The following is a 72,089-nucleotide window of genomic DNA, read 5'->3' as shown; positions in this document are numbered from 1 at the left end:
CTCTTGAGTCGGCACACATGCGACTCACAATCAAAGGTCTCAAAACCTTCTGGCTGCTCTATGTACACCTCTTCCTCAATCTTGCCATTGAGGAATGCAGTCTTCACATCCATCTAATGGATCTTCCAACCCATTTGTGATGATAGTGCCAACATCGATCTGATAGATGAGTACCTTGCGATAGGAGCAAAAGTCTCATCATAGTCAATCCCCTCGACCTGTGAGAAACCACGGGCAACAAATCTTGCCTTATGCTTCTCCACACTACCATCAACAGCTTGCTTTACCTTGTAAAGCCAATGGGAACTCACAACTGACTTGTTCTCCAGTCTTGGAACCACATCCCAAACACTGTTACGAACTATGGAGTCATACTCCTCCACCATAGCATCAACCCAAATCGGCTGTTGCACTGCTTCCTCAAAGGAAGATGGCTCGGTCTCAACACATTCCCCAATAAGGGCCATGTATCTAGTGTACCTCTCAGGTGACCTCCTCTGTCTGCGCTAAGAAGATGGTTCTCCCACATTCTCTCTCGCATCTGACAACAATCTGTCAGCTTCTCTTGTGCGCTTCCATCCATCTCTGGAAGACTCTGCTTGAGTGGATGTCTCCACTCTTGGATCCTCTGCATGCGGCTGCTCCGCATCAGTCTGAGGCTCCTCCTCCTTAGGATACAATTGTTCCTCCACAGCCTGTAGTTGGAGCTCCCTCTCAAGAGAAACTCGCATGGCCTTCTGCTCATCAAACTTGATATCTCTACGAACCAGTGTCCTCTGACTGGTAGGCAAATACACCCGATAGTTATGGGGTGTATTAGTGTACCCCACAAGTATCCCCAACTCTGCAGTCGGCTCAAGCTTCTTCCGTGCATCCTTTGTCACATGGCAATATACCGATGAGCCAAAGATCCTGAAGTGACCCACATCTGGTCTCTTACCGAAGAAAGCTTCCTCTCGTGTCTTCATCCCAAGTATGCGATGTGGTTTCTATTCTACAAATAGACCGTTGTGTTGCATGCCTCAACCCACAAATGAAGTGGTAGGCCTTGGTCATGAAGCATCACCCATGCTACCGCTACAATAGTTTTGTTCTTCCTCTTGGCCACCCCATTTTGCTGTGGGTTATGAGGTGTCGTCAACTCCCGTTTAATTCCTTCCGCTGCATAGAAGTCCTTAAACTCTTGAGAGACCTATTCTCCATTGTTGTCACTTCTCAAGGCCTTGATCTTCTTCCCTGATTCTTTCTCAACCAAAGCTTTGAACTCACAAAACTTTGAGAAGGTTTGGTCCTTCTTCTGCATGAAATAAATCCAGCACTTACGAGACTAACCATCAATGAAAATCACATAATACCTTTGCTTCGTTGTGGATGTCATCAAGAATGGTCCACGCAAATCAGTATGAACTCGCTCTAAGGTTGCTTCTGCTTTACTGTCTCGATCATGAAAGGAAGACTTGGCGTACTTTCCCAAGGTACAACCTTTGCATGTGTCAACTTGCTCAAGTTTACCTTTGGGAAGTCTTGTAGATATCTGTTGCATTATCTTCAAGGCCCCATGATGAAAATGGCCCAACCGCCTGTGCCATAACTCGCCAATGTCTTGGCTTTGCACCAATTCTGCTTTTGAACTCAATGTTGCACAATCATCTACCTCTAGTTTATAGAGATTCTTCACTCGAATCTTGATCCTCTTGGTCTGACCCGTGGCTATGTGTCTTAGGAATGCCTTTCCTTTATTGAAGACAACATTGTAGCCTTTGTCCTCCAACATCACGATAAATACCAATTTCTTCTTCAGTCCAGGCACATACTTCACATCTGTCAAGGTGAGAGGAGCTCCATGCTCCCTCTGAAAAGCAACCGTGCCCACTCCTGAAACACTGTACTTTCCATTGTCACCCATCTCTATGTGCATCTTGAGGTCTTTCTCCTCCAAGGTACTGAATAAAATTTTATCACTGGTCATGTGGAATGAGGCTCCACTGTCAAGATACCAAACACAACCCACCATCGATGACACCATGCATGCAATGAGGGTAAAGTCCATTTCGAACTGAGAGGCTAATGCCTCACCTTCTGATCCTTTTGTGGATCCCTTCTTGGACTTCTTCGATGGGCAATTAGTTGCATAATGTCCCATCTCATGACAATTAAAGCATCTCACTTTAGACTTGTCACCCTTCTTCCCTCCATGAGAAGAATTCGATTTGGAATGGGAAGCCTTCCCCTTCCCTTTCCTTGCCTTACTTGTTAAGGCCAGATTTTCTTCATCATCATTCTTTGATGAAGAACCATCTCATGTGCTCCTCCTAATCTCCTCTTGCATTAGATCTGACCACAGTTATTCCCAATATGGTAGTTTCTCCCTTCCATTCATAGAGTCCTGGTAGCTATTCCAACTCTTTGGAAGGTCAAGGAGAGCGAGGCTCACCATATCATCATCGGCAGTAGTTATTCCCACACTACCAAGCTCATCTCTACAGGTGGTGAGCTTGTTCAGATAAGTGGAAATAGTATCACCCTTCTCCATCTTGATTTTCTGAAGCTTATCCTTGAGCACCAATTTTCTCTGGTCGCTATTGTTCTGGTAGAGGTCTTTCAATGTCTTCCACATTGAAAATGGAGTATCCTTCCCATGGAGACTTGGGACAATATGGTCTCGAACTCCCTCCAGGATGATCCGTCTCGCCTTCGCCACACACTTCTTCGACTCAGCCAATTCTTGTGCATTAGCTACAGCTGGCTTTGGGATTTCTTGATCAATGAAATCCTTCAAGACATTGTCTTCTATTACAGCTTCCATTCTATCTTTCCATGCTATGTAATTCGAGCTGCCTTCCAAGGCATATTCGAGTCTCAAGCCATAGAACTCCATTGACCAACCTGAAGTATGATATGAATTCGATTTGCACCTGCAACCCCGAACTTCAAACTTCAAATTTTATTCTCAGTATACTGTTCACAGCTCCGATAACCTTTGCTCCAATACCATGTAGAAATTATGACTATAGATTAACCTGATAATGCAATATAACTAAAGCAAAATACTTTAATCTACTTCTACAATCAATTTTGCGAAAGCTTAAAATATTTGAGCAAGATCAAGTTGAACACATATAACCAGAAGAAGAATCAATGCACATGAAACACAAAAGAATACTCAGGGGAAAGCCTCAGCTAAAAACCCCACTATCTATATTATCATACAAGTGGAAATATATCAGGATTACACAAAGCCTTAGCTCTCACAGCTAGCCAGCTCTCAATACAATCTCTCACAGATGCCCACAGACAAAATAGACTACTCATATGCCTTCTCCTTTGCCCTCCAAGCTCCTATTTCCTTGCGTTGTTTCTCCGGGGTGATCCTACTGTTACCAAGTGTAATGTTGATCACTCACACTGATCTCACACCCTGTAAAATTGTGCAATACTCAAGGAATGAATTCCTTCTGCATGCATGAGTTTTGTTTATAGGAAAACTCATGCAATTGATAGTACATTGTCCCTGTCTTTAATCTCAACTGGGTCTTTCTCAGAATAGACATACATGAGTTACTGATGAGAGAATCTTCAATTATCTGGAGTACACTAATTAGATGCATGCATGCAATAACTGACTGAACTCACAATTAGTTCCTCAAACAGTTTGGAACTAATTTAACTGAACTTAACTCAGTACACTGAGCTAACTAATTACAACTCAAATATAACTCAATATTATCTCCTTAATTAAGGGATAACTGTTGCATGACTTCAGAAAGACTTCTAGCTTGAATTTCTCCAACTAATTAACTCAAGATGAATTAATTAATTATTTTTCAAGCAGCTGGTGAGACTAAATTTTAATTTTAATTCTCAATTTTAATTCAAGGACAAATTAAAATTGGAATATTCTTGTTACCACATTTCAACAAAATCTTTCAACGACAGTCATGATGATGGAAGATAGAAAGAAGAAGGATATTGAAGAAACTTCGAGAAGATGTCTTTAGATCTTGAAGTTCAAAAGATGGGGGGATCTTGCTTCCTTCATATTATCAGAAGAGAAAGTTGTCAATGCTCAAGTTGGATCTGGGGTTGTGGATCTTTCATATCACTCGAAGCTATATTTAGACGATTTCGTAGGAAGTGATTGAAACCCTTTGTTGGGCTAGAAGCAACTACAAAGCTTCTCGTTTTGCAAGGTTTTTTCAACTACCAGGGGGGTTTATTATCCCAGATCTAACAAATTTTACTTTCTTTGTGAAAAATTCTAGGGAGGCTCCCATTGTCTGCAGGTCAAAGCCATTGATCTTGACTCCACACTTGCAGCCATGATATAGGATTGGGTGGGAATCCCATATGGCAGCTTTTAGCGCCAATATGAAGGTCGGTGGCTTTAGGCTTAGAAATCCCTCAGTGAGTATGGCATAGCTAAGGATGCCTTGATTTATATGGTTTCAAGAGTAAGAGGTGGAGCCAAAGGCTATGGTGAATACTCCTCATCCCAACCCAAATCCTTCAAGGATGTTCTTAAACTAGAGCCTCCACCTCCAAACCCTAAATATCTCTCAGGACAGGCATTTGGGGTAGATTTGGTAGTGGAAACCCCATCTCTTGAAGTTGATAATGTGATATGTAAATTCATGGTTGCAATATATGAACGCCACATGCTTATTTGTTGTTTTAATGGATTTTGGACCTCATTATCTTCCCTTCAAGAGTCAGTGAATTAGAATTGATATCGGAATATTGTGCTACATTTTTGCTCCAAAGGATTCTTTGTTGTGCTCTTCCAAAATATAGAGGATTGGCAGAAGGTTTTTTATCAAGGACCCTAGTTTTGGGGCCATTCCGACCTCTTTTTTCAACCATGGTTCCGTGATTTTAATCCTCTTTACATGTTAGATTTGATAACATATGTTTGAGTAAGGCTTCCTAACCATGGCAGCTTCACTAGAGGAGCAATACCATACCACATGCATTCACATTGGGGAATATATATTGAGGGGAAAATGACATAATATATTAAGCATAAAATTGGGGGTAAAGGGTTTTATATTGGCGAGTATAAAAAATAGAGCTCAATGTTAATGAAAAAATATAAAGGGGTAAAAATTTGTTAATAATATTTAGTGAAATTAGGGTTTTGTAAATTAGGAAGGTGTATTGGGTTCATATGGGAAGGGGGTTAAATAATGTGATTTTTAGAAGTATTTTCCAATATGTAGTCAAATGAAGGGTATTGTTTAGTATGCCATTAACGCACATAATATGTTAGAGGTTCATTGAGTGAAGCCCCCGTGTTCCCAACCTGCCCATCCATTTGTCTCATCCTGATATTTCGAAAAATGTGGGTAACTTAATAGGTCACTACATCAAAGCCAACAATGATAGGATGGATAAAGGAATGATCAAGTTTGTTCACATATGTGTCAAACTGGACCTTAGTAAAGGATTTCCTCATAAAATCCTCCTCAAATGGAGAGGTAGGGTTTATTTGCAATCGGTGGATTATGAGAATATTGATTTTCATTGAGGACTTGTCAAAAACCTAGTCATCTCCAAAAAAAATTCCCTTTTTACAAGGGTCCTATACCCACTTGGATCCTAAGAAAAATAATCGCAGTTGGCAAGATTCAAAGGGATCAAAAGGACCTAAGACTGTCGAGAATCACAACCAAGATACCACATAACAACAAAATTCACCTATGGCCAAAGCAACTCCTTGAAACTCATATCAGCCTCATGTAGAGCCATTTCATCCCTATATAGAAGAAGTTCACCCTTCGACCAAACCTGGAAATGAATCAACCATAGTTTGAGTTCCATCAATGAGTGGGCACAAATGTACCCATGAATGAGATCACTCAGATAGTGACAAGGAAGCTAAAAATGTGCCAAAATCTTCGGAAATAGAAGTGTCTCACATAAATGATGTCAGTGTTTCATCTACTCTAGACAATCCCTTGAATTATATAGACATCCGTAAGCGAAAAGGGAAGAAGGAAAACCCGATGATCAATCCTGGGATCTAAGCTCAGGAGGGTAGTAAATGTATTGTTGTGTATTTTGTTTAAGGAAGGAATGATGTGATCTCTCTCTCTCTCTCTCTAATAGAAGTGTCTCACATAAATGATGTCAGTGTTTCATCTACTCTAGACAATCCCTTGAATTATATAGACATCCGTAAGCGAAAAGGGAAGAAGGAAAACCCGATGATCAATCCTGGGATCTAAGCTCAGGAGGGTAGTAAATGTATTGTTGTGTATTTTGTTTAAGGAAGGAATGATGTGATCTCTCTCTCTCTCTCTCTCTCTCTCTCTCTCTCATGTCACATTAAAAAAAATAAGTTAGAAAACATGTCAAATAAAATGTCAAGCTAATATGTATGTAACTATCTCTCTCTCTCTCTCTCTCTCTCTCTCTCTCTCTCTCATGTCACATTAAAAAAAATAAGTTAGAAAACATGTCAAATAAAATGTCAAGCTAATATGTATGTAACTATATTTATTATCAAGATTTTACTATATCCCATATATAGATATGTAAACTTCATATATAATATAAAAGAAGCAAGTAGAACTTTATATATATATATATATATATATATATATATATATATATATATATATATATATATATATATATATATATATATTTGGCCCAAAACAATACATTTCTTTTTGAACCTCTTTGAACAAAAATCCTTGAAGGTTTGGGTTAGAACACACATGAGCAACCCAAAACCTTACGCCCAAACACCCCTCTACTTAGAATTTGATTTCATTTCAACTGAAAACTTTTCAAAAAAAAACCCTTAAAATCCAAATATATTTGCAGTCCATTCCTTTCTTAACTTTTTTGCTTTGGGTGGATTTTAATATTTCCTAGAGAGTCACCATTTGCCTCTTTCTCTTTTTTCCTTTTTACTTGGTTCCAATCTAGCTTTTCAGATATTTCTGGAGAGCCACCCAATTTTGAGAGAAATTTTCTATCAAAATTTGCCTTCTTGTCCAGAAAAGGAAAGACCAATTCGATTTGATCCACCCATGACAGAGCCTTCTGATTAAAACCTTTTGAGGACAAGCCCCTTGCAGACAATGATGTGGATTTACACTTATCCTCAATTGGGAAAACCTTTGCAATTGTCTTTTTCCCTTGCGGGACCTTTGGAGAGGCAAGATAATTTCTTTCATAATTTGTCATGTCCGAGAACTTTTATACATTACATGACTTTGTCTTGTTCATAGTTGAGTCTATTGGGTCTGGAGGAAGTTCAATCGAAGGCTCTAATGATTTGTTATGACATGTTATGGGAAATTTTGGATATTTTTGTGATTTGTCCTCTTTGCAAGGAACCGAGGGGAGATCCTCTTTGTATATGGTATATTGATCATGATTAACACCTTTCCACCAATGAGGTTTTTTTCTAGATTTCTTTGCATTATTCTTCCTAGCTTTGGGACAATATTTGAGAGAATGTCCAATCTCGTAACAGGCTCTACAACAAAAGGAGAGGTTTTCATAGTCCAGTTTTTACATCCAAGAGTATCCAGGACTTGTTAACTTTAATTCATAGGGAAACCCTTTACTAAAATCCATTTCCACACATATGCGAGCATATGTGGGCTTTAGGTAATATTCAATATCTTTGCTTTGGCAATAGAATTTTCCTAAAATGTTTCCAATTGTAGACAAAGAAGTGATATTCCATAAATGCAATGGAAGTTTAGGGATTCTTACCCAGACCAAAGTTGTCGTTATTGAATCCGAGAGAGGATTGAAAGAGGGAAACCAAGGTTCCATGGAGAGCCCTGCGTTGCCCCAAAACCACAGGCTAGAGTCGAAAATCAGAGCTCTATCTTCAAATTTGTCAAAAATTACAATAAAAAAAATCATGGCCAATGGATATGTGTTCAAAGCATCAATGATAAGAGGCTTCCACTACAATGAGATCTAGGAGTGGAGGTCAAAAAGTATTTCCCACAGGTCATTGAACCTACATATTAATCCAGTGTATGAAAAAACTTTAGCCTCACTGAGTGGATACAACCACTAACAGAACCTTGCCCATAGTGGCTTCAAAGACTTGAATCATTGCCGAGGCATGTTTCAAAGTCAACCCGAGGAAGAAATACTAGGAGTCACTTGCACAATGTCGTTAAAAGTCAAAGAAAATGAGGTTGGACGAGAGCCCTCCAAGCTGAAGGGAGGGGCAACGTCTAAAACACCAAGTGCTGAAACAAAGGGTGAAGCAAGGCCCGACATTCGTCGAACAGATGCACCCACCATGGTGTCGCAAAGGCTTGAGTCTGAAGGCAAGACACCACAGGCGACAGATAATAAAATTCGATTCCCCGCCGACAAAGAAGGGAGAGTCAAGTGTTGTGACGAATACTGAACTGTCAACGAGGTGGAGATTAAGGAGTTAAGATCCAAAAGTTGTTAGGTCCCTATAATACTAGTGTATTCCCCTATTATTATTGTCATTATAGCCCCTTATTGTTAATTTTGTGCCCATGTTGTACCCATATTGTTATTAATTTTCCTTGTAGAAGCCCACTATTGCTATTGTTGTTCCCTTACATTATTATTATTATGTCAGCTCTAATTATATTGTGACCCCTTAGACTCCTATATATAGAAAGAACGTTTTGTCATTTGTATCATCCAAGAATTGTTCATTTGTGTAATGTAAAGGAGGTTTCCCCCTCGAAGAGGCTAATTTTGAAGTCGTTGATTTACCTCTTCTTCTATTTTGTGATTTGGTTGCATAACATTTGGTATCAGAGCTTTGGATTCTAGGGTTTCGCTGCTTCAAACAAGTCATCATGGAATTTTCACTATAACTATTTTTATACGAAGCTTCAGAAACTAAAATTAAAAAACCTTTGAGCCAAAATCGTGGTGAACCTTGTGTACAAGTTTCAGATTTTGTCTCTCTATATTTTCAGATATATGATCTAGGGAAGTTAGGGTTTTTGCAGGCTCCAGAATTCGAACTCAAACAGGTGACCTTGGGAAAATTGTCATAACTTTCTCTCTGAGAATTGGATTCAAATTTCGTAAAAAGTGACAGAAATAAGATGGAATTTAGTTTATTGGGTGCTTTTTTCAAGGACTAAAGTCGAAACAATGACACGTGGAACTTCGTACAAGTTCGCTCTACTAAACTAGTCTGTAATCAGGTCATCGTGGGAGATTGGGAATAAATATTTCTTGGATAATCTAATCTCAATCAGACTTGTGGGGTTGGAAAGAGGACTCATAGGCTTACCACAAGAAGAAAATTCAGACCTTGGAGATCCGAAATTACATAGATACATCATATTCAATATCGAGCTCCTATAAAGCGAAAATAAAAGGTGTGTAGTTTATTTTTAAAATTTGCATAAGTTTTGTTTGAGAAAGTAGTTTGAAGTGATTCAAAGGGAATTATGAAGAATAATTATCATTAATTCATGACCCAAAGAAATAAAATGGAAAGACCTAGTAAGCAACCCGAAATCTCTACTATGACACATGAAGAAGAGGAATAAATGCAACATGACATATCAAAATTACGAGACCAACTGCAACAAATTTCGCTTTCACAAAAAGTAACTGAAGCTAATATGGATGGTTTAAAGAATGGAATGGAAGCTAATATGGATGGCCTGGAAGCTAAGATAAATGGTATAGAAGCAAAACTTAAAGGCAACATGGAAGATTTGAAGATAGATTTGACAAAGTTGCTACAAGAAATGCTTCCTAATGGCAAAAGGGTAGTAAAGGAAACTCATGATGAGAACAAAAGAAATGTTAATAATGATTTCATAGACTCTAGTGTTGGATTGAAGACCCACCACGTTCCAAATATCGATATGAGGAAGTTTGATGGTAATGATCTCGTAACATGGATACTACAGATGGAGCAATATTTCAATCTCCATATTGTGCAAAACACACAAAAGGTACGCAATGCAACTTTATATTTGGAACCCAATCAGTTTGCATGGTATCGATAGATTCGCTCTCATAAACAAATTGTCACTTGGTCAATTTTTATGGAGGAAATGATAGCACATTATGAGGATACAAAGAGCAACACCTTCTTTAATCAATTGATAAATCTCAAAAAAAGGGTTCAATCGTGGAGCACATTGAGGACTTCCAAAAATTGAATATAAGGGTAAATGATATTCCAGAGGAGCACATGATTGATGTAATCATAGGGACTTTAAAGGTTAACATCCAACATGAGGTTCACCTTTGGGAACCTGATTCATTGGAGAATGCATTCAGGTTGGCAAGAAAAATTGAAAGCAAAATTATGGCAACAAGGAAGCCTACCACTCACAACTATAAAGATGGAAGTCTTGCTACACCTAGCCTTCCAAAACCTACAAGGTTGACACCACAAGAATTGGAAGGAAAAATAGCAAAAGCTCTTTGTTACAATTGTGATAGAAAATACACTAAAGGTCATAAGTGTGCTGAGAAGAAATTATTTTACATAGATTGTGAAGAGGAGGAAGGAAAGGAACAAGAAACGTTAAAAGAAGAGGATATACACCAGGAACCAACCCTAGAGAAAGAAGAAATGAATCTGACCATATCTTGTAATGCATTGGCAGGGATTACCACTCCTCAGCCTCTCAAGATAGGATATATCAAGAAGAAAAAGGTAATAGTGTTGATTGATTCGGGTAGTACCCATAATTTTATTCATTGTAAGATAGCCAAGGAATTGAATTGCTTCCTATATCCAGCACCAGAGTGTCAAGTGATGGTTGCAAATGGAGGTGCCATAAATTGCTCTGAAAAGTTTCATAATATCAAGCTATCCATGGGAGAATATGTATTGAATAGTCCAATGCTTTCCATTCTAATAGGTGGTGTTGATGTTGTACTAGGAATCCAATGGCTGCAATCTTTGGGTATGATAGCTTTAATTTTCAAGAATTTTTCTTGAAATTTTTTTAGGAAGGAAAGGAAGCTGAATTAAGGGGTATCACAAGGAAACTGGGAAATATAATCAGATCTAATGGCATGACATAGCTTCTAAAGAAAGAAAAACGAGGCATAATTGCACAATTATGTTCACTAGAGGTTTCCACATCGAAATCATCTATTTCTCCATATCTCCAAAAAGCCTTGGACAATCATTCCAAGGTTTTTGAGACTCCCAAAGGCCTTCCACCTATTCGTGATCATGATAATGTTATTCATTTTATTCCAGGAAGTGTCCCTCCAAACATCAAGCCTTACAGATATCCCTATGCCCAAAAGATTGAAATTGAACATATGGTTGAAGAAATGCTAGAGGCTGGTATAATTCAACCTAGTCAAAGTTCTTTCTCTGCTCAGTAGTATTGGTGCATAAGAAGGATGGATCATGGCACATGTGTCCGGTTTATAGGGAGCTCAACAAGCTCACTATTAAAGATAAGTTTCCCATTCCTCTCATTGATGAATTATTGGATGAATTACATGGAGCAATTTACTTCACCAAGTTGGACCTTCGTTTAGGATATCATCAAATCATAATGAAGACTAAAAATGTTTCAAAAACAACATTTAGAACTCATGAGGGTCATTATGAATTTTTGGTCATACCTTTTGGCCTTACCAATGCACCTTATACATTTCAAGGTTTGATGAATTCCATTTTCAAAACCTTCCTTAGAAAATCTGTGTTAGTATTTTTTGATGATATACTAATCTACAACAAGTCTTGGAAGGATCATGTTCAACATGTTGACAGGGTGCTCAAACTATTGGAGGAGAAACAATTTTATGCAAAAACCTCCAAATTTTTCTTTGGAGTACGGGAGGTGGAATATCTGGGTCATATTGTATCTCATGAAGGTGTTAATGTAGATTCTAGCAAAATTAAAGCCATTAAGGAATGGAAAATCCCCACATCCATAAAGCATCTACGAGGATTTCTCGGGTTGACAGGGTATTATCGCAAGTTTGTTAAGAACTATAGGACAATAGCAGCATCTCTAACAACATTACTGAAGAAAGATGCATTTTCTTGGACTCCAGAGGCAACAAAGACCTTTGAACATCTTAAAGAGGAAATGTGCCAAGCACCGGTCTTAGCTACACCAGACTTCACAAAAAACTTTATTGTGGAATGTGATGCCTCAAGAAATGGAATTGGTGTTGTTTTAATGCAAGAAGGAATACCCTTTGCTTTTGAAAGTCGTCCAATCAAAGGAAAGTATTTACACAAAGCTATTTATGAGAATGAAATGTTGGCAATACTACATGCACTTAAGAAATCACAACCTTACCTAATGAAAAGACACTTCAAGGTAAAAACAGATCATGATAGTTTTAAATAATTTTTATAACAAATATTATCTTCAAAAGAGCAGCAAAAATGGGTCACAAAGATGTTGGGATATGACTTTAAAATCATCTACAAAAAAAACGGAAGAAAAATGTTGTTGCATATGTACTCTCAAGAAAGGATGAGGATGTGGAAGCATTGATTTGTGCCATTTCTATTATCCAACTAGATTGGATAAATGAAGCAAGGGATGAATGAAAGAATGACAAAGTGTGGGCACTCATTCAAAATTTGTAGAAAAATCACAGTATATCTGATACATTTAGCTCGAAAAATGATTTGTTATGGTACAAATACCTCTGTAAGAATTCCCAACTCAAACAAAAGATTCTTCTGGAATTGCACACCTCTCCCTTAGGAGGGCCCTAGGGGATTTTTTAAAACTTACCACAGGGTTAAGAAGGAATTTTTTTTGGATGACCTTAAATATGATATTCAAAAGTTTGTGGTGGAATGTTTGGTTTTCCAACAATATAAAGTTGAGACAGTTAAGACCTCGGGTCGGTTACAACCTTTATCCATTCCAAGTCAACATTGGGAGGAGGTTTCAATGGATTTTATCACAGGTTTACCCAAGTCCGAAGGATAGAGTGTCATCATGGTGGTAGTTGATAGACTTACCAAGTATGCACACTTTTGTGCATTATCTCGTCCATTTAAAGCCAGTACAGTTGCTACTGCATTTATGGAAATAATTCAAAAGCTACATGGAAACCCGAAGATTATTGTAAGCGACAGAGATTCCATTTTCAATGGAAATTTCTGGACAGAATTATTTTCCTGTATGGGTACTCAGTTAGCTCATAATTCATCTTATCATTCTCAATCTGATGGGCAAACTGAGATAGTGAACAAATATTTGGAAGGATACCTTCATTTCTTTATATCTAATAAACAGACACAATGGGTCAAGTGGTTGCCTCTAGCTGAATGGTGGTATAACACTTCCTTTCATAGTGCAGCAAAAATGACCCCATTTATGGCACTTTATGGATATCATCCACCATCCATCACATCATATTTAAGAGAAAATTCTAAGGTTCAAGCAGTAGAAGATCACATCGAGCATCAACAACAAGTTCTCCAACTCTTAAAGGATAACCTCACTTTAGTGCAGAATAGAATGAAACAACAGGCAGATCAACATCGCAGCGAAAGAAGTTTTGATGTAGGTGACTGGGTATTTCTGCAACTACAACCATACAAACAAATGTCCCTCAAGCAAGCTAAGAAGTATAATAAATTATCACCAAAGTATTATGGTCTATACAAGGTGTTGCAAAAGATTGGTACTATGGCATACAAATTGGAGCTTCTTGCATCTTCTCGAGTGCACCCAGTTTTCCATGTTTCATGCTTAAAGAAGGTTATAGGTGACAAGCTCCCAGTTCAAACAATATTGCCAGAACTTGACGAGGAAGGAAAAATCATATTGGAACCTGAAGAAGTCACAGAAACAAGAACTCGACAACTACGAAATCGATCAATTTCAGAGTATCTCGTCAAGTGGGAGAACTTACTCGCTGAAGATTCCAAATGGAGGATGATAATTTTATACAGAAGCATCCATAATTACTCAAGTGTTGAGGACAACAATTTTTTTAAGGAGAGGGGCATGTTAGGTCCCTATAATACTAGTGTATTCCCCCATTATTATTGTCAATGTAGCCCCTTATTGTTATTGTTGTGGCCATGTTGTCTCCATATTGTTATTGTTATGCCCCATAGAAGCCCACTATTGTTATTGTTGTGCCCTTACATTATTATTGTTATGTCGGCTCTGATTATATTGTGACCCCTTAGACTCCTATATATAAAAAGGAGGTTTTGTCATTTGTTTCATCCAAGAATTGTTCATTTGTGTAATGTAAAGGAGGTTGCCCCCTCAAAGAGGCTAATTTTGAAGTCGTTGATCTATCTCTTCTTCTATTTTGTGAGCTGGTTGCATAACAAAAGTGCTCAAGAGATCTCCATTCGTAGAGTCCAGGAAAGGAAGGGGATAAGAGTGGTCAACTGGGGTCAAACGCTAATTGCCGCACCAGAGGAGAATCGCAACCTAGTATCCATTTATATTTTACTCAAAAGAATATAAATAGTATTATTGAGAACCAACATAAATCCATTTTAACTCCCAATCTATTAAGGGTCCAAAGGAATCAAATATCTAGAGTTGCAAACTTTTCCCCGGATTTTTCACTTTAAAAATGGTTTGCATCTTGAAAGATTTGATCCCTCTCAATTCTTCGTAGATCTAAAGTTAAGATGGATCTATGCTAATTTAGTTGTTAATCAATAATAAGAGCATTTGTTATTGGTCATTATTTGTAAATATAAGTTGATTCATCATGATTATTTAAAACCATATCACTTAAAATGATTTACTGATGATTCATAAAGAAATCGACTTTTTTTCCTTAGAAAAAAATGTTTATATTTCCGTAGTGGAAAATATGCATTATGCAGGGTTTTAAAATCTTGATTCAATCCTTATTGAGCCGAGAGGCTCATTATACAACCTAGTGTGAAGGCAATGTGTAAGTATGTATGTGCTCAACTTGGAGTTAACATGTATCCCTCTTAAAATAAAAATAAATATTTTATAAACAGAAAAGCAATGCCAGCGATAATAAAAAAGAAAAATGAATATGCTATGCATGTTTAATTAGTCATCCATATGGCATAATATAATTTCATGTAAAGTAATTAGAAGTAAGAAAAATATGTGAAGATTTAAATAAATTATTTGAAGATCTATGCTCGCCAACCTTTTTTTTGTAAGTTTGGGTGGGACTACATCATCATCATGTCCAATATATAACCCCAATCAGGGTGGGGAATTGAACCGGTGACTTCACATAAAGGAGTACCTTAACAGAGCACCCAATCACCATTTATCCAAAACCCCGTGAACTATGTTCACTAACTTATGTGAATATCAACTTCATATATATCTATATATAGAAAAAATTGTTAAAAGAAAATATTTTAATGTTGTATATAATAAAATATCCAATGTAGGTTATGAATAAAATATTTTAATATGACTTATTGTTGATGTATTTTTAAAAATATGTATTATTCAAGAATATATTTTAAACAATGAAAAATTATACATTGTTTTCTTTCACTCGAAGATAAGTTTACACCTAAAGAATTTTGATCCCTATCGGCTCATGTTAGATTTCTGCTTAAGGTGGATCTATGTTGGTCTATAAAATGAAGTCATAATGTCAGAACCAAAAAGATATCCCTATCACTTTCCGAATAACATCATCGGATTGTTTACATATACAGTTACAAAAAATAACAATAAGTAAGACAAAAACCCATATATGGAGGACAACAACCCCCACAACATTATCATTATATACTCTCGGTATTTCAATGCTCGTGGAATGAGTTTGTGAGCCTCCTTGGAGAACCCGTCTACTAAGGTATTGAGAATAAAGAAATAGACTTATCCTCATACCAAATGTATTTAAGCTTTAAATGGTTAACATGTTTCCTTAAATCATATTTAAAAGAGATAAACTTTTAAAAAATAATTTAAATCTTAATCTAAAATTAAAAGATACTTTCTATTTAAAGAAAATATTCTATATTATTATAATAACTATAATAATAAAACTCTATAATTTAATTTAATGTATAATATAAAATATATAATAATATAACTCTATAATTTTAATTAATAATTTTAATTTTATTTAATGTATAATATAAAATATATAATAATATAACTCTATAATTTTAATTAATAAATTTAATTTTATTTAATGTATAATATAAAATATTATAGTGTTGTTTATTTATTTTTTTCACAATGAAAAAACTTATCATAAGTTTTTTATAGTTGTAAACCATATTTGATTTCATTTAATATATAATATTAAATAATATTTTTAATTATATTTCAATATCATATTCAAAACATATATTACATATTTAAAAATATATAAAACATACCATTAAGAAATCAAATTGGGCTGTGAAGGGAAAAAACAAAAAGCCTAAAACTTTAATAATTTTATTCCCCTACTAAATTTAGGAAAAGAATATGGAAAACAGATAGCTTTCCTTTTATTTTATTTAAGTAAATGAATGCACGTAATGTTTTCTTTGTAAGTAAAAGAATACATAGAATGTTTTCTTGTGGATTTAGTGAAAAGCATGTATATTTTATTGTGTTGCTACATTTAGGTTTCAATTTTTAATCACCATATCTTATTGTATATTGTGATCTTTAGCAGCTTCACTGTTATTCTCCTGACGAAAGTAATCATCACTTATGCGTGGCCTTAATAAATACACAAGTAGATGCCCTATTCAAGGATAAATGATATTTAAAGCACCCTTTACTTGGTGTAAAATATATTTTAATTTACATATTCATATGAAAGTTGGAGGCTATTGAGTGGTATGATTATGTTGACAAAGAAACCAAAATGACATATTTAAAATAATAAAGTTATGTTCTATTGGCTAGAGAATGTAGAATTATGAAACCAATAGACAAAGTAAATAATTCCTAACTTGTTATTAAAGTAGTTGCTAGAGGTAGTGAAGAGTCATTGTCATCTTCTTTGGAAACAGTCGTTGTCATCATCTTTGTTTTTTTTGGGTGGTTGGTTGATTCTGATGTATATTAGTTTTTTAAATTGGGATGAGTCAGAATCTTTATGTAAGGGAGGAATTCACAATTTGATACTAATAAATAGTGGATTATGTTTAATTTAAAATAAATAAAAGTGAAAATTAATTTAAAAAGGAAAATTGAAGCAGGTTAAATGACAAAGAATGTTAATTGTGTACATGTTGATTGAAATGGTGCATAATAATTAAGTTGACATTTGGATCTTATTGAGCAGAGTTATAATTTATTATTTAAACTTAGCAAACATAGTTAAAAATTAAACATCAAAGTCCAAAATGAACATGAAAGTATAAACTTATAATATTATATCTATTTTGTTGATATATAAAATAATCAAACTGGTGATTGGGATCTTGGAAATATATTGTCCAAAAGAAAAAGACAGGAATCAAAGGCGATTTTAAAAAAAGAACTAAATACATTATAAAGAGTTAAATAACGATAAAGAGAGAATAAGATAAAAAGACGTCACATTTAACTTATCAAACTTTTATAAATAAAATAAAATGAAAAATGAAAAATGAGTAAATATAATGTTATAGAATTTTACTTTAATCATGATATTAACTATAGATTATAAAAGAGAACATATATGAGAAATATTTTTAAGGTTAATAATTGACTAGCCCATGTCTCTTCCTATTTGCTTTTGCTTGAATAACGTTGTAAGAAAAAATTCCTTATGGAAATAGATTTTGCGCTATATGAGAATTTCTTTGGACGCTAGGTTTATTAAGAAAATGGGAACGTATTAGTCTCTACATAAATAATAATTAATATTAATTTCATATTAATTTATCTGAACAATAATTACAATAAATTTTATATTAATTTACATAAACAATAATTATTATAAATTTCATATTAAACTTATGGTATATATTAATGATAAGATATTAATAATTAATGTTTGTTTTCGAATTAATAATAACAAATTTTCAGGGAGGCAGAAGCAAGAGGGGTTCTTATTAGTCTTGACGAAAAAAAATGAAGCACAATTTGCATGGGGATTGCGATAGGCGATAAACAATCAGACAGATTTCTTGGCTCTTTGGAAAGGCCTAGAAATGGCGCTAGAAAGAAATGTACCTTGTATTCTGGTTTTTGGTGATTCGATGGTAGTAATTCCTTTGCTGGTCAAAGCTATGTTCAGGTTAAGTAATGACCACTCTCTTATCCTTCATCAGATCCTCTTGTTATCCTCCTAGTTTGAGCACTTAGAATTCATCCATGTTTACATGCATCTTAATTTGATGGTTCATGCTCTAGCCAAATGTGACTCAGCAATGACCCAAGGTCGCATTGAGCTGGATCATAGAATTTTTAAAATTATCCACATCCCTTAACTATGTTAATTCTCAACCATCATTTTTTGAATTTTCATTTTGATCCAGCTGGAAATTTCTTGTGTCAGAAGGACGGGGCTCTCGTCTTTTGAAGTATCTAGTCCCAAGTCATAATTGTAGTGTTAAACAACTTTGGGATCCAGAATGTCATACTTTTTTAACATTGGTTCTTAAATTTCTCCTCCAGGTGTCTCTTCCCATATCATAAGTGTCACAAATTCTCTCCCTGCCCGTGTCTATTATGGTTTCAACATTTATACCACCTTATGTGATCCTGGTTGGATGTCATTTCCACTCTTGCATTTCCTTTTTCATGTTGTAAAATTGAGTTAAAAATGTCATCTTGTGTGCTCATTTCCCAATCCGCTCAATGTCCTATGACAAATTGTAGGTGGGGTTTGGATCTGCATTCTCTAATGGGTTCATGGAAGTGTCTCGTTTCTGATTATAAAGGGGGCTATGTGGCATCTCAATATTTCTATGGTGACTTCTATTTGGTGAAGTGGAATAACTCCCGAGTGATTAGGCTTTGGGTGCAGCGGTTTTCTCACAACAAGGCAGATCCTCTACCCTCTCAAAACAATGGCGTAGTTGATCAACTAGTTGAAAAACTCTTGGATGTGATTGAGGTGTTGAGGGTGGCACGACAACATCAATATGAAATGGCCAAACGATAACGTTAGTCAACTCAGCTTCTTGTGGAGGACAAATTCGTAAGGATTATAGGAAACTTGGAAATTTCATTCAATGATCTACATGACAAAATTGTAGCTCTTGGTATCAAGATCACTACACTTGAGAATTTAGTGGGTGGTAATGCGCAGGAAGATAATGGTGGCATCTGCTCGAGCATAAGGCCAGACAAGATGCATCCTTACTATTTATTCCCTTAGCTATTGATTTCTCACCTTGTCCTGAGGATGAACCACATTAGTTGGTTCGAAATGTCGACCAAATCCTAACAATGTGATTAATCCGAAAGACTTATATCTACATTATGGATCACAAAAGTCTTAGATCTAACAATAAGAAACTTCGTCACCAATGAAGGAATGACTCTCATGGAAATGGATTTTGTTGATGGATCTTCTTATCATCTTCTTTATGTTGCAATGTAAATATTTCTTGGTTTAGGGGTATTTTGTGAAGCTATAAGTAGATACATATTTATTCTAGGGAAGAAATGCAGCCACAATGCTAGCTTTAATTGTGTATGGTACAAAGAATATTTGCATAGTTTGAATTCAAAAAGACTATGTAAGGAGTCCATACAGGTTGATAGACTTTTTTTTTTTTTTTGAGGAAGAACCTGTGAACAGTTTTGAAACCAACATTTTGGACTAGCTTAGTGAGTCCATCATCAGGGCAATGAGATTTGTTTTTGAGAAGAGAGAGAATGAAAATTACGGAGCTTATTAATAGTTATTTGAAAAGCATTGCAGTTGAAAAGAATTGCAATGCTTTTTAAATAACTATTAATAAGCTCCGTAATTTTCACGCTCTCTCTTCTCAAAAACAAATCTCATTGCCCTGATGATGGACTCACTAAGCTAGTCCGAAACGTTGGTTTCAAAACTGTTCACAGGTTCTTCCTCAAAAAAAAAAAAAAGACTATGTAAGGGTTTTGGCCCATAATCTAGATTTTGTTAATACAAATCCCTATCCGTTTATTTAAAAAAAAACAATAACAAATTCTCAATTAGATAAACAAAAACAAATTTTATTTGAAAAATAGTTATATGAACAAGAACAAATCTTCAATTATGTAAGACAAAGGAAAAATCTATTTAAAACTACTTATATGAGGGCTAAGCATTAAGAGATCACTCGAAAAGATGATAAGAATCACCCTAAATAAAAGCCATGGTTGAAAAACGTTTTTCATAAATGTTTTTTAATAATACCTCTTTTGAATTAATAAAAATGGAAAATATATTTGTAAATTAAAATATATATAATTTTTTATTTTAAATAATAAAAATAGAAAAAGTTCTTTGATCAAGGTGTCAAAATATGCGTTAATGGAGGAGGGGAGTTTTCCACCCCATGGCCTCCCCTCATATTTAAGAAGGGGAAGGTGTGACTATCCCACCCCATGCAACCACACATGTTAACTGCCATACATCCCTTCACATTAAGATGGAAACTCTCATCCCATTTGCAAGCTCTCGGGTCATCTATTGTGGCTTTGTGTTCTTTTGCAGCCTCTGCGACATTCCCATGCCACAGGTGGGATATTTCTCCAATGGTGCTTGCTTTGTGGAAACCTTGTCCATCTACCACGACTCTTTATTCTTCTGTAATCTAGCACTTTCTTGAGAAATCATCAATAAAAATAATAAAATATTTATGTTTGGCAGTGGAGGATGTCGAGAAAGGTCCACAAACATCATAGTAGACTCTTTCCAAGGCTGTGTGTGCTTTGTTGTCTCGCTCATGGAATGTGGATTTCACGTACTTCCCCAAGGTACAACCTTTGCAGACATCATGTTGTTCAAGTGCTCCTTTAGGGAGGCCAGTGGCTATTTACTGCATAATTTTCAGGGTGCCATGATGCAAATGGCCCAATCATATGTGTCAAAGTTCACTGACATCGGGACTCTGCAATTTTTCTGCCTTATTGCTTAATGCAATGGAATATTCCACATCCAACTTGTATAGGTTCTTCACTCGAACCCTGATTTGCTTCACTTGTATAGTGGTTATGTGTCTCAGGAATGCTTTCCCTTTGCTGAAGATCACATCATAAGCACGTCTTCCAAAACTTCTACAGAGATGAGATTATTCTTTAGGCCTAGAAAAAACATGACATCTTTGAGGCAAAGATGATATCACGAATCCCTCTAAAAGGCTATTGTACCAATCTCGGTAGTACTGTACCTTTCATTGTCCCCAAGCTCAATATGCATCTAGAGATCTTTCTCCTCCAAGTTACTAAAAAAATCTCTACACCTTGTCATGTGGAACGATGCACTAGAGTCCAAGTACCACACACTCTCCATCACAATGCTAACCATGCATGTGATAAGGGTAAATTTTAGCTCAAACTGTGAAGCCAATGCCTCACCTGATTCTCCTCCTAAGTTCTTCTTGCCATACTTTTTATGTGGACACTTTGTAGCATAGTGCTTGAATTCATGACAAATGAAACATTTTATTTTGTACAAGGTTTTCTTCTTGCCCCCTTGGCTAGATTTTGGTTTGGCTTGATATTTTTTCCCTTTTCCCTTCATTTCCTTTCTAACCAATGAAAAATTTTCTTCATCCTTGCCCTTGGATGAAGTTCCATCTCTGGTATTCCGCCTGATATCTTCTTGTACCAAATCAAACCACAAGCATTCCCAATTTGGTAATTTCTCCCTCCCATTCACCGAGTCCTAGTAGTTATGCCAACTTTTGGGAAGGCCTAGAAGAGCTAGGCTCACTAGGTCATCTTCTGCAACATTCACACCAACCCCTCCAAGCTCATCACAAACTTGGGTAAATCTGCTGAGATAATGTGAAATAGTATCATTCTTTTGCATCTTGATGTTTCGATGTTTGTCTTTTAGGGCCAGTTTTCTATTATCATTGCTATTCTCGAACAGCTCTTTCAATGCCTTCCACATTGAGAAAGGAGTTTCTTTCCCATGGATATTTGATACAATTTGGTCTTGCACTCCCTCCAAGATTATTCTCCTCACCTTGGATACATCTTTCTTCCATTGAGCTAGGTTTTGGGCATCAGCTGATCCTGGTTTTGCAATGTCTATCTTGACATATTCCATCAACATGTTGTCATCAAGCACTGCCTCCATGTGGTCCTTCCATGCAATGAAATTCAAGTTTCCTTCCAAGACATACTCTAATTTTAGCTCGAAGAAGTTCATTTTCCCAACTCTGAAGAGATCCTACTACACTGAAGCTGCAAATTTGAACCTCCTAAGAAAAAAATTCGAAATTCCTACTCTAATTTGAATCCTGCTTTGATACCATGTAGAAATTTGGTAACAGAATTGCAATTGCTCAAGAATTTTTAATCTAAATCAAGAGACACAATTCTACTCTATTGATTTGTGGAATTCAATTCACAATTTAGAACAACAATCTCAGGCATGCAATAAGAAATAAAACACATGCACAATGTTTTTTTCTAGGGGAACCCAACCAGGAAAAACCCCTCAACCGTCTTTGCATTAATCAGATGAATAGAGATCTATTACAATTTCTAGCTCAGTCTGAGCTCAACCTGCAAGTTAATAACCTATCTCTCTGCTCAATGAGAAGCTCTAGCCCAAACTTGGTCAATTTCTGCCTATAATTTAGCCCCTATTTCCTTGCGTAAATCCTAGAAAATTAGCCCCTATTTTTTAGGAATTTTCCTCCAATTGATTGCACAATTCCCAAGGCTTGATCATTTGACTGCATGCAACACATGTACACTCAAACTAGTTTACAACTGCTTGTTACACTGCCTTGGAATCTCCACCACAACTGGGAACTCGAATTCTTTGCATGCACTAGTTATTTTAGGTTGATTGATCAGTTAACTGGATGATCACTGAGTTAGATTGTTGTCCCACTACACAACTGACCTTCCACTAGTTCCTCCAACTGTTAGAACTAGTTTAACTGAACTCAACTGGATATAACTGAACTGGATTACTAAAATTTAGCAATCACACATGCTTAACTGAACTCTAAGCCCTCTAACTTGAATTTACTAAGCTAACTAAGTGACAAGAGCCATGTCACACAAGTTAACTACATCCAAGTTGTCTACTGATGTGGAAATTCGAATTTTCTCAATTTGACCAAGGCAAAGTCAAATTGAGACTTTCTTGTTGCACTTCTCAACTCAACCTAACTATTTCTACTGGGATATTGACATTTTGTGAATACTATTTAGGTTGAAATTGTCTTTATTGGTTCCAGACTAATATTTAAGATTAGTTTTACCTGGTTGAGAGCTCATTTTCCTAAAATGTAAGGAAATAAGTTAATGACCCATGACTTGGAAGCATTTGGAAAAATTAAATGTTTGCTTCCTTATGAAACACCATTAAGTTATTTTAGGTGAAATGTTCTTTTTAATAATAATAATAATAAGTTAACCACATTCTCCTCCCTTTTTAAGGATCCAGGTACCTCCAATATCAGCACTCAACTTTAGCTCATCAAACATTACCCCTGATTTCTCAACCAAGATGAAATTGTTTAGATCAACATCCTTGTAACACTTGAGGAAATTAAAAATGTTTTAAAGTAGCTCACAAAAGACAAAATTCCAGGGCTTGATGGTTGGATTGTCAAACTCTTCCTTTCTTTTTTTGATCTCATGGGGCTCAATCTCTATTGAATGGTGGAAGAAACTAGAAGATCTGGGAAAGTCTTAGCTGCCATCAATGCTACCTACATAGCCTTGATTCCAAAGTGTTTAAAGCCTAAGTCCTTTCTATACTTTAGGACCCATCTCCCTGTACAACTTGGTTTATAAAATCATCTCAAAGGTAATATTTAATAGGATTAAGATATTTCTTACTGTGAAGGTGTATGTTAAGAAATGGCAACAAGAAATTCCAGTTTAATTTGTACTTGAATTAAACTGAGAATTAAAATTGAATTCTATTCTCATAGTAACTTGTAAATAGTTAATTAAGTTTAATTAACTTAATTAGCTTAGAAATTTCGAGTTGGAAGTCTTTCTTAAGTCATGTATATGTTCTCCCTATATTTTAGGGGTCTAGTATGAGTTTAATTATGAGTTGTAATTAGATAACTCAGTTTACTGAGTTAAGTTCAGTTAAATTAGTTCCAAAATGTTTGTGGAACTAATAGAGAGTTAACAGTCAGTTGGTGCACTAATGCATTCACTAGTGCTACTCCAGTTAACTGAAGATTCCCTCATTAGAAACTCATGCATGTCGATTATGAGAAAGACCCAGTTGAGACTAGAGTGTAGGGATAGTGTACTATCAGTTGTATGATTTATTGAGTTGTATAGATCATGCATGCAATCATGAACTAAACCTAGTGTGGATTTCACAGTTTTGGATGCACTAGGTTCCCATTAATATGGGTTATTCAGCCATAGGAATTGCGCAAGGAAATAGGGGCTTGGAGAGATGCAGAATTGGCTAAGTGTTGGAAAAGAGCTTTCTTGTGAGCTGAGGGTTGATTATACTAAGTGCTAGGATTGTTATTGTGAGAACAAGCATTGTATTATCATTTTGGATTTCTAATTTAATGCAATACAGATAGTGGGGGTTTTCAACTGAGGCTTTCCCTGGATATTTATTGTGTTATGTGTTATTGATTTGTCTTCCTCTTGCTATTATTGTTTTCATCGATCTATTGGCTTCCGCTGGTTGAAAGTAGAAGTAGATTCTTGTCCTGTGCTCTAATAAATTGTATGAGCTTTTGAATCTACATGATTTTCTACAGTGTCTCCAAACCAATTTGGTTTTCTAGCTGACAAACAGATCCATGATGCCATCAACATAGATCAAGAGGTCCTACAATCTATAAAAACAAAAAGATGAAAGCTCTTGTACTCAAAATGGACCGCAACAAAGCTTTTAATAAGGTCAATTGGACCTATCTGAGACTGGTTCTCCTTCAGATTGGCTTAGGATGGGAGGAGACTAACTGGATTATGCGTCATGTATCCTCTAGCAACTTCTTCGTTCTAATTAATGGCTCTCTCTCATATAACTTCACCTACACCAGAGGAATCAGACAAGGATGTTTGTTGTCCCCTCTCCTTTTTCTGCTTGTGATGGAAGGACTAAGTCTAATTCTATTGAAAGAAAAGAAGGAAGGCAATATAAAAGGCATAAAAATTTCTCCCAAACAATATATCACCCATCTCCTATTCGTGGATGATGTGTTATTGATGGGATTAGAGATTGTTGCTAAGTGGAAAGCCTTCCATAGAATTATAAACGTTTTCTACAATGCCGCAATCATGGAGGTCAGCCTAAGCAAATCCTCCTTCTATCAAAATGCTATAAGTCTTCAAAAAATATCATCCATTCAATCCTTCCTGCCTCGTCAGTCCCTTCACTTGGAATTTGGTTTAAAATATATTGGTTTCTTCCTAAAACCAATGATTATTATAAATGGGAATGGATATGGCTGATCCAAAAAATTGAACAGAAGATAAATTTATGGTGTTACAATTGGTTTTCATTGGGAGGTAGAGATATTCTTCTTAAATTAGTTCTAGAAAATACGTTGGTCTACTAGTTATCCTTAGCCAAGATTCACATGGCAATTCTCAAATCCATCAAACATAAGATGTTCAACTTCCTATGGTATGGAAAGATATATAAATAAAAGATTCATCCAATTACTTGGGCCTCCCTATCCATTCCAAAAAATCTTGAAGGATGGGGTCTCAAAAATCTAGTTTGGTTCGGAAAAGCCTTGGCCCTAAAAAATATTTGGAGAGGTCTCTTCGATGGGAGTCTATGGAGTTAGGTTTTAAAAATAAAATATCTAAAAAATCAATCAATGGTGGAGTGGCTTAGAGGTCAAACCAAACATTCAGCTAAAAGAGGTTCCATTGTGTGGAATGTACTCTCTGCTTCTTTTTCCTTCCTCTATAATTCGTTAATTTTGAAAGTTGGTAATGGAAGGAAGATTATTCTAAGAAAAGACCCTTTCATAGGCTGAGCCAGAGTCTACAAATTATTCTCTGATTCGATCAACTGCTTGTATTCTAAAGGACTCTACCACCTATAACATGTCAAAACAAATGACTCTTCCACCCAAAAAGAGTTATTGGTTGATTGCAGCTGAATTGGGAATGATTGGCCAATTAGTAGAGGAATGGAGCCATTTTGTTAAGGAATTGATTAGAAATGGGTTGGGCTTAAACAATGCAAAGGACTCGTTTGTTTGGACCTGGGATTCCTCATCTAGTAAAGTCAAAGCTAAACAAGCCTATGAGGCTATTTCTCACTCTATTGCAGCTAAGGACATCATATGGTGGAATAAATTTATCTAGAAATGGAATATTCCCAATACAATAAAATATTTTTCTTGGTTGGTCTTACATAATAAAATATTGACTTGGGAGAACCTTCAGAAACGTGGTTTTATGGGACCAAACAATGACTTCCTTTGCAAACAACATGAGGAAATGGTGGATCACCTCTTTTTCAAATGCCAAACATCTCAAACAATATGGCTCTTTATCTTACAAATTATGGGCACCAAAGAAAATCTGGATCAATCCACCTTTGAGGACTTATTGTGCTTTTGGACTAAGAAACATAAAATTCTAAATACCCTTCCCGTCTTTGTAGCATGGGGCTTTTGGAACCTCAGAGGTTATTTTTGAACACAGGAACATAAATATCCTCCTTTCATCCTCCAAGATCACTTCCTTGTTCATAGAATACCTATCCCAACATTACAACAATTCTATGAAGAGTCTCTTCCCTCCCATCGACTATGATTTAGCAGTGGGATTCTTTGATGGTGTTGTGAAAAATCAACTTTGTGGTGGGGGAGGCTAGATTAAATTACCTGAAAACAGATCTCTCACATTCAGAATAGGAATTGGAACTGGAACCAACATTAAAGCGGAGTTGATTGCAACATGGGCACTTATGATGCTATCTAAGAGAGAAAATATAAATTGTATATAGATTCTTGGTGACTCCAAATGCATTATAGATTAGCCGGTAGGACCAGCCCAGTTGGAGGTTCTAAACTTGGAAGCTTGGAAGCTCAGAACTACTTAAGCAAAAAATAATCTCTTGAAGGTCATTTTCCAACACATTTATAGGGATTTTAACAAAACAACTGACAGGTTATCAAACAGTGCCTTATCCTTAGACCCTGCCACTATTTTCATGGAGGAGTTTGTCGGTGTTCATGTACAAGCTATTCACTACTTTCCTTTGGATACCATGTTCTAACTTGGATCCATCGACATTCAAAATATTGTATTCACATCAGATTCCCAAAGAATCAACAAAAAATTGAGCTCAACAGTAGCAGACAATTTTTCAAATCTTTATTGAAGATGTTGAGGTGATAATAGCACAGTTTATGTCCACGAGCATAACAACCATTGGCTACAATTTTCCTCTATTTTTATCCTTTTAGGAATTCAGTTTATGCAGAATATGTTTCCTTAGCTCCATATTTGTACATGTTGTATATGTAACCTTAGTTTATTACAAATTGTTAGGAGAATTGAAATTTACAACTTGTTATACAACAGAAAAATTCTGAAAATAACTGTTAGACTGCACTTTTTTTTTCAACCTGCTGTGTAAGCTGAAAATTATTGAAAATCAATTGTTTTATTATACTTTTTTTAATTCAAAATGAATAACAAATGAGTATATTTTGTAGTGAAAATAAATAAATAAATAATGACCATCCTCTTCAAAACTTCATTATCCTCAAAATCCTTCCCTTTGTCACTGGAAATATGAACTACAAACAATACACATCCCTTCCTGCAACTGCGCTTATCTTGCATGGTTGTAACAATTATCATTGATGTAGGCTTCTTCTTTCCCTACAAGATTCTCTTTTCTCCATCATCATCCAAGCACTCAATAGCCTTCTCATAGTAGTCTACCTTGGTCCTATGAATGAACAACAAATCCATGCCCAAAAGCATACTATATGAACCCAAAGGAAGCACATTTAGATGTAGTAGGCATACCATTCAATTCAAATGCACAAGATCTCACCCAATGATGAACTCTTCTCTTGGTCCCTATAGCCAACTACACCAACCAAGATTCTACATGCACTTATTTATTCAAGCCACACTTATCCACTAGGTCAGGACTAACATAACTATAATTAGATCCAGGATCAATTAAAATGGAAAGAACTCGATCACAGAGCTTACCATTGATCTCAATAATGGATGCATGATAGTCTACTTTCCTGTTATCAAGTGCTACATAGATACGAGGAATACTCTGACCAACATTCCCAAACTATCTGTGCCTCCTGAGCACTGTAAATCTGAGGTCTGTTATCCTGATGATGTGGACAATATCTCTTTCGATGATCTCCACCATAAGTCCAACACTGCAAAGGATTCCTGCCATCACCTTTATTCTTCTCCTTAGGCTGGAATCCATGTCCTTTGTCAACTGCATTGAGCTACTTATATGGTGCTATGTTCTCCTTATCACCTGCATCTTGAGGTCTTCCTCGCTTCTTAGCCTACCTTTCTTTAGTATTTTCATTACCTTTACAATAATTCTTAGGCTTAGACTTCTCATAATAATGCTTTAGCTTCGCAATGACTGAGGCTCATCATACTCAATTCGATATTTAAATGCTAAAGGAAATCCACTGATAAACCTTTGGACCTTTTTATTTTCATCCTTGAGGTAGGTAACATACCTCAACAACCCCATAAACTTAGTCGTGTACTCTTCATCTGTCATGGAACCCATATTCAACTCATAATTCATTGGCTTTTCCACCATAATATCTCTCAGATAAGTACTTCTTCCTGAAAAGTATTTTAACTCATGCCAACTCAACTCCTCTATCTTGATGCCTTTGACATGCTTCACATCTTCCCACCAAATGTATGCTCTTCCCTTAAGACTGAAGATCTTTATATTGGATTTTATATTCTCTGAATAATCATGCAATCTGAAGAACTTATTCATCCCAAGCAACCATGCTTCTACATCCTTTGGTTTCTTCACATCCCCCTCAAAAGTAGGAGGCTTGTCTTTCTTGAACTCCTCTGGTAAATATTGCTTCTCACTGTAGAAATTCCCACTGTAGATCAACAGATTATGCAATAGACTAAAGAAAAACACAAGATCTACTTCTACAACAAACTTTGTAGAAGCTTAATCGAATTGAGCAAGATCAAGAGAACACATATAAATGAGAATGAGAAATCAATCACACATAACACAGAAGAAATAACTTGGGGAAAGCCTCAGCCTAAAACCCCAATCTCTGTATTATCATACAAGTGGAAATCTTGTTCAAGTTACAAAAAGAATCAGCTCTCAAGCTATCCTGCTCTCTCTGCAATCAAACAATAAGACTGAATAGACATAGTATATGTCCTCCTCAAGACCTCCAAGCTTCCTATTTCCTCGCGCAGTTTTTCTTGGGGTCCAGTGAAGCCACATGTGTTGATTGGCCTCATCACACTCACAAAACCTGAAGAAGTAACTGTGCAATCCTCAAGGAAAGAATTCCTTCTGCATGCAAGGGATATTCACAATGGAATATTCTAGCAACTGATAGTACACTGCCCCTCCATCTGATCTCAACTGGGTCTCTGTCTAAACTGACATGCATGAGTTATTTATGAGAGAATATTCAGTTATCTGAAGTGCAATAGTTACATGCATGCATGCATTAACTAACTGAACTTACATTAATTCAACAAACTGTTTGAATTAATCTAACTGGACTTGACTCAGTTAACTGAGCCAACTAATTACAACTCATCCTTATCTCTTTAACTGATGGATAAATTCCTCAATTAATGGAGAAACTGTTGCATGTCCCCACATAGACTTCATGTTTGATTTTCCTTAACTAATTAACTCATGGTGAATTAATTAATTATTTTACAAACAGCTGCTAAGATCAAATTCGAATTTTACTTCTCTATTTTAGTTCAGGGACTAACTAAAATAGGAAAGTATCCCAAAATGCTATTTATAGCAGTGCTAAATTTAGCACTTCTATATTTAGCATTTCTTGTTGCTATTTTCAACACTCTCTCTCAACAAGAAAGGGATTATCAATAACCCAATCCTGTCTCTATGGAACTCGAACTTGCATTTTGACAATGCCTTAGTCAAAATATCTGCATCATGTTCCTCGGTCGAAACATACAGCAACAACAGGATCTTCTTAACCACACAGTCTCGAAGATGGTGATACCGGATATCAATGTGCTTGGACCTGTCATGAAAAACTGGATTCTCAGATAGTTTGATACAACTTTGGTTATCGTAGTAGATCACTGTAGGATCCATCCTCTGACCAAACAATCCCACTAGAATCTTCCACATCAAAATGGCCTCACATGCAACTTGACTAGCAGGAATGTATTCAGCCTCTGCTGAGCTAAGTGAAACTAATCTCTATTTCTTGTTGTACCAAGAAACTGCAGCTGAACCAAGGTTGAAGATTCCTCCAGAAGTGCTCTTCTGGTCTGATGGACTCCCTGCCCAATCCGCATCTGTGAAGCCCTGAAGCTTCACTCCCTCTATCCGTTTGTACCACAATCTGAACTGAGATGTGCCTCTGAGGTATCTCAGCACATGCTTCGCTGCCTTCCAAAACAACTTGGTAGGCTGAACCATGGCTTGACTCAGCTAGTTCACCACAAAGCATAAGTCAGGTCGTGTGTTCACCAAATACATAAGTGAACCCACCATCTGCCGATAACAGTAGCAGCTACTACCTCACTTGAAGTATCATCCTCCTTCCTCTAGTTCCCAGCTAGAGGAGTTTGCATGGGCTTGCACTTCTCCATGTGAAAGCACCTGAGTATCTCATTGGCATACTTGCCTTGAGACACAAATACTTCACCATATTTATGCCACACCTCCATGCCTAGAAAGTAGTGCGCCCATTTCCTTCATCTCGAACTCTCTTGCAAGGTCCTCCTTGCAAGACTATATCAGCTGATCATCACCTGTCAAAATCAAATCATTGACATAAAGAACAATGATCAATGGTTTACCTTCTACCATGATGTGGTAAAGGTTCGCGTCTGCTTCACTCTTGGTGAAGCCCAAACCGGTGAAATAGCTGTCGATCCTGGTGTACCAAGCACGGGGTGCTTGCTTCAGCCCATACAAAGCCCTCTTGAGTCTGCACACATGCGACTCATGATCGCAGGTCTCGAAACCTTATGGTTGTTCAATGTACACCTCCTCCTCAATCTTGCCATTGAGGAATGTTGTCTTCATGTCCATTTGGTGGATCTTCCACCCCATCTGAGCTGATAGTGCCAACATTGATCTAATCGATGAGTACCTTACTACGGGAGCAAAAGTCTCATTGTAGTTGATCCCCTCTGTGGAGTACTAAAGAAGGTATGTTTTTGATGATTATTTTAGTATCTTTTCATTAGAACTTACAAAACTTTTGCATCATGAACTAGGAAAATGATAAAGAATTATAATAAAACATGTGAGATTAATATGCAAGATGAAAACGCTGACAATTGTCCTTTCCTTGTGCAGGAAGGAGGAAAAAAGAGAAGTTGCCGATCTAGAGGAAATGACAAGGACGGATTAACCATTGTCCCTTTGACGGGAGACCGAATGCAAACAAGGCAAAGCAATCAAAGCGAATCAGCCCGGGAAAGGAGGTGGAGATATCAACTCGGCGTAGGAAAGAAAAGAAATGACTGAGGACTAACGGTTAGGCGAATCCCTCAGGATCCTTGATCGTGAGGGATCACTGTTTTATCTATTTTTGCACTTAGACATCTCCGTCGTCACCCTTATAAAAGGGGCAGCACTGTTAGCTTGAAAGAGAGTTAGATACAGTTATGCTTTTATGTAATTTCTTTTAAGATCAAAACTTTGATCATCGAGTCTCGTTAAGAACTGGTTTATTGTAATTCTGCTCTATGCATTAATACAAACTTGGTTATTACTTCATCTCTGAGTCTGGAATAACTTCAAGCGGTGTACCCCTGGAGGCTAAGGGCCCGGCCCTGGAGGACACTTGCTCCTGTATTATTACGTTTGGTTTATGCGTGGTTTTCTTATCGACGTTATTTGGTAATCTGATGTGTTTTATAAGTTTACATCACATGCTCTATTATGTTTAATTCATTAAGGCTTCTACAGACAGAACAATTGTATTGACTCTACATCATATTACTGTTCTTTTAAGAGTTGATCTAATATTGCTAGTCTTGACAGAATACTGTTACTGTTCCATTACAGAGCTTTTGTGCTGTGCACCTGTTCATTAACGTTACGGAATTCATCTTGGGAGTTATGTTCTTTACGATTGTTGGATTTATGAACAATGTTGTTCTATTTTGAAACGCAGTCGTATTCCTTCTAACTGAGATTGATACTTGGATCAGATTACTATTTAAGTGTGTTGTGTGCGTATATGGTTTTCAAGCGTTGTTCCATAATTTATCAGTAATCAGTGTTGTTCCATTGGTGTGTGCTGTTTGATTCGCCCTTAAGAGTGAAAGATTGCCGTTTGATTACGATTAATGCATTTGATCTGATAGATTAAGATTGTTACTACTTGTGAGACTTAGTTGCTGTTCTATTTCTTAGCTGCTGTCCCATTTTAGAATTGTTGTTCCATTTCGGATTTGCTGTTCCATTGCAGACTTGTTGTTCGATTTCTTAATTGCTGTTCCATTTCTCATCTGTCGTTCCATTTATTGGTGTTGGTGTGAAGAACGATCTCAAGCTGTAGTGAGCATTGGCATTTACTGTCCGACTCCCAGATCCACGATCTGTTCTCTGATTTCCTTTTCCATCAGTTTCCAAAGGGATGGGTTATTGCTACCGAACCCTTGAATGATAAGTTGCTTAGTCTTTAGAATGTGTGATTTAATCTTTTGAAGAAGTTAAGTTGTAGACAAGCATCCATTTACTCTTGTATTTTTGAACACTGTACTACTAGCATTACTCTGGCAAATGATAGCCTCAGACTAAGACACTCTTTGAAATAATGAAACGTTCCCGGATTGACATATTAATGTGAGGTAATTAGAGGTGAAAGAGACCCTTTTTATAGCTCTACATTTTGGCGCCGTTGCTGGGGAAAGAGTGTAGCCATTTGTTCCTTTTTTCAGAGTAGTGTACGAACCTGTTAGGGAAGAATTGGATTTTAAAAATGGAAGGTAAGAACCTACGTGTGGAGCATGTAAAAGCCCTGCTCCTCTGTCCGCTTTCCTACAGATTTGTTGTTGTTTGAATAGAATTTAGTAGTTAATTTGAGTGCATGACTAAGCAAAAAAAGCCAAAAAAAAATCCCAAACCTCTACCCAAGCCAGAAAAAGATAAGGGGTCGGTGACCCTTGGCCAACCAACCTTCATAGACGAAATCTACAAGAAAGCAGAATCTCAGCCCTTAGTAGGACCCTGGAAAGTCATTTCTAAATAGCCTACTAGTTCCCTTCAGGCCATAGGATCACCATCTGTAGCCTTTGCTGAGGTGCATAGTCAAACTGAAGAGCAGGACTTTCAAGAAATTGAAAATTCTACTCCAGAACTATTGCAGGAAGGGAATTTCAGCAATCTTTGTGAAGGAGAAGGAGAGACAGGGGAAACTGGGGAACCAAGGTCTCCTATTGGAACAACTCAGCCATTAAACATCCCAGACAAGGGAAGTGCTGCAAAAATCATTGTTGAAGAAACTCAATCTCCTCAGACATCAGGCACTCTCATTATCTCGGATAGAGGAAGTGTTATTAAAACTATCCCTGTTAAAGCCATTCCCTCTTAACCTAGGAATACCCTCCAAGATATCCCAAAAGGTTATTGGCATATATTCGACCCAATGGCTCAAAACCAGCCAAACACCCAAACCTCTACATTACAATACCCCATAGTGGATTCTGCAGCAAATGCGCCTATGAAAGCAATCCCTCTTCAACATATCCCTACATTCTACGGTCTTACATCAGAAGATCCGGATGCATTTTTATTTGAATTTGATGTACTATGCAGGGGATATGATTACACCACTGACCCTCAGAAACTGAAACTATTTCCCTCTACATTAAAAGGGGCTACTTAAGATGGTTTATGGGATTAGGTGGCGGGGTTATAAATAACTGGGATCAAATGAAAGAATCCTTTCTAAAAAAATATCAGGATTATTGCAGGTCTAGAGAACTGAAGGACGAAATATTCCAGATGACAGCTAGACCGAATGAAACATTAGAGGAGTATGTGGAACATTTCCAGTATAATCTACAAAGATCTCCTTATGCATCACTACCTTTACCTGATAATGTGTTAAAAACAACATTAATAAGGGGCATGAAGGAACAATGGATTGAAACATTAAACATTATGGGAAAAGGGGATATTTATCAAGAAAATTTTGCTGACATTATTGATTTATGTATCAGGAGCTCGAGAGGCAGCACAAGAGTAAAACCGGCAGAACATGATCGGTTTGTAAGAGATAATAAAATTTCGGCAGAAGAAGTAACACGTGTAGAAATTGGAAATTTATTGGAAAATTTTAAAACTGATATACTAGGGACACTAACTACACAACTTGATATTATGCAGGCCAAACAGAAGCAAATGGAGGCAGAACAGAATTTGGCAATCTTCTGTCCCCGATGTAGGAAAAAGCATAGCCACAAGGAGTGTCCACTAGATGCGGTCCAAACATGCGCCATCTATACAAAAGATCACCTTACGGAGAGCTGTCCCTCACTTCCTGGATTGAAAGTAGTATATAAGGAAGCGGAAGAAGAGCCAGAATCGGTGTATTTGCTCAACCAGTGCCATCAGTGGCAGCCGAGACAATCTAGTATGTTTCCAGACCCAACTTCTTCTTTTCAGCCTCCACAGTATAATGCTCAACAATATAATATGTGGCAAAGTCAATCCCAATCCCTGTTTCCAAACTGGTCACCACAGTCATTTCCTTCTTCAAACGCGTGGTTGAATTAGGCAAGCCAATTTGGTTGGTCGAATCTTCCTTATACCCCACCATATTGGCAAGGTAACTCATATCCCCCACAATGGACTCACCCTACCTCACAAAGTTCAGCCTGGCAGACAAACTGACAGAGACCGATGCATCAGCCAGTAGGAACCATTCCGCTCCCTCAACCTACACTGCCAGCCTTACAACAAAATCCCCAGTCTAATCTGAGACCGCAACTCCCAGCCCAACCCAACCCCAATCCAAATAACATACCGGTTCAATCTATCCAAATCATAGAAACACCAGAAATAGGAGCCGATCTGAGGGATTGTAATGATCTTTAGTTAAGATCTGGGCATATTATTGAAACCGAGGGAGATAAGACAGTTCAGGTTGAAGATCAGTTACCCAGAGAACATCTGTCACAACAAGAGGATGTGAATAAACAACAAACTCATAATCAAGCAACCACATCCTCTCCTCCGTTCCCAGAATGATTAGTCATACCACGACTTATACAATATCCTGATTTTGACATTCTAGGAGAATTACAAAATCTGTACATAAAAATTCCATTCCTCCAAGCCATTCAAGACATCCCGATATATGCAAAAACTATCAAAGAATTGTGCAGAAAGAAACCAAGGAGGAATATAAAAAATAATCCAAGAGTCCAAGTAGTCGGCATTCTATCTGACTTACTATCAGAAAAAGAAACACCCATTAAATACGAAGACCCGGGAAATCCAATTGTAACTATCCAAATTTATGGTCAGACCTTGTCCAATGCCTTAGTTGATCTAGGAGCTGCAATTAATATCTTAACAACCACTACTTGCCAAAAGTTAGGCATTACATCTGTAGAACCCACCTCTACCTTGCTAGAATTGGCTGACCGATCTGTGGTTAGACCGGAGGGTACACTACATGATGTCATGGTCTCTGTTGATACCTGGGAATATCCAACCGATTTTCTGATAATAAATCCCAAAACCCGACTTGATGGGCATCCATTGATTTTAGGTAGACCTTGGCTTGCCACTGCCGATGCTTATATTGGCTGCCAACAAGGAAATATGTGGTGGGCTCTAGTATTGTAGCAATAATGCTACAACTCCTGGAACTCCCTTCTTTAATTTTATCAACCCGGTAGTTCGTAACAAACTTGGAAGCGACGATGTTGTATGCACAAGTACTAGCTCTTGTCGCAGCTGTCACTTGGTCAGCTGGCACAAGTCCGCTAGGGGCTTAAGCCAACCTCTATGAGCTCTTAGAAGAAGTTTTTTAACTGATGGATGAAAGCTAACTCAAAGGAAGCTAATCTACTTGCGGAAAGAAACTGAAAGCCAAAAAGAAACACAAACCCTAGCAAACCCTAATTCTACCAGCTAGTCCTACTGACGCAAAGGAGAGCATGCAAACTACTGACAGAGATGTCATTACTTCTATGAAGGTAAAATACATGTGTCTAGACTACCTCTATATGAAGAAAACATCTTTTTGTATTTTTGAATAAGTTGTTAGAATTATCATGCATGTGCTTTTAACTGGCTTTTTACTGTGCAGGGGTGGATCAAGGAGGAGAAATGCTTGGAAAAGGTTGGGAAGGTTCAAAGAGGGTCTAACGAGTCCCTAACACCCTTCTGGAGAGTTTCAGAAAGTTTGGCTATCAAGAAACCTCATTTGTGAGCTTCTACAGGAAGTCTGCAGGGGTTCTACAGAATGTTTCAGGAATTTCTACAGGATGTTTAGAAATTTCTACAGGATATTTAAGCATTGGATTTTGGAGGATGGGTGAGTGAAGGAAGATGCATGGATGGATAAGGAGGTAGGATAGGGGCCTGAAATGACCCAGGGACTGATGGATGGAGTGGTGAGAGGGTGTAGAAGGCTGACTTGGCTTGAAGAAGGCTAAGACAATGGAGGAGCAAGAAGGTAGGGTCACGTGGGCAAAAGAGCAGTTGCGAGACAAGGAACCTAACTAGGAGATGGAGTAGCTGGCCTGGACGAAGCTTAGGCGGGTGAGAGAGTGGTAGAGATGCCCTGCACGGTGTACATTTAACCGAATCAACAAAGTCTTGCAAATAATCAAAGTCCTAGCTAATCTAATCTAACCGTCAATAAAACGAATGAACAACAGCTTTATTTGGAAAGAAAATCATGTACATCAATCATGAAATGAACCATTTCAGAGATCTGAACACATAACCAACTTCTGCAAATGAAAACAATACACTAAGGATTGCATGGTAAAGCAAAATCAGTGTTTTTGTGGGCAGCAAAGTCATCCTAGTCACAGCTCCTGATCCCACTAAGGGAGAGGTGAAACCACAGATGTTTGATGGCCCTTTTCTTGAATCTTTTTCTGTTAACAACCTATCAACTAAATCTAAGCATGAAAAGCTATTTTACTCATCAAAAACAACCTAAATAACAAAACAAGATTTAAATCTAAATAGCAGATTTTATTCTAAGAATGCAGCAAAGACACATGAAAGTAAACAAAGGAGGTACTGGGCACTTGAGATGGGCCCAACCCCAAGAGCTACAGCCTCCTAAGAGATATTTATAGCTGGTGCCAAGTTGGATTCATCTTTATTGATCAAAATAAATGTTACATTCCAAAAACTGTCCACAAGGAGAACTTGAAAATGTGCTGAAAGCAAAGCTAATCTACTGCCTAAAAATCGAACTACAAAATGACTAAATACTGGCTAACAAAAATGACTAACTGAAATGAGGCCCTAAGCCCTCTTATTTATACAAATTGAGGACCCCAACAGTCCTCCTAAACTTTAGGGACTCGGCTCCCAAAACTTGTAGTTAACAACAGTCCTACTTGACTTGCTTGGCTGCCCTTGTGCTAATTGATTTGGTGGCCCTTGAACTCAGAGCTGATGGTGGAGAATTCGAGGTAAGGGCCCATAAATGAAGGGGACACCTTCCTACAAATCCTCTCCCTTGTTCTCCCAAGAATTTGGCTGCCAAGTGCTCATTAAAACCTTCAAGTTTGTCTCCAAATTGACCAAAAAGACTACACAAAGCACACATTAGACTTGTTGGCATAATGACTAACCCAATTCACTCTATTAGCATAAATATAATAAAAAACATGCAATAAACTAATGAGAATGGTGGATTAAGTCAAATTAGGAGGTTGAATGAGCCCATATAATTATCCATTTTTGGGGCTCATCATCACCCCCCTACTGAAAGTGTTGCTCATCCTCTGAGCAACCAATCTATCTCCTCATCTTTGATGGCCCTAGTGGCCTCCCTATCATGCCAAGCTTTTGAAGTGATGTCCTCTTCTCAGTCATGAAACCATGATTTTCTCTCTGCTCCTTCCCACTAACTGTGCTTCTTTTCCTAGAGAATTCTCAACTTCCTGTAGAACTGTCTCAGCATCTTGTAGAACTGTCTTTGAGTCCATTATCTGAATTCTCTCTCTCCAAGTGAAGGTTTTTGTCTTCCCCATTCATAGGTGATGGACATCCTTGAAGGATGCTCCTCCTTTTGTTTAGCTTTTGTGTCCTTAATGACAATTTTCTCCCTTGTCTGTGGTTTGGGTCTGCCCACTTTGATCCGTGTGCTCCTTCTCGCCTTAAAATACATGGAAGGCTCCCTCTTTCACTTCTCCTTCTGCTTGGGGGATGTGCTTAGGGTGGCCAGCACAACTGCTACCTCCCTAGCTAAAATCTCGGCCAATTTCTCCTTCTGCTGCCCTTTCCCCAAACTTCCTGTAGAAAGTCCTGTAGTGGTCGTTTTCTGGCTTCCTGTAGAAGCAGTTTTCCCTGATTTGGCTTGCTTGGCTGGGGGTGCCTTCTCTTTGACTTGTGCTGTGGTTAAATCCATCTTATGCCTGAGCTCAGTTAACAAATGGAAGCGATAACCATATACAATACTGAATCGCCCCTCATAGGTAATATATTTCCTAATCTGAAGGCTGACCTTGCTCCAAAAAGGATGTAAGCTGGTTGGTCTGGTTTGGTGAGAGTGCCCTGTTTCAATGCTCCGAGCAGAAAGGGACTGTTTTTTTATGCTTTCCTCTTTTGATCCTCAGGACACGATTTCTCAGGTATTTGTATTTCAACTTTGCACCAATTCCCTGGTTATAATGCTTTTGTTGCCCAAACCCAACTGTCAAAACAGAATCAGGCTCCCACAGACAGAGTGCAGAGCTTCATCCTCAGCATGCATGCAATCACATAAAATTCACATTCTTCATGCATAGGTTAACCCTCACAGTGGTTTATCATTTCTAGCAGAGGAATTTCTTAACAGGAACTGTGGAAGAGAATTTGACGCAGAACCAACTGAAACATTCCGTGTAACACACAGGAAAACTACTATTCTGGATTCACAGGCAGACTTGTTTCATACATTCTTATTCAAAACAGTTTAATTCACCACCTTTCGAAATATCATGCATGGGAATGGTGTTTTCCAGCCTACCTCTCTTCAATCTCCAAACTGGATGAAGAAAAACTCGGGCTTCTCTACTCTGGAAGGCTTTGTTGTACTTTCCTGTAGAACGTCTTTCTGTAGAATGATGGCTGGCTTCTATAGGATGTCTTAGCACCTCTGAACGATATTGGTATGCGGGAGAATTTTGAACAGGCCAAAAAACTCAGTGGAGGACGATAGGTTAACTGATTGTGGGAGCGGAGGACGCATCCTTCAGCTAAGAATTTTGCAAGTGCAAATTAATCAGCGGGTGGTGAGAGTCAGTGGAGCATCATTTAATTGTGGCATGATTTTTGGTGGGGGAGTGAAGTTACAGCTGCAAGGACGATGATAAACTGGAAACAACAGCGGTGAGAGTTTGATCGACTGTTTTATGGAGATTTCCGTTGATGGAGGGTCAACTGGCCAACTGCACGTTGGCCCCATGCAGACTGTTGGTCCCCTGTAGTGCTTAACTGTTTGTTCTCTGCCTGTAATCTCGTCCATCAATCACGCTGAGGTTTAACTGGTCATCATTACCTATTTTCCAATTTCCTCCTGAGATGGCTGAGCGCACATGTCTTATTCACCCACCGAGCGTTGTTGAACTGGATGAGGGTGGCCAGTTAGCTGGCCACCGATTTCTTTTAATCCCAACCATCTCATTGCTCATGCTGTTTCCGAATTACATTCATGCAATCAGAGGAATGAGTTTTAGTCACATACCTCAAGTCAAATGGTTGCTGTGAGGTGCTTTTTGTTGCTGCATGCATCTGTTTCGGTGGTTGCATGATGGATCCTTTGTGCTATAATCTCTTTGCTGTCTGATGTGTGGTTATTTTGCTTGTGCAGGTATCCTTTAGCTGGATCTAAGCTGCAGGAGTTCGTTTCCACGTTCAGATCTGCACCCTCAAGCTGCTACTGTTGAATTTTCACAGGACCAAAGCTTGTTTTTGCCATTACTCCCGAACGATAGATCGGATTGATCTGAAACTTGCTGAGCATGTTCCTACACTACAACAAAACCAGCGATTTGCGCCAGATTTAGCGCCAGATTTTAGTGCATTTTTTTTGTAATTGTGATGAGCAAACTGGCGCTAAATCTGGCTCTATTGTACAATTTTTAAAGCGTCCTTTTTTGCACCTGATTTTGCATCCTTTTTCACGCTAGATTTTGCATCATTTTTTACACCAAACTATGCATCATTTTTTGCGTCAAATTTTGAACCAAGATTTGCATCTTATTTTATGACAGGTTTTGCTTCTAGTTTTGTGTCATTTTTTGCATCTATTTTTCATTCTCTTTTGCTTCCTATTTTGTGTCATTCTTTGCTTCCATTTTTGCACCATCATTTGCATCAAGTTTACACTGTATTTTGAATCCAATTTAACGTCTTTTTATGCATCCATTTTGTGTCAGTTTTTGCATCTAGTCTTACGCCAGGTTTTGTATCTAGTCTTACACTAGTTTTTGCTTCTATTTTTGCACCAGCTTTGGTGCCTATCTTTGCACCATGTGTTGAATTTGATTTAGCACCAAATTTTGCATCCATTTTTGTGCCCATTTTTGCATCTTTTTTTGGACCATTTTTTACATCCACATTTACGTTTGATTTGTCTCCATTTTTCCCATCTCATTTTGCACCATATTTTGCGTCATTTGTTTCATCCAATTTTGCATCATTTTTAACACCATCTCTTGCATCTAATGTTACATCATTTTGAGCATCCAAATTTGCATTTATATTTGCATCTTATGTTGAGTCATGTGTTATGTCCACCTTTGCATCTTATTTTGTGTCCAATGGTACATTCAATTTAGAGCCATTTTTTACGTCTACTTTTGTATTTGTTTTTGCACCAAGTTTTGCATCCAATTTTAAGCTATTTTATGCCCCTTTTTGCACCATTTTTTTGTGTCTACTTGTGTCCAATGTTGCACCATTATTTACACAGACTTTTTCATCCAATTTTGCATTTTTTTGGTGTCTAGTTTTACATCGTTTTCACCATCCAAATTTGCATCTTTTTTTGCCTCATTTTGTGTCCACATTTGCATATAATTTTGTGTCTGAGTTCGAGCCTAAATTTGCATGTGATTAGAAATCATTTTTTACATCCAATATGGCATCCTTTGTTTCACCTTTTTTCAGCGCCATTTTGCATCTTGTTTTATGTCTTTTCTTACATCTTTTTTTTTTCCTTTTTTGCACCCAAGTTTGCATCCCAAATTTACACCATTATTTGCATCATCATTTGGCATATTAATTTATAACGTTTTTTGCTTCTTTTTAACGCTCAACTTTGCATCTTATTTTACATCTAGTTGTTGTCTTTTTTTGCATCTAATTTGGTGCCCATTTATGTGTCCTTGTTTTTGCCCAATTTGATATCCTTTTGTATGCCATGTTTTGTTCCCTTCTTTGTGTCAACTATTGCACAATTTTTCACTTCTAATTTAAAACACTTTGTATGTCAATTGTTTGCATTTTGTATTAATTCCTAGTTTAACATTCAATTTTACTTTCAATTTTGCATCCATGGTTACATCCGCATTTGACTTCTCATATAAAGTATATTTTTCTTTACATATATGACCCCCTTTATAGATTCATAGTGAAATATATGATAGTTTCTAAATATCATTAAAGCAGATATCACAATTCAAAATCATTTGTAAAGAAATTTAAGAGAAATTGACAACATCCATCCAAAAAAATAACAATGTGTCATTAACAATTTTCAAAACATGTATAAAATAGCAACATAATACTAATAAAATCAGTATTATTTTTAATCAAAACAAGTAAAATTCAAATATGATTAACAAATCAAAATATTTCATGAATATCGTTATTCTACGATAAATTAACAACATACATAAATCAAACTCATCGTATGATTACAAAATCAAAATGTCTCATTGATATAGGGTAAATTCACAACACCCATCTACACATAACAATGTCATTCTACACAATAATTTCTTCATAAAAAACAATGCATGTGCATGCCTAGCTACCACCACCAAGATCATCCTCATGATCATCTTGACCAGCCTCATTACTCTGATCCACATCATCACCAACACCGCAACTATCATCATCATCTCCTCCTTCACCACCATCATCCTCATCCTCATCCTCATCATCTCCTGATATATGTTGAACATAATTTGGATCATCGTCTTGGCAATCATTACCTATAGCATTCTGACAAAAAAAATCAATATTACATGTTAGTATTAATTACATAACACAACGCATGTTTTTGGTATACAATGTTAACCATAAAATGAGGTAAGATATAATATCTAATAGTACTAAAAAATAAAATGAAAATATGGTTTAAAAGTATATTGGAAATCCAACTAAGATTACATACCATAGAGTCCATCCAAACAACAAATTCAACCCATCTCTTTTGCTGCAGCACCTCCTTTTCCAAATGATTTGGAGGTCTTCCATATTTTAGTTCCTATCAATCAGTAAATAGGGAGAAATTAGATAACAATGACTTTCTTCTAGTACAAAATTTATTAAAAAAATATCACATGTTTAATATACTTACAAAGGTTGTTATCAGTGCTTTTAAACCTTTCTGGCCACTACGATGAGTGACTTTTGTCTTGGTTAACCTCGCCTTGGATGCCTTGTCCTTAAACATAAACCAATTCAATTTATTTTCACACAAATACATGTCTAAGATACTTATAAGTATTAATACATTCTAAATAATGTTTAATGAAAAATTCAATACCTGAATGCTCTCATTGTCGGCTTTTCTTTATGCATCCAACTTCTCATATGATTTTAAAAGTTCTTTCCATACTTTAAAAGGTATGTCAATAGGTCTTTGTTTCAGTCTTTGATCTTGAGGCATTTTTTTAATTTTTATTGTTTGGTTAAAAATTTTGGTTAAAAAAAACCGAACAAGTAATTCACATCAATGGCATGGGGACTCTATGGATATGTGTAAAAAATGGCTATAAAGAAAACATCCAAAAAACATATGAGCTCTCCCTTTGATGGTCACTTGGGGCATATGGCTGGAAAGGAACAACTCCATTTTCGAAAATCAAGGACAATCCTTTCTCAAAGTCCTTCCTAATATTTGCTCCAAATGTCTTAAAATGAAAAACAAAATTCAAAAGTCATCCTCAAACATCTCCCTTAAATATAACGTTGGACCATAAATTCTTCACTTTTATTGTTATCGGCTCCAGAATGATTTTTCTATATGCAATTATATAATGAAATATGTGTGCACTAATGAAAAAACATTGAGTTTCATTTTTCATAATCACAAACAATGAAAAAAGAATCACACGTAACTAGCATCATTTTGGAAATTTTATATTTATTAAAAATCTTTAACATGTTTTCCTCCCATATCTCATAAAAAGGTGTGAAATTTTTTATATACTCTCCAATAAGCCTAAGGATCACATACCTTTTAAAACTTTGCATTACCATTATATGTTTCTCCTTGAAGATATATAATATGTTTCTTCTTTAACATATATATTATGTTTCGCATTTCTTAATATTTGACAAAATACTAAAGTTGAAAACAGTGGTCATTGTCTCAATCATATTCCTGGTGATCTTGTTCAGCATAAAACAGTTTGGTACAAGCAAAGTAGGCATGACATTTTCTCTGGCACTCATGATATGGTTTTTCTCTATTGGTTCTATTTTACTTTACAATATTATTTAACATGACATGACAATTTTAAGGGCATTCAATCCTGTTTATATCTATTACTTGTTCAAGAGGAACACTATCAAAGCATGGATGTCCCTAGGAGGTTGCGTGTTATGCATAATAGGAGCTGAAGCTATGTTTGTTGATTTGGGTCACTTCTTAGTAAGATCCATCCAGATAGCCTTCACATGTGTAGTATTCCCATGCCTACTATTGGCTTACATGGATCAAGTTGCATATCTTATGAAGCATCCCTCTGTGGTGGAGAACGTATTCTCTGCTTCAATTCCAGATGGTTTTATCTGGCCAGTCTTCGTGATAGCTAGTGTTGTTGCCATGATTGCAAGCCAGGCAATGATCTCAGCAACAATTTCATCTATTAAAATGTCCATGGCCCTAGGATGCTTTCCCAGATTGAAAATAATTCACACATCCCGACGGTTCATGGGTCAGATCTACATTCTTGTCATCAACTGGGTTCTAATGATAATGTGTGTCTTGGTATGTGATTGTTTTAAGAGCACGGTCGAGATATCAAATGCATATGGCATTGCAAAGGTAGAGATGATTATGGTGACTACAAGCCTAGTGACTCTTGTCATGGTTCTTATATGGGCAAAAAATATATTCCTTGCGATTGGATTTCCTGTTCTATTTGGGTCAACTGAGCTAATTTATTTTTCTGCAGTTTTGATGAAAGTGGGGGAAAATGGTTGGATAAATGGTTTTTGCCACCTACTTCCTTCTTGTGATGTACATTTGGAACTATGGAAGTGTTCTGAATTATCAGGAGTTGTATATCTTGTTGGTCACGGAGATGTCAAGGCTAGAAAGGATTCATGGTTTCCTAAGAAACTGGTTATAATCTACTTCTATGCTTTCATGAGGGCAAACTGCAAGGCAGGCCCTGCAAGCCTCAATGTACCTCACACCAATCTCTTGCAAGTTAGCATGACATATACTGTCTAACTTGAAGGTTTCCATGAATCAAACATGCTGAATGTTTTTCAAGGACCAAGTCACAACATCAATATGGTGATGGATAACAAAGATTTCCTTGAAGGTGGCAGAGATGAAGTGAATTTTAATGTGAAGTTAATAATCATAAGTTTTTTTGTCGACCAAGATCTTCATTACTTAGTCCTTGATTTTGTTTGATAGAGAATAATAGCCATTCCTACGATTAATCACTGATATTTATGAACAAAGACACCATTCTTTTTTCAATGAAGATGATAGGTGGTATTTTATATGCATGGTTAAGCCTAAGATAAGCCATGTTTTCTACATAAGAAAGTTATATTAAGTTATATCCATGAAAATGAAAGGAAGATGACATTGCATGTTTCCTCGTATAGCTAACCATCGCTCAATAACATTGGATGCTTCTCCACCTCATTCATTACATCATTGCTTAAGAACCTTGGATGCTTCTCCATTTTTTTTGACATCATGTATTGATTATGTTGTTGTTGGAGGTTTTACACTAAGTTTTTCAACATCAAGCTTACTAGGGCTTGCACCACCAGGGTTATTAGTAAGAATCTCATGAGGTTTGCATAGCCATGATTATTAGAATCAAAATAGTAGGATTTGCACTAAAAAACAATTCATAGAGCTTTCCTGCTGGGGAGAAAATCACAAGTTCAACTTCTGCAGTGCAGAGCACCGAGAGCTCATAAGCTTTCTTCAGCAATCCACCTACGTTTGGAAAATGTAGCCTGCCTGCTGGCGATGTTCTCAATCCTCTTCCTCTGCATCTTTCCCCTCACTATTCTTGTATGTCCTCTTTCGTTTTTCCCTCCAAACAAACCCTCTCAAATTGAGAAAGCAGAACAACTCACTCGATGAGAATCCGAATCCAATTATCGCTTCTAACAATAACCCAATACGATACCAGAAGTGATTACACAAAACCTCATTGACTCTTCATTTGTTTGGAAAAGAGCCAAGCATATACTTCTGACGAGGGTTTCCGTCTCAAGTCTGGCTCGTAGGACGTCGCTTAGTCAATTGCGAGAAAAGTTTTCCACCTGCCTGTCACATACAGTTTGTCACACTATACATTAAAATCAGGGACAATCCTTTCTCGGAGTTGACAATCCATTTGAATGCATTGATAAATGCTTTGTGCAACGCTGGTAGAGTGGACCATGCAAGGAACTATCTAATGGAGATGAAAAAATTTAAATCCTGATATAGTTTGCTATAGGACATTCATTGGAGGCCTATGCAAGTTGGGTATGGTGGATGAGGCAGTGAATCAACTGGCGATAATGATTAGAAAGGGTCTCTCACCCACATATGCTCTGTACTATTCACTCATCAAAGCTTGCTGCAAATCAAAGAAAGTTCAAGCCGCTGCCCAAATACTAAACAAAATGCTTAGGGAACGTGTTGTTCCAAGTCATGCAAGTTTTATCTATGGCATGCATCATCTTGGGAAGGTAGGAAAAAAAATTGAGGCATAAAAAGTTCTTGAAGAAGTGATAGATTGTAAATCCTCTGTACATGTTAAAGTATACACAGAAGTAATGTCTGCTCTATTTCAGACCAGTGAAGTGGAAAAATCATTACAATTAGAAGGCAAAAGAATTAGAAGAGGTTGTGAAACTAACTTTTTGACTCTGTAAAACAGTGTTTCTCTAAGGGAAAAATTGATGAGGTATCCAAGATTTTAGAAGGCATAAACCAAAGATATCCGGTACAAGGTATTACATTATGAAAAAATTCAAATGGTCAGATTTATTGTTTTTCCAAGGAGACCACTCTTGCTTGAAGGAATGGAGAGGGCTCTGCTCGTAAGAAAGTACTGAACCAAGACCATTGTCAAAAAATGTTGAACCAAGAGTATTGTTAAAAAGCAATGTTGCTTAGTTGCATGAAAATTTAATTGTCCAAAATTTAATTTTGGACTCTTTGCTGGCAAAATTTCATATAAAGGTATGCCCTTTTGCCTTATAACATGATGATTTTAATGAAAATGGAGGAAGGGAATCAAATGAAGTTAAAAAATATTAGATTATCAATTATAATCCATAGGAAGGGAGGAAAATAAAGGGTATGGTTGTGCTTAGCCTAAAACGTTTGCCTCTCATTTGAGAACTTTTCAAAAACTCAACTTTATTTCTGAATCTATAAACACAACTCTAAGTTTACATCTCAATTTACAGGTAAAGATTCGGTTTAAAGCAAATCTAAAAATAAGAATAAGCAAATCTAGAACTAAGAATTTGAAGCATTATTATTGTGGCAGAGCAAGGCAACTAAAATTTGAGTGTGTGGGAACAAAGTGGGATCTAGAACATGGAAAACTCACCAAAAAAAACAGCAAATATTGTGGAAAGCGGAAAAGAGTAAAAAGAGCATCATTCCTTTGTTAATTCTCATACAAAATACAAATTAGATGCATGGTGTGAAGGAAAATGAAATTTACAAATTAGATGCATATGACCATAACATGGGATGTCCCCCAACTTTAAATTTTGCATCATGCAGACATCAGGTAGCAAGCCAAGGAGCATCTCGAGCTGTTCAGGACATTTCTGTACCTCCCCCCCCCCCCCCCCCCCCGACAAATCCTGAATCCTAGATATAGGAGTTGCAAATAAAGTATGGAGCTTCTTGAAAAAAAATGTTAGCAATGGGTACTAATGCTAGTTTTAACTTTAACCTGCTTGCAATGAATACTCGGCAAATCCAAGTGTATCTTAAGGTAAAATTTGTTGACAATAGAACAGGATGGTTTTCCTGCTGTTGATACAAATGGCTATTGCTGTTAAGCCTAATTTTAACTATGATATGTTGCCAGAAGACATGTCCCCAAAATTTGGACAAATCCCTCAGACCATAGGATGTGTTCCTCAATCCCAGGTATGCATCCTCCTACAACATGGCATAGAGCAAAATATGCTTAACAGAAGTAGTCATTCACATCAATAGCAGGAAAACCATCCTGATGTGTTTCCAACAAAACATTATCTTGTGATACCCTACACACCACCATATTGGGTAAAAATGTAAAACTAGCATGTGTACCCCCAATGCCAACATTTTTTTCAAGAAGTTCCAAACCATAGCAGACAAGACTCTAGATACTAAAATGACAAGAAAAGTTTACAAAACTTTGAGAATTGTCAAGCCTGTTTCAGACTCTCAGATATCTAGTGGGCTATGCCTGTCCATGAATGCACGTGAGAGACCAATAATATACAAGAAGGCAATGAAACAATCACAAAAGCACCTACACTCAAAATTCCATTCTGGAAAGAAGGAAAAGACTCACTAAGGATACCAAGGGGTGCAAAATTCTAGATGTGAGGAATAGCAGTTACTGAGGAATACGGTTCATCTATTCTTACTGTTACAGATAATGCATTTACCAGATTGACTCAAGGTCTATTTCCTAGTGTCATGGAACACTGTGTTTTGATGATGGCTTTTGGTCTTGTTCCCATGGAACTGTAGTTGCATCTGGCTTAATCAATATGAAAGGGCTGCCCTGTGCGCGATTAGGAAGAAGTTTCCTTTCTTTCTCCTCTGGGTTATGTTTCAAAATTATAACCATCAGCTATCGGCATGTTGAAGGGATCACACACCTTTCAAGCAGAGCCCATTTTTCTGCAGGATTGTCCATAGGCATTGTTGCAGGTAACACCCCTTCATACAGAAGCCAGTTTTCCACAGAAGAATGGTGGCTGTTCAGTGACTCAGGGCCTTTCTGTGCAGTCACAAGTAGTATCAGCATTATAACATATCCTTTCAGAATTCAAGTATATCTTCTCACTGGATAGCATGATTAAAATGTAGAAAAATGTTATGGAGTGTCCAAGTAGTGTAGAACAGAGAAGCAAGAAAAAATACCACAAGACAACCATAGGGTTGATAGAACCATGTTTAGGCACATTAGATATTGCTTGGTGACAGAGTCTTACACCTTTGAAAGGAATATTTGTTTCCCTACATTTCTATTGAACAAATACAAACCTGAATATGTTCTAAGGACTATCATGGAGGGAGTCGAGATGACCCACAGGACCCATAGCTGAATACACAAGGGGATTTCAATGCTGGAAATCTAGTTTATAGCATAGTAGCAAGATTTGGTCATATTGCTCTTTATTATATGGAAATTCGGCAACAGTACAAAATTCAGTATGTTTTCACTGCAATGCAGATACAGAACAGTTCACTTACCTTATAATGTCTTTGATACCCATCAACATATAAGCCCCAAAAAAACAGAGAAAAAACCTCAAAAAAATAAAAATAACAGTAAGAAAACACTTAAAAATAAACTACATTGCAAAATTTTCAAAGAATAAATTGCTTTTTCTGGTTTTAGTGTGTTCTGAGGAAAGGTGCTCTTGCCACATATTGATGGCAACAATAATAGAAAGCATATTGTGATAACAAATAAGGGATTTAAATTTCACACTAGCGTTCTTTTTCATTCAATTCAAAAGGAAATCCTGTATACCAATCTCTAGCTACATACAAAGGAAAAACAAAAAACAAACAACAATCCCTTCATACGATCCAAAACATGACAAACTATTTCGACAACAGAAACACACTCTAATGATACAAATCCTTAAAATCTGCTAAAGCAGTTCAAACTTCAAATTTCAAACAAACTCAAATTTCAAACAAACCACGCACAATAGCCTCCACAAATTTTTATGTAAAGCGGTTCAAATTTCAAACAAACCACCTACAATAGCCTTCACAGATTTTACATAAATAATATATAAGACATCACCGAGGTTTGCTATGGTGGTTAGCTTTTAGAATTTAATCTTAACTGCAGGACAAGTTGACATTAAATATGATAGCATATATAGAAATTTCGCATGGGGTTTGATAATGGGCACTCTAAACACCCCATTTCTTTAAAATCTGCTAAAGAAATTCAAATTTCTAAGTTCAAACAAACAACCTACAATAGCATACACAAATTTTACATTAAAAAAAAATATAGCAAAATAACAAACAGAAAAAAGACACCACCGGGTTTGTTATGGTGCTTAGCTCTTAAAATATAATCTAAACTGCAGGACAGTCTGACATTAAATATGATAGCATATATACCAATTTTGCATGAAGTTTGATAATGGGCACTCTAAACACCCCATTACCCGCAATCTATGCCAGAAGACAGCCAACATTCAACCTGATCCAGTAGTTTATTCAAATTTTAAAGTTATGGGTTGACTGGGAGAGGACCACCGAATTTATAGATCAGAAAATTCACTGGAAATGGGGACATTTGTGTGTCTAATATAAGGGCTTGGTTAGAGATGTTGAAGTGGGAATGCTTCATATCCCTGTCATCCGACTCAATGTCATCCCTCATGGGCTGTCTTGCTCAAGTAAGCAGGCTGCTTCAAGTGGTTAAGACCAGTTGCATGTTTGGGTGACTTTGGCAGAATAAGATACCCACCTAGGTGAAGAATTTCTAAGCCATCTATATTCAATTGAAATATTGCCAGAATTGGGAAAATGCACACTTGCCACACAATGACACAATGATAACAATAGACATAATGATAACAATAGAAAGTCAATTGTAATATTGCCAAACTGGTAAAGGCACGGTTGCCACACATTAATGGTTGATAATAGAAAGCATATTGTGAAAACAAATAAGGGATTTAAATTTCACGGTAGCGTCCTTTTTCATTCAATTCAAAAGAAAATCCTGTATACCAAGCTCTAGAGATTCTGCACAATGTAGTTGAGAGTAAATAATGCGTAGCTAAGAATCAGAGCACCAACCGTGATCTAGAATTCCTGTTGCGGCTAAACTTGTAGCTGAAAATTGGTTGCCGAATATTGCCCTGAATCTGCAAGACCTGCGGACTGCACTCGGGCTCGCCGTCAAACTGGAAAACAAACCTTGGGTCAGGCTCTGCCCGGACGTTCAAGTGAAGCTGAGGTCCCGCTTTCGAATCTCCGACTGAGCTTTTCCCAATAGACACCCACCCGTTGTGGAACACGACCAGCCTCTCGTGGGCTCCCTCCAAGTCCAAAGGAACCAAGAATTTACCCAGCACCTTTCCCAAGTTCATACCGCAGTTCGAACCCTGCCGGCCGGTGTAAACCATAATGTCCAGCTGCGGATTCGAAACCCCGAGGCAAGAATAATTCTTGGAAAGCTTCACTAGCTCCGAATGCTCCAGATGAAAACTCGCCACCAAGTTTTGGACATCAGGGGCAGGAGCGTCGACAGAAATGAGAGGAACCGCCGCTATCTGGACTGGGAATTTATCAAATTTGATCTCGCAAAAGCAAGGAAATCTTGAAGAATGAATGCCTGCTCTGGTGGGTTTGGAGGCCACGGGGATTCTCAGCGCCAAACCTCCCACCAAGACCTTCACGAACGGGCACGGATCCATTTGTAACAAAAAATAATACTCTCACAGCGTCATCAGATCGAATCCTGCTGAACACACATGGTCTCGAGGCTTCACGGAATCGACTCTCGTAGAGATCTAACCCCCACATATATACGCGCCGGAATAGTTTTTAGGTCGACCTATCGGAGTGACCAGAGATTTGGTTGTCACAGGCTGGAGATGGCGAGAACTGAGAGAAGAGCGGACTAAGTGTCGAGGGTTCGCAACCTGCGGATGGATAAATTTGGCTTCTCCGCAGGGATGACCCAGTGTGAGCTGTGAAGCATGATGCTACTTAAAAAATCTAATAATAATGCAAGGAAAATAAAGGAAAAGGGCGAAAGTAGGTCAGTGGATGGGAGTAGTCTACCGATTTTTTGTCAGGCTACTGGTGAAACCCTAATTCGCAAATCTCTGCAATCTCGTTTTCGCTCCCGCCCTGCGAAAAGCGAACAGATCCTCCTTCTTGTTCTAGAACGTAAACGAAGTTTGGGTTGGGAGGGGTTTTGTAAAGAAAAGTAAAGCTTTACCTTTTTTCAAAAATGCTAATTTCATAGTGAAAAACAGTAAATACATTTTTTTATTTTCACATCACTAGTTAAGTAGCTATATAATGTTTTTGGTTCTTGGTTAGGTTGGAAAATATTTATAATAATATAATTTTATGGTTGTTGTTTAAGTTTATTAGGTGTTATTAAAACAATAAATACATTTTTTTTATTTTCACATCACTAAAGAAGTAACTATATAATGTTTTTGGTTATTGGTTAGGTTAGAAAATATTTATAATAATAATAATATAATTTTATGGTTGTTGTTTAAGTTTATTAGGTGTAATTTTTTTTAATTTCAATTTAATAATTTTTAAATGGAAAAATATGATTTTAATTTGGTTGTATTGAAAATATTTATATGTTTTTACATATAAGGTGGGTGCAAACAAAGGAGAATATATAGTAAGTCTATTTAATAGTTAATAACAAGTGTTAATTTCTTAAAATTATATGATAAATTTGAAAGGAGTAGGGTATGTATCTTTTTTCGGGTGAAATATATTAAAATTATTGTGTGAATGGGGTTGTAAGACCCTATATTTTCATCCTGGGAAAATATAGTCCTCTCTTAGCCACTTGCATAGTTTAGATTGTCATAAGCAAAGTAGGTACATTGTCTTAAGATGTAAACATTTCATTTTAAGCAGTGTCATAATGTGGTTTCAGCGAAGCATTAAAAGATGGAATGAGCATGCACATTTGGGATGCTAGTGTTATATTCAGCTTGAGGCATGATTGCACGTCTAAGAAGACTCTAACAAGGGTTGCAGAGGAGAGGTTGGGGGATTGTAGTCTCACTTAGAAGTGTATACAAGCAAGTTAAGCCCTATGAGAAGTTGTGAAACAAAATTAAGGGATTTGACAAGTTGCACGAAGGCAACTTAGTAGTGGTACTAAGTGAGCAATCCTTGATTCAACTTGATACTCTCTCCTTGGCACTACCACTTTGTAAGATGGAGAAGAAATGTGAAATAGATGTGCAACCCACTAAAGAAGTTGAAGGTTGTTGTAATGTATATCGGTGGTTATGTCATGATGTGAAAGGAAGTGTTGGAACTTGGAAGGTGACCATTAGAGTAGATTTACCATGGAGTGCAAGGAGGTGCAAGGATCTGATAAGGAGGGAACTACACAAATCTAACAAGTAGGCCATATTGGGTTAGGATATTACTATTTTGGGACATCCAAAGTTGAAGGTGCATTTTATGGAGGTGCAGTCGAAGTGCTTGGGTGCGTGCCACAGCGTAAGGGTATCTAGGACTTTTAGTGTGTGTTAGTGGTGTTAGTGCATTGTGTTTGATCAACACTAGCTAGAATGTGTTCCATGAAGGAAAAAATCCCACAAATTTGGGATGACTTAACCATTTGGCATTTAAGGTGTGTTATGTCCTAGTTTTGAGGAGACAATTAGAACCATCTTAGAGTGTGATGGGTTGTGCCATGGACTTAGGTCCACTTATATGGGTTGAGGTGTAAAGGTACCGTGTGAGTTGAGGAAAATGATTACAATGCTTACCTATATAAAGTGTTTATGATATAAGATTAATAAGTTTTTGTTGGAGAATGGAAGAGGACGATAAGAAAAGAGAGGCATTAAGGTTTGTTGTAAATCAATCAAAAGGAACGAACTTGTTAATCTTATTAGCAAGATTGTTCAAGTTGTCTCTTCAATAGGAGTGAATTTTGGCTACGACTAGGGAGTTAAGCATTGATTGGGTACTCTGGAAATCCAAGACCTAACATATCCAAGCTAGTCCATTAAATAGATTCATCTTGGGCAAGGGTTGTTAAGGCTAAGGTGCAAATATCCCCTCTGCTCAAACTATTTAACATGCAAAGTTGGATCTGATTCTTCAACTTGTCCTGACGATGAACCACACTAGTTGGTTCGAAACGCCTAAACAAATGATATATCTTGTGATTTACGCTGGAAAAATTTCTCGTAAACTACACATTAAGAAAGTTTGTGCACTCCTATATGGATAAACATGCTTATTATCTTTCATGAGTTTCATCAAATATTTAACATATTATTCATCAACTTTATTTAGATATTCATCATCTCCAATTAACAAATATACATTAAGCAAGTTCATGCACTCTTATATCGATAACATGCTTATTATTTTTCATGAGTTTCATTAAAGATTTAACATATTATTCATCAACTTTGGATTTGGCGAGGATGAATTCTAGTATATTACCAAGTGTGTTTTTTTCAATTGTAGTTCTTACTTTCATGATTAATTTGGTTGTAATTTTTACTTCCACGATTAATTTAGTCTAAGTTCTCTAGGTAGTCATTAATGATCTATTCAGTGCTATGTGGGGGTTTTACTTTTCAACAAATATGAAGTATCTATGTTACATTGGGACCTAGTGACCTTGTTGAAAAACCCTAGCAAACATCTTTGAAACCATTTACTAGCACTAGTTGAACTTGAGATATCTCAAAAACTAAAAGGAACAAATAAGGGTTGCTTTGCCAATCCACTCATAACCTAATCCACTTTGGTGTACTTATATTCTCAAAGTGAATGAAATACCAAGAATGATCTATGTCTGCTAAAACCTATAATCACATTGTTTCCCTAATAGCAACTAAAAACTTCTATACCCAGTTGTTGAACTTTTGCAACCAATTATAAACCTTCAACAAGAAGTAGTTTTCTAACGAGAATTATTGCCATATCTTCCTTGGTTTTACGAGGAAAAAGAAATAAAATTTCATTTGTTATCAAAGGTAAACCAAATTCATTATTTGCATACTTCCAAACCTAGGTTTTCGTATCCAAAGTAGATCCTAACCACATCAATGAAACAAACTTTGTTTTTATGTATCATCCAAACATTATGTACAATTACAGACTCACCTCTAATCCATTGTTTATAAAAATGTTGAATATTTTCATACATGATATACTGAACAGTTGGACAATGAAAATAGTTGTCATCGCTATTCTTCCATTTATATGCTTTTTGCAACTTATTTGAAAGAGCAATTTTGTCCCAACAATTAGACTTGTAGCATAAAGAACATGGTTAATACATATGATTAGACCAAAAACTAGTTACTACCAAAATTCAACCAAAAAAAATATTACTGCATAAAAATAGAATTAAAAACAAAAAATATAAAAACAAAAATTTCCCAAATTAAAAATAAATAAATGATAAACTTTTTTTTACCAAAATTTAGTGATTTTTTTGGTGCTAATACTAACATCACCATTACAACAAGATATTTTTCTAGTGCTAATACTGCCATTACAACAAGATATAAGAGGGATATAATGCAAAAAGTTTAATAATAATATGTATGTAGAAGATGGTCTTCAGACTGGTGAATTCATGATAATCAATGGGACTACAGTCAAAATAATTGGATGTTATTTACTTTTTTACATAGATTGTCAAAATAATTGCATAAATCGGTTTTTTTTAACCAAAATTTAACAAAAACTTTGCTAGTGCTAACATTAGAACCACCATTACAACAAGATATCTTTCTAGTGTTGACAACACCATTATAGTAAGATACCTCAAGAGAGACAGAAAATCTAAAAAGTATGATAGTAATATGTATCCAGAAGATGGTATTGAAACTAGTAATTGTTCACAAATCCATAAGATTGTAAGGTCATTCTCATTATCATAATCATTGTCATCATCATCACATCCTTGTCATTGTTATTGCCATCATTACATTATCATCATAATCACCATTCATGCCATCATCATCATCATTATGGACATTGTTTGCAATTGTTCATAATTGTAGATGTTGTAAGAAATATCATCAACCCAAAAAATGTGATCAGTGCTAGAAAAGGGTTGTTTAGGACACATTGATATACGTAAGAGAAATAACAACTCTATTTTTGAGAGATGATCGATGATGATCATCATCACCACCATTATCATCGTCATTGTCATTTTTATCATCCCCATCATCATCATTAATGTAATTTCTATCGACATTGTTGTAATCATCATCATCATTCATGCCATTATAGTTTTTGATGATGACCTAGATGAAAATGATGATGATGACACCAAAGATAATGCTTATGATTATGACAATGACAACATCTAAAATTGGGAAGATTCGCCAACGTCATTAGCATCGTCATCATCATAATCATTGCCATCATCATCATTGTCATTGTAACCACTATCGTCTTTATCATCATAATCACAATTCATGTCATCGCCATCATCTTCATTTTCATCATTGTCAATATTATTGACATTGTCATCAATTGTTCATAATTGTCAATGCCATAAGGAATATCATCAATGCAGAAAATATGATGAGTGTTGGAAAAGGGATGCAAAAGCGAACATAGAAATGGGGGCAACAATAGAAGTAAAATTGGATGAAAAGTGGATACAACATAAGTAGATGCACAACAACATGAAAAACCTGACACAAAAGTGGATGCAAAAGTAGATGCAGTTGTCAATGCAAACTTGGATGCAAACATGAAGGCAAAAGTGGAAGCAAACATGGGTCCAATGGTAGGTGTAAAACTTGGCACAAATTGTGGTGAAACAAATGTGGATGCAACAACGGACACAAAAGCAGATGCAAAAATGGATGAAACAAAAGTGGATGCAATAGGGGATGCAAACGTGGAAGCAAATGTGGTTGCAATGGTAAGCGCAAGATATGGTGCAACAAAAGTGGATGTAACAATAGACAAAAAATATGCAAAATAAGATGCAAAAATGGATGTAAAAGTGGAAGCAAACATTGATGCAACAGGCAAAACAAAATTGGATGCAAAAAATGGATACAATGTAAGTAGATGCAAAAGTAGATACAAAACGAGATGCAAAACCCAATGCATAAACCTGACACAAAAGTGGATGCAAAAATAGATGCAATATTTGATGCAAAAGAGGATGTGAACATGGATGCAAAATTGGAAGCAAACGTGGATACAACAGTGAGTGCAAAACATGGTGCAAATTGTGGCATAACAAAAGTGGATGTAATGATAGATGCAAAAAAAGAATCAAAGTATGATGCAAATGAAGATGTAAAAAGGGATGCAAAAAGTGAAATTTAAAATGGGTGCAACAGTGGATGCAAAATTGTGTGCAAAAGTGGATGCAATAGAAGTCGATGCAAAAGTAGATGCAAAATGAGACACAAAACCCGATGCAAATCCTGGTCCAAAATTGGATACAAAAAGGGATGCAAAAATATATGTAGTAGTTGATGAAAACCTAGACGCAAATGAGGATGCAAACATGGATGCAAAATTATAATCAAAAGTGGGTGCAAAAGGAGGTGCCAAACTAGGCGCTATTTGTGGCACAAAAATATTAGATGCAATAGTGGGTACAATAATAGATGCAAAAGAGGATGTAAATATGGATGCCAAACAAGATGGAAAAGTGGATGCAACAAAAGTAGATGCAAAATTATATGCAAAACTAGACACAAAACTCGATGTAAAACTTGGCGCAAAAGGGATGCACAAATGGATGAAAAAATGGATGCAAAAAATGATTTAAAAAAGGATGCAAAAAAGGATGCAAAAGTCGATGCAAAAGTTGATGCAAGTGTAGGTGCAAAAAGTGGATGCAAATGAGGATGCAAAAGTATGTCAAACAAAATTAGGTGCCAAACTTGATGCAAAACCTGGAACAAAGCCTGGTGTAAAGGATGACACAAAACTTGGCATAAAATTTGGTGCAAAACGTGGTGCAAAACCTATTGCGATACCTGGTGCAAAACTTGATGCAAATTTTGTGTCAAGTTTTGCACCATATTTGATAAATGGATGCAAATAGCACCAAAAATGGGCTCTAGATGCAAAAAAAGAAGTAAAAAGGGACGCTAATCGCTGGTTTTGTTGTAGTGCTATCATCATGATGCACCTCCCATAGCAAAATTGAGATCAATGGATGCACATATTTCGAGAAAAATGGAAAATGGCTGAAGATTTCAGAGATCAATTTCTCGGAAACCACGCATCGGAATCGGCTGAAACTTCTTAGGTAGGCTACTATCACCCATGTGCATCTCCCCATGAAACAGGTTTTGAAACGGATTCACGGATATGGAGAGAATGCAAAAATGTCTGAAGGTGATGGAGGCTGATATCTTGGAAATCGTGCATCGGAATGGGCCGAAACTGCTCGGGCATGTTGCCATCATCCCTATACAATTCCTTGTAAAACGGTTTTTCAAATGGATGCATGGTTTTCAAGTTAGGGCAAAAACAAATTCTGTTCTATGTATTTTTTTCTTCAAAGCATTCTGCAAGTTTTTGCATGGTGAAAAAGAATGAGCTTGGGCTGTGATGTAGGCATGGAGATGATGGAGGAGGAGTTTGAAAATTGTAGGAGGACTTCTAAACCCTTGAGGAAGCTACCATGTTCGCCAAACTACTTTTTTCAATCCATTTTTAACTTCTTGTAATTTCTACAGGAACTTCCTGTAGAAAACACAGTTTTGAGGAAAGAAGCACAATGACATGGAAAAAATGATGGAAAAGGGTGAGGGATGGAAAAATGGATGCTTGCAGGCATAACCAATAGATTCTAAGCTTTAGTTCCCCTTCCAAAATCGAATCTGGCTCGCCTGAAGGTTCTACAGGATGTTTCCTGTAGAAATACAGAACTTCCTGTAGAAGGCACACAAATTCCTTTGACCTTGTTTTGAGTGTCCTCCTGACCTGAAACGTCCTTCTTGTAACCTGCAATTATCCAATGGAAATTAGGTTTATTTTTATTTCTCTTTTTCTCCTTTTTTTTTTGAAAAACAACTAGGGCGCCTCATGGAGGTTTTCACCCTAATTGCCTGCCCTGGGCGCCTCCAAGGGAGGTTTTCACCCAGAGATCTTATTCTCTTTTCTCTTTTTTCCCAACCCATTGACCGCCTCATGGAGGTTTTCAATCAATGAGCCAATCTAAGGTGCCTCCGAAGAGGTTTTCACCTTAGATTTTTATTTTGTTCTTATTTTCATTTTTTTTTTCTTTTTTCCTTTTTTCTACCCTACCCTACTTGAAAAACAAAATCATTTTCAAGTATAAGAATACTTCCAATGGAGCCATGTGCACATCGAGATTAGAGACAAGATGATGTGAAGGGACAAAATGATCTGACTTTGAAGGGATCAAACATAGCTGAGGAAGAGAGTACTGCTGCAACTTAGTGACTATCTGGAACCATGTCTCAATATAGCTTTGATATCCTTGGTCCTTTTGCTGATCTGGATCATTCTTCATGTCACCTTCTATCATGACCTTCTCATCTTCCTCTTTTTGCTGATCTTTCTCTTGAGTACATGGAGGATTTGATGGTAACCATGAGGGAACTCTCTCGATCTCTGATTCTGATCTCTTCTCTTCATCAAGTGCAGCCCATGGTTCTTTGATCTCCTCTTTTGAATCTTCTTTTGCCGGATGTGGTCCTTCAATGCTTTCAAGATAATCTCTTTTTTGCAATGCTTTTATTGAGCTATGGTGAAGATCATTAATCTCAAGAGGAGTCATTTGGACATGTTGTGCCTCAGCTTTGCAATTAGGTTGAGCTCTTCCAATGTGCAGGTTTGGAAATGGTGGTATGGGTAGTTGAGTGGGGGTGTAGATTTGAGATGGATGTGGATGGGGTTGTGGTTGGGCAAGTGGTGGAGGCAATGGTTGTGGACGAGTAGGTGGTGGAGGAAAAGAAGCGGGAGGAGTGTTGTATTGGGGCCTCCACCCCTGATGAGGTGCATTCCACTGAGGCTGTGGTTGAGCATAAGAGTGAAACGAATGAGCAGCTGGTTGGGCATAATATGGATCTATGAAGGAACAAGGAGGAGGTGTGAACCAGGAAGCATGAGCAGGGGGACCCCAAGAAGGCATGAAAGTGGCTTGATAGGGGTCATAATAGGTCTTGGATGTCCCTTGCAGTTCCTGCTGATAAGATCTAGGTTCATGTGGCCTCCTTTGGTTCATATAGTAGAGTGATTCAGTGGCTCCTTTTGCCCTTTGATATGCAGCTTTGATTCCAGGCAAGGAAGGGCACTGATTCGTAGGATGGTATTCTTCACAGACGAAACACACTTCTAGGGAGTGCATTGGACATTCATCCCTAGGATGCTTTCTAGTGCACCTGGGACAAAAGATGGCCAAAGCCCTCTTGGCTTCCTCTTGCTTCTTTTGGATCCACAGGGTATCCAATTGCATGGCAAGAAACTGCCTCATATCACTCTTGAAATCTTCGATCTGATTTGAAAATTCATTTTTGGACAAGGTACTGCTCCCAACATTTCTGCTTGTAGCCATTCGCTCCAGAGGAATGTTTTCTTCTTCTTCTCCCCTAGAGGTTCTTTAAAGATGCCTTGATGTCCACCTAGGGCTTCTTCTTAATCACAGCCATCGAAGAAGAGAGAAGGTTGGCTGTGTGAAGCAGTGGGGGGTGTTGTGCAAATATTTTTCTAAATTATCTCTACTCCTACAAGGCATGAAAGGAAATCTTTTTGGTTGTTTTTTCTTTTTTCTGCTTGTACCTGCAAAAACTAAAATAGATTGAACTGCAACTAACTATCTTGCTGAAATGAAAATGCGGAATTGAAATGAAAGCAGGAAATGACTAATCTATTTTTCTCAAATGAAATTGCAGGAATGAAATGCTAGTCTATGCTTGCGGAATTGAAATGCTAATCTACACTTGCAGAAATGAAATTACCGAATTGAAATGCTAATCTATGAAAGCGGGAAATGTCTACTCTACTTTTGCGGAAATGAAATGAAATAAACTACTTAGCAGAAGGTTGTAGTGGAAAATAGAAGAAAAGCAGCAATCACCAATACTCTAACGCTTCCTCGGCAATGGCGCCAAAAAGATGGTGGGCTCCAGTATTGTAGCAATAATGCTACAACTCCTGGAACTCCCTTCTTTAATTTTATCAACCCGGTAGTTCGTAACAAACTTGGAAGCGACGGTGCTGTATGCACAAGTACTAGCTCTTGCCGCAACTGTCACTTGGTCAGCTGGCACAAGTCCGCTAGGGGCTTAAGCCAACCTCTATGAGCTCTTAGAAGAAGCTTTTTAACTGATGGATGAAAGCTAACTCAAAGGAAGCTAATCTACTTGCCGAAAGAAACTGAAAGCCAAAAAGAAACGCAAACCCTAACAAACCCTAATTCTACCAGCTAGTCCTACTGACACAAAGGAGAGCATGCAAACTACTGACAGAGATGCCATTACTTCTATGAAGGTAAAATACATGTGTCTAGACTACCTCTATTTGAAGAAAACATCTTTTTGTATTTTTGAATAAGTTGTTAGAACTATCATGCATGTGCTTTTAACTGGCTTTTTACTGTGCAGGGGTGGATCAAGGAGGAGAAATGCTTGGAAAATGTTGGGAAGGTTCAGAGAGGGTCTAAGGAGTCCCTAACACCTTTCTGGAGAGTTTCACAAAGTTTGGCTATCAAGAAACCTCATTTGTGAGCTTCTACAGGAAGTCTGCAGGGGTTCTACAGGATGTTTCAGGAATTTCTACAGGATGTTCAGAAATTTCTACAGGATGTTTAAGCATTGGATTTTGGAGGATGGGTGAGTGAAGGAAGATGAATGGATGGATAAGGAGGTAGGATAGGGGCCTGAAATGACCCAGGGACTGATGGATGGAGTGGTGAGAGGGTGTAGAAGGCTGACTTGGCTTGAAGAAGGCTAAGACAATGGAGGAGCAAGAAGGTAGGGTCACGTGGGCAGAAGAGCAATTGCGAGACGAGGAACCTAACTAGGAGATGGAGCAGCTAGCCTAGACGAAGCTTAGGCGGATGAGAGAGTGGTAGAGATGCCCTGCACGGTGTACATTTAACCGAATCAACAAAGTCTTGCAAATAATCAAAGTCCTAGCTAATCTAATCTAACTGTCAATAAAAAGAATGAACAACAGATTTATTTGGAATGAAAATCATGTACATCAATCATGCAATGAACCATTTCAGAGATCTGAACACATAACCAACTTCTGCAAATGAAAACAGTACACTAAGGATTGCATGGTAAAGCAAAATCAGTGTTTTTGTGGGCAGCAAAGTCATCCTAGTCACAGCTCCTGATCCCACTGAGGGAGAGGTGAAACCACAGATGTTTGATGGCCCTTTTTTTGAAGCTTTTTCTATTAACAACCTATCAACTAAGTCTGAGCATCAAAAGCTATTTTACTCATCAAAAACAACCTAAATAACAAAACAAGATTTAAATCTAAATAGCAGATTTTATTCTAAGAATGCAGCAAAGACACATGAAAGTAAACAAAGGAGGTATTGGGCACTTGAGATGGGCCCAACCCCAAGAGCTACAGCCTCCTAAGAGATATTTAGAGTTGGTGCAAAGCTGAATTCATCTTTATTGATCAAAATAAATGTTACATTCCAAAAACTGTCCACAAGGAGAACTTGAAAATGTGCTGAAAGCAAAGCTAATCTACTGCCTAAAAATCGAACTACAAAATGACTACAAAATGAATACAAAATGACTAACTATTGGCTAACAAAATGACTTACTGAAATGAGGCCCTAAGCCCTCTTATTTATACAAATTGAGGACCCCAATAGTCCTCCTAAACTTTAGGGACTCGGCTCCCAAAACTTGTAGTTAACAGCAGTCCTACTTGACTTGCTTGGTTGCCCTTGTGCTAATTGATTTGGTGGCCCTTGAACTCCGAGCTGATGGTGGAGAATTCGAGGTAAGGGCCCATAAATGAAGGGGACACCTTCCTACAAATCCTCTCCCTTGTTCTCCCACGAATTTGGCTGCCAAGTGCTCATTAAAACCTTCAAGTTTGTCTCCAAATTGACCAAAAAGACTACACAAAGCACACATTAGACTTTGTTGGCATAATGACTAACCCAATTCACTCTATTAGCATAAATATAATAAAAAACATGCAATAAACTAATGAGAATGGTGGATTAAGTCAAATTAGGAGGTTGAATGAGCCCATATAATTATCCATTTTTGGGGCTCATCAATATGACCATAACCAGAGGACCAAATATCAAGAATCTAGTTCTATATCCTCCAGCGCAGCCAAGTGTCACAATAATCAAAACTAATAAGCACTCTGTATCATACCTTACTGATAACATTAGATCTCCATTAACTATACAAGAGGCACTTGATTTTAAAGGCCAAACAGAAGACGATGCCATTAATAATTTCCTTAGTCAAACTGAATCGAGATCCTACACGCAGTGTTATATGATAGAAGCAGCATTTGATAATGAATTAGAAGAAGATCCTCTGAAAGATACACATGATCAAACAATACCTGTTACTTCTGTTGCAAATAGTAAAATTGTGGAAATTGAATTGGGAAAAACCTTAAATATTAATGCCAACCTCACACCCGAACAAGAAATGAAGCTCATCCATTTGTTAAGGAAATATGAAGAAGCATTTGCATGGGACTACCCTGATATGAAAGGAATTGACCCCCAATTATGTACACACCACATTTATATAGAAAAAGATGCAAGACCTGTTCGTCAACCTCAGAGGAGACTAAATCCTCATCTAAAAGATGTGGTAAAAGCCGAACTTCAAAAACTTTTAGATGTCAATTTCATCTATCTTATCTCTGATAGTAAATGGGTCTCTCTGCTCGTGGTGGTACCAAAAAAGAATGGGAAATGGAGAATCTGTGTGGACTACAAGGAGCTAAATAAAGCAACACAAAAAGACCACTTCCCTCTCCCATTCATTGACCAAGTATTAGACACTTTAGCCGAAAAGAAATTATTTTCTTTCCTGGATGGCTTCAGTGGATACAATCAGATTCAAATTGCCCCTGAAGACCAAGACAAAACTAGTTTTACTTGTCCTTGGGGAACATTTGCCTACCGAGTTCTACCTTTTGGCTTATGCAATGCTCCTGCCACATTCCAAAGGGCTATCCTTAGCATTTTTGCAGATTTAATAAATGACGGACTTGAAGTATACATGGATGACTTTACACCATATGGAGATGATTTCAATCCAGCATTGGATACACTAGAAAAAGTCCTACAACGCTGCATTGCTACCAGGCTTTGTTTAAGCCACGAAAAATGTTATATGATGATGACTGAAGGACTTATCCTAGGACACTATATTTCAGCAGCTGGCATTCAGGTAGACTCAGCCAAAATCCAAATATTTTTGCTTATTCCCACTCCTACCACTCAAACAAAGGTATGCATTTTTCTTGGATTTTCTCGTTATTATAGGAGATTTATAGAACATTATTCGCACATTGCTGCACCTCTGTATGCACTAACTGGTAACGTTGATTTTCTTTGGACAGAAAGATGTGAATGTGCTTTCAAGGATCTGAAGAAGCTCGTATCCACAGCTCCAGTCCTTCGAGGACCAAATTGGGATTTTCCATTCCAGATATCATATGATGCCTCAGATACAGCCATTGGAGCAGTCCTTGGGCAGGAAGAGGATAAAAAACCATATGCAATTTATTATATTAGAAAAAATTTATCCCCTGCTGAATTAAACTACATTGTTACTAAAAAAGAATTTCTAGCTGTAATACATGCTATCAATAAGTCTAGACATTACATTACTAGATATCCTGTTATCTTGTACACATATCATTCTTCCATAAAATATTTAGCAAACAAGCCTATCACAAATGACAGAATAACTAGATGGCTGATTTTATTTCAGGAATTTGATATTACAATCAAGGATCGACCTGGCAAAGAAAATCCTGTAGCCGATTTTCTCTCAGGAATACCAAAGCCAATTGATGCAACAGCAGTTGAAGACCAATTTCCGGACGAGCATCTGTTTGTTGTGGCTGTTCAAACACCCTGGTATGCTGATGTTGCCAATTACCTAGAAGTAGGTAAATTACCAAAGCATCTAACCGCTAATGAGCAGAAACAGATTGTTCAGCGGAGTGCTCGATTTTCTTGGATTGGGGGCTATTTGTTTCACACAGGGGCAAACACACATTAGGAGATGCGTTCGAGAAGATGAAATCTTTGACATTTTAAAAGCCTGCCATGACGGGCCATGTGGTGGACATTTCGTCGATCGCAGAACTGGACATAAAGTGCTGCAGATAGGGTATTATTGGCCCACGATTTTCAAAGATGCAAAGAAATTTGTCCAAGCCTGTGACAGTTTCCAGCGAGCAGAATGCCCTGGTCAGTCTGATGAGATGCCTCTGAAACCACCGCTAGTCATCGAACCATTCGAGCAATGGGCTCTTGATTTCGTTGGACCAATTAACCCATCATCAAACCAGAAAACATATATTTTGGTGGCAACAGAATATGTTACCAAGTGGGTTGAAGCAGAGGCATTTCCCAGAGCTATAGAGGACTCTGTCATACAGTTCTTGTTCCATCTATTTGTATGTTATGGCCTTCCAAGAGAAATAATTACAGATGGTGGACCACAGTTTGTTGGGAACAGAATAGCTGCAACACTCAATGACTATCATGTCCAGCATAAAATCACTACTCCATACCACTCACAGGCAAATGGGTAGGTAGAAAGCAGCAATAAAATAATAGAAGCAATCCTAACGAAAACCATTGCGTCACACAGACTACCTAAAGCACTCTGGTCTTACAGAACAACATGGAGAAGCACCACTGGTTACTCACCTTATCAATTAGTGTTTGGAAAACAACCCATTTTCCCCATAGAATTCGAAATCCAAACATTACGAACAGCACAGTAAGTTGGCTTAGATTTAACCGAGGCACAGATTAATTGATTGCAACAGATCAATGAGGTAGACGAAATTAGGCTCTCTGCACTTCAAAACACTGACATGATCCAACAGTAGCGAGATAAATGGCATGGTGCTCTCATTAAAAATAAAGACTTCCACGAAGGAGACTGGGCTCTTTTGTATGACTCCAGGTTTCAGGACTTCCCCAGGAAACTCCAGACTCGTTGGTTGGGACCATACGAAATCCAGATGGTACATGATAATGGGACCCTTACTCTAATCACTATTGACGGTTCTGGATATGCCTTCAAGGCAAATGGCCACTGAGTTCGTCTCTATCGCAAACCACTCACTCGGGAGTCCTTCTGCCAGCAGTTACGCCGAGACTCTGATATGGAGATTTTGGGGGAGGAAGAGAAGTCTTCCTCACCTGTAATTCATTAAGGAATTTATTTCTTTTTACAGTTTGTACATAAGTTCTTTTCTTGAATCATTTTTGTACATATTTTTGAATCAACGTTTTGCTGTTATTATTTTTGTTGTTCCTTTCTTTTTTTCAAAAGAACAACATTTTCTTCTGGCTGTTCCTTTTTCAAAAGAGCAATCCCCCTTTTGGATCAGCCATCATCTTGTTGTAATTTGGTTCCTTTTCTTTGTTTTTGCGTGTTTTGCTGTTCATCTTCCAAAGGAACAACATTTTCGATTTATGTCGTTCCTTTTCCAAAGGAATGGCATTTGTGTGTTTTTGTTGTTCCTTTTCCAAAGGAATAGCATTCTTGATTTTTGTTGTTCCTTTTCTAAAGGAACGACATTTGCATGTTTTGTTGTTCCTTTTCCAAAGGAACAACATTTTCGATTTCTGCCGTTCCTTTTTCAAAGGAACGGCATATCTGTGTGTTTTGCTGTTCCTTTTCCAAAGGAACAACATTTTCGATTTCCGTTGTTCCTTTTCCAAAGGAACGGCATTTTTTGCGTGTTTCGCTGTTCCTTTTCCAAAGGAACAACATTTTTGATTTCTGCTGTTCCTTTTCCAAAGGAACGACATTTCTGTGTGTTTGTTGTTCCTTTTCCAAAGGAACATCATTTTTTATTTCTATTGTTCCTTTTCCAAAGGAACGACTTTTCTGTGTGTTTTTTGTTCCTTTTCAAAAGGAACAACATTTTTTATTTTTGTTGTTCTTTTTTCAAAGGAAAGACATTGGTATGTTCTACTGTTCCTTTTTCAAAGGAACGCCATTTTCATTTTCTGCTATTTGTGGTCTTTTGTTGTTCCTTTTTCCAAAAGGAACACCACTTGCATGCTTTTTCTCTCCCTATGAAACAGCTCGTTCCTTTTGTTGTTCTAAATTGAGGATGCTTATTGCTCCTGTTCTTTCAAGTCTTTTAGAATACAGCTATGCACTTATGCAATGGATACAAAATCACAACATACTGAAATCAGCATAATCATAAATCGCTATCTTTACAAGGCTCTGCATTGGTAAGAGGACAGAAGGAAGGACACACTTCTTTATCATCTTTTGTTGTCATTGTTCTACTAATTTTGCTCTGATTGGTTATCTTTATCATGATGATCCCTTTTAATCCTCTTTGATTATTATTTAGGAATAAGAGCAAAGGGTTTATATCTTCCTATTGAGATGTTAAGACTTCTTCCACCATTCCTACTCTTAAGGAGTGATTGAACCACCCTTTGTGTATAAATAAGGGGAAGTACTTTATGAAAAACAAAGAAAGAAAAAAGAGTAAACATGACTTATAAGTTGTCAAATGCAGGATAGGGGGTCTCATCAAGAGCCAACCTACCATGATCATGAGGACGAAAGCGAAGTGGCATTCCCACTATGGCCACCACACTAGGGATATGGTCCAAAAGGTATACCAAATAAACAACCCTTGGAACAGGAGGTTTCATCACGAGCCGGCCTGCCCACTTTTCGCTCCTTCCTCATGAATGGCATTGTGGTTAACTGGTCACCAAGCCAGCATAATGGCCTACATTTTGACATCACACAACATTCCCTAAGCATACACAAAGGATCATGGTTCCATGGGTGAAATAAACAACTCTGCCAAGGTTATGGACACCTGTTGGCAGCAAAGCACTGTTAATGGTATTGAAGTCACATTATTTACACTAATAGGTAAAGTTACTAGCACCCTTATGTTTCTTATACCTTAGTAATTAATCATATATCATTTCCCAAATTATATAACGCATGTAAATTTATTATCACCAATCATGGCAGAGTAGTTAACAATGACCGCATGAGACTTTGAATGTACGGCATATGTCCTATCCTCCCAGCCTTGCATCATATCACAGCATCTTCTTACGTATTAAGCGATCCAACTCTATGCCTCAATTTCGGTAATTCGTTGTTTTTGTAAACATGGCATATTGCCATACGCTGTTCCTTTATGACTTTGCTTCAGAGTGGGCGCTGCTCCTTTATTTGATGGCTGGGACAGCCTATCACATTGCGGGGGGGGAAGGTTAACCTCATCATTCCCTGGATTACGTGTCAGCTCACTATTCGGGAAGTTGTGTACTAGGGTATGGCACGGCTCAACGGCATACTATTTTTATTTTTTCCTACATGAGTTGCTGTTCATAAGCCATTTCTATTGTATACTTTGCTTTTGAACAAGTCTTGCGTCTGTCAACCTCTCTGTGTTTCAACAGCACGAACAGCTGCCGTTCCATTAAGAGTTTACAGTGAAACCATGGGAGGAAGATCGATTCGGAGAGAACCGCAGGTGTTGACAGTCTCTGCTGCTGCCTGGGAAATCCTGGCAAGAGCAGGGTGGCTGACTTATCTCAACCGCTTGTAGGAGTCTAACGAGACTGTGGCAATTGAATTCTTGCAGAACTTGCAAGAGGATTACTCCACAGTGAGGGGGAGACACATAGCAGTCACTGATGACATAATCGTAGAAGTCTCGGGACTACCAGCCACTGGACCTGTATGGACGTTAAAAAAGGAAAGATTGCAGAAGGTTATAGAAATCTTCCAAGACGAAGGCCAGAGCCTGGCAATTAGAGGAAAGGGAGTTCTGCCAGCAACACTAGGAGAGCCGTGGGCAGAATTGGCAAGGACCATTCAAAGCTACATCACCTGTGAAGGCAGAAAAGATGTGGTAAGACCACGACATCTTAAACTCTTAGTTGTACTAAAGCAAAAATGCTTTGTAAATTTACCTGCATTTTTGAATTCGTTACTTCATGACATTGCACGGAGCATAAAAAAGGCACAGCATGTAGAGTCAGTTGTTAGTCATCATGGGTTGATTCGATTAATTGTCAGTTATAGCCTCACCCAGCAGCAGAGCAGCTGGGAAGAGCTAATTGCCATGATAAATGGGGGATTGATCGCACCATCCCCAAAACCTAAACATGCCACCAGTACACCCGAGCGTCCAGAAAAACGCAGGGAATTGGCAAAACGTAAACATGCCACCGGCACACTCGAGCGTCCAGAAAAACGCAGGGAATTGGCAAAGCGTAAACATGCCGCCGGTACACCGAATGGCCAAAAAGACGCAGGAAATCGGTTCGGCTAGCACAACTACAAGGGAGGTTGGAGAAGCCCCAGGAAAACACCAGCCAGCCGGTAGAAATTGAAGATGAGAAACCCTCACGGCCAGAAGGGGAGGACGATGAAAAAGGAGTGCAAGAAGAAAAAGAAGAAGAGGCCGAGCAATCTGAAGAAGAAGAAGAAGAAGAAGAGGCCGAGCAATCTGAAGAAGAAGAAGAAAATGAAGAAGGAGTCGAGCAATCTGAAGAAGAAGCCGAGCAATCCGAGCAGGAGGAGGAAATGGAACAGCAGGAAGGTAGCCCATTGCAGGACCCAGTGGGAGAAGATGAATTGGCCGAAGTCTTGGCCAATATGGGCGAATATGGCCAACCTTCCAGTCCATCAAACCTCCATGCCGAAAAGAAACCCCAGGAGGAAAATGCACCTGAAGAATCACATGCAAAGGAGGCAGAAGAAGAGAATTTGCCTGAAAAGATGATAGGAGATACTAAATAGGAACAATCCATTCCTAACCAGAAGACACCAGAAGAAATTCCGGAGGAAACAGGGGCAGAAAGAGAAGTCGCCCAAGAAATGTCAGAACCAGTTAGGGTTCTTGCCCCAGAACAGCTAGAGCAGAATAGTGAAGAAACACCCCAGAAGGAAAATCTGGGAACTAGTCACAGTCCAAGCCGCAGTGAACAGCTTGCTATTCCTTCTAAAGAAATTTTGGAAATTAAAGAATTGCGAAAGGAACAGTAGAGATTATTGAATATAATAGTCCAGCTCCACCAGTAGATTAGGATCCTGAAAGCAAGGAAAAGGGTAAAAAGGACTTCAAGAAGGAAAAATGTGACCACTCCAGCAAAACCCCTCAAGGCAAAGGGGCGGAGGACCAGAATTCATCTTGTTGTTCAAAACCCTATCGAGAACCAGGCTGCTGTTCCAAATGATTATGAGAAATAGACTGCTGTTCCAATTGAAAATGAACAGCAACGGACTGATATTCACGTTAAGATAGAAATGGACGAGATGTTGACCCATGATAAGGAAATTCAGACGGAGGCACCACTTTCGGGAGTGATAAGGGTTATGAACTCAAAGCAACGCAATAGGAAAGTTCAGGTAAAACTCCCGGCCTCCACTGCTGCATGGAGAAGAGATCCAAAAACAGTAACCCTACGAAAGGGGTTGAAGCAAGCTCAGCAAGAAGCAGAAAAGCTTAGAGAGCAAACGGTCCCTCGCGAAAAGTATGAAGAGCTACAGCAGCAGCTTAGGAACATCAATCAATCCGAAAGCCAGGCTTTTGAAGGGTGGCGAAGGGAACAAGAGAAAGTCGCAAAGGTAACTCGTAGGTTAGATATCGTTATCAAGCAGATGGATACCTTGTGTTCTTTATACAATGACGTCTTAGCATGTAGAGCCCCTGCCAAGAATTATGCCTTGTTTCTATTGGAACGATATTTGCAACTAAAAATAAAGGCTGTTAAAGCAGGTGCTCCCATACAAATTAACACTGCCAATGATTTTATAGACTGCTGTAAGCACTATGGGGTAAAAGTCCAGAGACTACTGTGTGAGTTCTATTTACATAACCTTGTATTAGACCAGGAGACCGAGCTGAACCCTGGCCCTTTTGTTGGGGATGTCCAATTGCAGGCGCTCATCTCATTTAAAGTTAATCAAATTAAATGGCTTAAAGCCTATAATACTTTACAGAGGCAAGAAAACGGCTTAGATTTGTGGGTAAGGGCTGAGCCTAGGGACCCAGTACAGTTGTGGAGAACACATAGAAACCTCATGAAGACTCCAGGTGTCATTGAAGCATTAGGATCCATGCATGAGGCACTCATTCGGCAGGGATTAGAATACTTTTTCTCTATTAAAGACCTTGTCATTGATGCAGCTAAATTTCGGCATCAAATCTCTAATCGGAATATCCAGCTTAGGGAACCGTTTAAGTATGAGAATTTTAAATTAGCTGCCAACCACTTGCACCTCTATGGCGAAATAATTTTGAGAGCAGGGCCATCCTGGTTAGGATATAGGTTCTGGAGTCCAATTATTTGGCACCCTGCACCCGGATACCAAGCCCTGTATGAGATGCCCGAGGGTCAGACAGGCCATTTCTTTGACTACTTAGTTACTCATCATGGTTGTAGGCCTCCACATGAGATTCCATCTCCAGCCTATTCTCTCACTGCTTGACATGTCAACTACAATGTTTTCATGAGGGCATGAAACAGGGTAAGTAGGGGGGTGTGTGGAGTACTAAAGAAGGTATGTTTTTGATGATTATTTCAGTATATTTTCATTAGAACTTACAAACATTTTGCATCATGAACTAGGAAAATGATAAAGAATTATAATAAAACATGTGAGATTAATATGCAAGACGAAAACGCTAACAATTGTCATTTCCTTGTGCAGGAAGGAGGAAAAATGAGAAGTTGTCGTTCCAGAGGAAAGGACAAGGACGGATTAACCGCTGTCCCTTTGACGGGAGACCGAATGCAAACAAGGCAAAGCAAATCAAAGCGAATCATCCCGGGAAAGGAGGTGGAGATATCAGCTCAGCGCAGGAAAGAAAAGAAATGACTGAGGACTAACGGTTAGGCGAATCCCTCAGGATCCTTGATCTTGAGGGATCGTTGTTTTATCTATTTCTGCACTTAGACATCTCCGCCGTCACCCTTATAAAAGGGGCAGCACTGTTAGCTCGGAAGAGAGTTAGATACGGTTATGCTTTTATGTAATTTCTTTTAAGATCAAAACTTTGATCATCGAGTCTCGTTAAGAACTGGTTTATTGTAATTCTGCTCTAT

The 72,089-nt window shown here is 37.6% G+C and overlaps 1 protein-coding gene and 1 pseudogene across 1 annotated transcript; one reads left to right on the top strand and one right to left on the bottom strand.

Annotated features, from left to right (window-relative positions):
- Positions 1-42,236: 42,236 nt before the first annotated feature.
- Positions 42,237-43,170, bottom strand: LOC149160849 (uncharacterized). Its single transcript, XM_089436802.1, has 3 exons — positions 42,959-43,170; positions 42,773-42,865; positions 42,237-42,600 (listed from the first exon to the last, which is right to left on the bottom strand). The coding sequence occupies exons 1-3, from the start codon at positions 43,085-43,087 to the stop codon at positions 42,403-42,405; spliced, it is 420 nt and encodes a 139-aa protein (XP_089292928.1). The 5' UTR covers positions 43,088-43,170; the 3' UTR covers positions 42,237-42,402.
- A 1,147-nt stretch (positions 43,171-44,317) lies between these two features.
- LOC149160848 (potassium transporter 23 pseudogene) lies at positions 44,318-45,064 on the top strand (annotated as a pseudogene).
- The last annotated feature ends 27,025 nt before the right edge of the window (positions 45,065-72,089 follow it).

This window comes from Pinus tabuliformis, chromosome 5_2 (assembly GCF_031772625.1).
Source record: "Pinus tabuliformis cultivar Carrire ecotype Pingquan chromosome 5_2, CPIR1, whole genome shotgun sequence".
In the NCBI taxonomy this organism is placed as follows: domain Eukaryota; kingdom Viridiplantae; phylum Streptophyta; class Pinopsida; order Pinales; family Pinaceae; genus Pinus; species Pinus tabuliformis.
This window is presented reverse-complemented; position numbering and strand designations above follow the sequence as displayed.

Bases quoted from the DNA above. Each gene is read 5' to 3' on its own strand.
- LOC149160849 (XM_089436802.1), bottom strand. From the start codon at position 43,087: ATGTATTTGTGTGAAAATAAATTGAATTGGTTTATGTTTAAGGACAAG. The intron at 42,866-42,958 runs GTAAGTATATTA...ACTGATTGATAG, and splicing joins AAGCACTGATAACAACCTTT to GAACTAAAATATGGAAGACC. The intron at 42,601-42,772 runs GTATGTAATCTT...TTTTTTTGTCAG, and splicing joins TTGTTTGGATGGACTCTATG to AATGCTATAGGTAATGATTG.